The 71,196-nt window shown below is 51.9% G+C and overlaps 1 protein-coding gene across 1 annotated transcript; it reads left to right on the top strand.

Annotated features, from left to right (window-relative positions):
• Positions 1 to 30,283: 30,283 nt before the first annotated feature.
• Positions 30,284 to 67,915, top strand: ONECUT1 (one cut homeobox 1). Its single transcript, XM_038750473.1, has 4 exons — positions 30,284 to 30,431; positions 30,519 to 30,805; positions 31,010 to 31,700; positions 66,904 to 67,915. The coding sequence occupies exons 1-4, from the start codon at positions 30,284 to 30,286 to the stop codon at positions 67,194 to 67,196; spliced, it is 1,419 nt and encodes a 472-aa protein (XP_038606401.1). The 3' UTR covers positions 67,197 to 67,915.
• Positions 67,916 to 71,196: the final 3,281 nt, after the last annotated feature.

The following is a 71,196-nucleotide window of genomic DNA, read 5'->3' as shown; positions in this document are numbered from 1 at the left end:
AATGCTCATTTTAATGTGTACACACTGTCCCTAGGTACGGTATTAAGAAGAGTAAGCGGTTTTGTTCCAAAGCCCAGTTGCAGAAATGGAGCTGGGAATAAAAGGCCAACCTCGTGGACAGAGCTTTGTTTTAACCCTGGGCAAGGTTTGGGGCTCCTTCATTCGGATCAATAAATCTGGGAGGAATCAATCAATATGTCTGTGGTTTAAAAAAAAAAAGTTACTAGCTGTAAGAGAGACAGTCTGACACACCCGATAATACAAAGCCCCGGTCCTAGAGGAACCCTAATCGGCCTAGGTGTTTCTACGGCAGCGCCATTTAGAACAGGCTGTCAGCTCAGCTGATGTCAGTCACCCCTCCTCACCCCCCCATATTCTTGAAGACCCAAACAGAACCCAGGCCTTTCCATTTCCATCCTGAACGGATCATGTGACTCCAGAATGGCAGCCATTTTGTCCATTCTGAATACAAAGAAGTGGAGTCCTGCCACACAATACAGGACTAGGGATAGGAAGGGAGGTAGAGACAGAGGCAGGGTCTGTTTGGGCTAGAGGCCTGTCAGGAAGTTCAGCCCCTCTGAGGCCGCCATTTAGTCTTTTGGACTAGCAGGATAACCTAGGGGCTAAAGTAAAATAATAATGATGGCATTTATTGAGCGCTTACTGTGTGCAAAGCACTGTTCTAAGCGCTGGGGAGTTTACAAGGTGATCAGGTTGTCCCACGGGGGACTCACAGTCTTATTCCCCATTTTACAGATTAGGTAACTGAGGCACAGAGGAGTTAAGTGACTTGCCCAAAGTCACACAGCTGACAATTGGTGGGGCTGGGATTTGAACCCATGACCTCTGACTCCAAAGCCCATGCTCTTTCCACTGAGAAATGGCTATGCTTTCTCTGCCCGAAGGGCATTTAAAACTATTTCTATCCTATTGTCCCTGCACCTTCACCTTGATGTCCCCTCCTCCCTCCTGCCTCCTCTACCTTCTTGTCAGTCCCCAGAGTTCATTGAGCTGGTAGAGAAGTGGGAGGGAAGGAATGTGGCCTAGTGGAAAAATCAAGGGCCTAGGAATCAGGAGACCTGCTTTCTGACCCTGCCTCTGCCACTTACCTAACGTGTGACCTTGGATAAGTCACCTAACTTCTCTGTGCCTCACTTTCCTCAATCGAAAAATGGGGATGCGATACTTAGACTGTGAGCCACATGAGAGACAGAGACCGTGTCCAACCTGATTACTTTGTATCTACCCCAGCACTTAGAACTTGATGTACAGGAAGTGCTTAAAAAACACCATTAAAAAAAATAAAGAGGGAGTTGTCAGCATCCCCAAAAATCAGTTTTCAATCTTTGACACACCTCTCCTTTCTTTCCTCCACCTTGGCCCAGGGAAACAGTGGCCGTCAACATGTCTCCACAAACCCAACCTCCTTCTTCCAGGGCACACACCAATTTACTGGATTATTCCTACGGTATACAACACCTTACCCCTGGGGTGGTCTGCAATGAAGTTGGGACCACCACGGCCATCAAAGATTCTTTTTTTAAAAGAGAAGTAGCATGGCTTAGTAGAAAGTGCACAGGTCTCGGAGTCAAAGGACCTGGATTCTAATCCAGGCTGTGCCACTTGCCTACTCTATGTCCTTAGGCAAATCTCTGAGCCTCAGTTTTCTCCTCTGTAAAATGGGAATTAAATATTTGTTCTCCCTTCCCCGAGACAGCGAACCTGAGGTGGGACAGGGTCTGTTTTTGGCCCAATTATCTTGTATCTACCCCAGTGTTTAGGGTACAGTTCATGGTACATATTTATTATTTATTATTTATTATTATTGAATATTTCTCAGATTGCCACACAGTTCTCCTGTTGCCAACATAATGTCAATAATACGGCATTTGATTTCCACTCCATTTCAAATATTCAACTCTCGTACTGAAGCTTTCCTCCCTTTCTTTTGCTCTTTCCTTTCCATTTCAAGAGTTTCAGCCCTTATAGGTGAGTGAGCCATTCCTGTTTGGAATCTCCTGGGCTCTCTGTCTTCTGCCCAGAATCCAAGCCTGTGGTAGGAGCCAGACCTCCGTAGCCTTGGAAAACAATATCCCTGGAGGCTCAGTCCCTTAAGGGAGAAACAGTTTCAGGGATGGCCCTATCCAGGGTCTTTTCTAAACCACACAAGAGCTGTTGCATGAGCAGAGCCTCCTGGAAGTTAGCTCTGGGCCCGGTTGCTCACGAATGCCTGTATTCCAGCCTCTGTTCAGCTCTGCCCTGCTCCTGCTCCGGGGATAGTCACTTGAGTTCCCCACCTCACCTTTCCCACCAGAGGACTATTGAGATAAAATCACTGACTGCAGTTTGCAAACACCCGGGGCTAGAAAAACAGGAAGGAGATAATAACCACACTTGGGTGTCAGCAGAAGGGGGGCAATTTAGCCTAGTGGAGAGAACATGAATCTGGGAGGCCAAGGTTCTAATCCTGGCTCTGTCACTGGGCTGCTGCGGGACCTTAGCAAGTCCCTTAAATTCTCTGGGCCCTGATTTCTTCATTGATAAAATAGGAGTGATCTGCTCTCACAGGATCTTAGATTATAAGCTTGGTGTGGGACAAGAACTATGCTCAATATGATGATTGTGTAGCAGCCACAGGGCTTAACACAGTGTTTGGCACAAAGTAAGCACTTAATAAATACCATCAAGCAAATGGAGGTATTTATTGAGCATCTACTGTGTGCAGAGCACGATACAAAGCACTTGGGAGAAGCAGTGTGCCTTCATGGAAAGAGCACAGGCTTGGGAGTCAGAGGACGTGGATTCCAATCCCGGCTCCACCACTTCTCTGCTGTGTGACCTTGGGCAAGCTCCTTCACTTCCCTCTGCCTCAGTTACCTCAACTGTAAAATGGGGATTAAGACCACAAACCCCCCTCGGGAAAACCTGATTACCTTGTATCTGCCCAGCGCTTAGAACACTGCTTGGCACATAGCAAGCATTTAACAAATACCATAATTATTATTATTATTGTTATTCAAAGAGTATAATCAAATTAGTCAGTCAATTGCATTTATTGAGCACTTATTGTGTGCAGAGCACTTTACTAAGCATTTGGGAGAGTACGATATAACAATAAGAAGACACATTCCCTGATCACAAACAGTCTAGAGGGGGAGACAGACATTAATATAAATAAATTACAGGTATATACATGAGTGCTGTGGGACTGGGAGTGTGATGAATAAAGGCTGCAAGTCAGGGCATCCCAGAAGGGAGCGGGAAAAGAGGAAAAGGAGGGCTTGGTCAGGGAAGGACTCTTGGAAGAGATGTGCCTTTATTGAAGTTTTGAAGGTAGGGAGAGTAACTTTCTGACAGATATGAGAAGGGAGGGCATTCCAGGCCAGAGGCAGAACTTGGGCTAGGGGTCAGCGGCAAGGTAGACGAGATCGAGTTACAGTGAGGAGGTTAACAGTAGAGGAGTAAAGTGTCTGGGCTGGGTTATAGTAGGAGAGTAGTGAAGTGAGGTAGGAGGAGGCAAGGTGATTGACGGCTTTAAATTCAAATAGTGAGGAGTTTCTGTTTGATGTGGAGGTGGTTGGGCAACCACTGGAGGTTCTTGAGGAGAGGGAAGCATAGAGGTGAGCCCTGTCCTCAAGGATCTTTCGATCTAGAGGGCTAGACAGACACTAAAATAAATTACAGATTTGGAGGAAGGAATAAAATACAGAAATATGTCCATAAGTACTCTGGTTGCGAGGAGGGGCAGGAGAAGGTCGAGCGCTTAGGCGGTACAGAAGTACTGAAGTGGCCTTAGGAAGGCCTCCTGGAGGAGATGTGATTTCAAAAGGGCTTTGAAGATGGAGAGAGCTATGGTCTACCAGATGTGAAGTGGGAGAGAGTTCCGGGACAATGGCCAGGGTGTGAACCAGAAGTCAGTAGCAGGAGAGGTGAGAGCAGGCCACAGTGAGTATATTGGCTTCATTAATTATCCATCGCTACATTATGAGTTTCTTGAGAACCAGACTTTTCCAAAGAGTGTTTGCCCACTGGCCCCGTTTTCAACTGAAAGCCCAGTGAAGGCAGGGTTGTGTCTGATTATGGTCAGAGTTTTTCCTTTGGGTCCTAGTACCACATTGTATTGCCGTTAATCATGGCGATGATGAGGGTGATTTTAGGAATGACATGAAAATGTAGCATTACTCAACAGGGCAGGGTGCCGGGAGGCTTGATTAATATTGTCCAGCCTCCAGAGAGCTCCAGCTGAAAGGTTATTATAGCAATTCAATGCCTAAATAACAATTTAATCATTTCCTTTTGATTACCATTTTCATTTTTGAAATGTAGCCCTTTTCAAGCATTTCTATGCCTTTTCAAAATGACATTTCTCTTCTAGCCCCACGTGCAAAGAGCATCTTGGCTGGGACGCCAAAGGGGAGGGTGGGAGCTCTGGGACACAAGACTTTCCCCGAAGCGAAGCCTGGGGAGGCAGCGTGTTCCCAGTCCGGGATCCTTTACCAACAGAAATCAACTCCTTGTCTAATGCAATCTACTCCCGCCCCCCTCCTCTCAGGCTAAATGGGACCCTTTTACCGAAGAAGCTGCTAACATGGCACTAGGCTATTAATGGGAAAAGCATTTACTTTAGATTAAGGAGAGTGTAAAGGAGAAGAGGGGCCCTCTATAGCTGGCTATTAGGGATGTTAGTTAAATATTTATAATGTCTAAATTAGCATAGTGAAAGCTCAATTCATCAATTTGTTCTGGTCTGTTTGTAAGGGGGAAAAAAACTCAGCTGCAAATGCCCCTGCAGAAAAACTCTGCTGGGTCAATAGGAAGATGACTGCACAATTTATTACGATTCTGTGGTAAACTTTTTATTCTGATTTTATTTAAAGATACTTGTTGCAGCACCTTCCTTGGAAGACCAGTTACCACGGTCAATATTTGGTAGAGCCATGCATTATTAATTGTCATCCAATAAGAAATCTGCTGAGATACTCCATTGCCAAATGATTGACTGTCTGACTGACTGACTTGATTGACTGATTGGTCTGTTGACTGGTGGAGGGAATCCAGGACTTTCAAAAGGAAGATCTCTCTACTGGGAAGAGGCCTGTTTGCTGGAAGCTGGGGGTCCTGGGTGCTTTCTCAGCCCCCGGCTTGCCGGCTGGGTGACCGGCAGAGAATTACCTCAAGCATAAGGAGGAGGAGGGAATGCCCCCCAGTCTTCCTGAGGAGAAGAGAGTGGGTCTTCGTGGCTTGGTTGCGGAGACGTCTGGAACGGTTCCTCTCATAGCGGTCAAAGCAGGTGGTCGCATGGAGGAGAGTTCAGACCCCTGAGGTGGGCTATTTTAGCCCAGCACTGGCTGGTTCTGAGAGGGCCCAGGCAGGGTGATGTGGGGGGCATTGTGGCTGCCTGGGGCGAGACCCCTCTTGGCAAGGAGACTGGCCCCAGAGTGAACTAGGGGAGCCCTGAAGTTCCTGATGCCTGCTGCAACTCGAATAGCCTCAGCCCTGGGTTGGGGTAGGAGGGAGACTGAGGGAGAGAAACTGAGGCAGAAAGATGGATCTAGATCTGGACGGTGTCTGGGTCCCTCTCTCTTTCTCCAGCCCCACCTTCCCTCTCTCTTTCCTATTCCCTGTCCTGCTCTCCCTCCCTCTTCCTGTTTCCATTCCCTCTCCCTTCTTCTGACTCTCTCTCTCTCTCCCTTCCTCTCCATTTCCCAGATTCATTACTCTAGTTATTTCACCTGTACATACTTACTATTCTATTTATTTTGTTAATAATGTGCATCTAGCTTTATTTTTATTTATTCTGACGACCTGACACCTGTCCTCATGTTTTGTTTTGTCTTTCTCCCTCTTCTAGACTGTGAGCCAGTTGTTGGGTAGGGACCATCTCTATATGTTGCCAACTTGTACTTCCCAAGTGCTTAGTACAGTGCTCTGCACACACTGAAGCAGCGTGGCTCAGTGGAAAGAGCATGGGCTTTAGAGTCAGAGGCCATGGGTTCAAATCCCGGCTCTGCCAATTGTCAGCTGTGTGACTTTGGGCAAGCCACGTAACTTCTCTGTGCCTCAGTTACCTCATCTGTAAAATGGGGATTAAGACTGTGAGCCCCCTAGTGGGACAACCTGATCACCTTGTAACCTGAACAGTGCTTTGCACATAGTAAGCACTTAATAAACATCATCATTATCCAGCTCTTAGTACAGTGCTTTGCACATAGTAAGTGCTTAATAAATGCCATCATTATTATTAGTAAGCACTCAATAAATACGATTGAATGAATGAATAAATGAATGAATGAATTTCCCGGTCTCTGGAGCATAGACGCCCTTCCCCTCTTCCACCACCACCTATCACCCTTTGCAACTCCTTATCCCTCATCCCTCTGTTTCATTCATTCACTGAAGCAGCGTGGCTCAGTGGAAAGAGCCCGGGCTTTGGAGTCAGAGGTCATGGGTTCAAATTCCGGCTCTGCCAATCGTCAGCTGTGTGACTTTGGACAAGTCACTTAACTTCTCTGTGCCTCAGTTATCTCATCTGTAAAATGGGAATTAAGACTGTGAGCCCCCTAGTGGGACAACCTGATTGCCTTGTAACCTGAACGGTGCTTTGCACATAGTAAGCGCTTTAATAAATGCCATCATTATTATTATTCATTCAATTGTATTTATGGAGCACTTATTATGTGCAAAGTGCTGTACTAGGGGCTTGGGAGAGTACAATCTAACAGTATTCTCCTAGCAGCAAGAACGAGCCATCGGGTTGGATTGCTCTGCAGAGCAGAACAGAGTTTGAACTCACCGTCGAATAAACATCCCCAGCAGAACGGAATGACTGCACAAATCCATAGCAATATCAGTTCTAGCCCCAAAGCTGATCAGTACGTGGGATGGGGGGAAATGGGGAGGGGTGCAGGACACAAGGGTGAGAGTATTGCTTTTAATGTATCCTGCATTCTCCCAAAGGATTTACGGGTGTGTGTGTGTGTGTGTGTGTGTGTGTGTGTGTGTGTGTGTGTGTGTGTGTGTGTGTGTGTGTGTGTGTGTGTGTGTGTGTGTGTGTGTGTGTGTGTGTGTGTGTGTGTGTGTTGCACAAGGCGTCTGTATCCCTCAGTTCATTTATCTCTTGATTAAGTCTGAAAAGTCTCACTATCTCCTCTTTATTCTCTTTTTAAGAGTGGGTGGAATGTGTGCATGCTGTAGATCCATACATGTCTATGTGTGCACACATGTGTGTGTGTGTCTGAATATGTGGATGCATGCTGTATGCATGTGGCCAGGTCTACGGTGTGTGTGCTGGGGGAGGTGTGTCCGCGCTTTGGGGTGCAAATGTGTGAGTGCACTTTGTGCACAAAGTGCATTTATTAATAATAATAATGGCATTTATTAAGCACTTACTATGTGCAAAGCATTGTTCTAAGCGCTGGGGAGGTTACAAGGCGATCAGGTTGTCCCACGGGGGGCTCCCGTCTTCAACCCCATTTTCCAGATGAGGTCACTGAGGCCCCGACAAGTGAAGTGACTTGCCCAAAGTCACACAGCTGACAGTTGGCGGAGCCGGGATTTGAACCCATGAACTCTGACTCCAAAGCCCGGGCTCTTTCGACTGAGCCACGCTGCTAACCGGGCGCGTTGTGAAAGCGTGTGTGTTGCCTCATTCACTTTCATTCATTCATCCAATGGTATTTATTGAGCGCTTACTGTGTGCAGACCACTGTACTAAGCGCTGGGGAAGTACAAGTTGGCAACATATAGAGACGGTCCCTACCCAACAGTGGGCTCACAGCAGTACTTTCCTGGTCTGTACGAGGTCAGGAAAGGGTTAAGGCCATCAGGTCACAATGACTCCGCAGAAGGCTGGGCCTGCTGGAGAGCCGCTGGCCCGGGCCGGACCGCCGCCTCCGGGGGCAATCCCCGGGCTCCGACCCCGGGGGGAAGGGAGGGGAGAGGAGAGAGGGCGCAGAACTGGGGGGCGGGCACTGGACGGTTTTGGGCGATGAACATTTGAACTTCTCCCCCCCACTCCTCGGCAGGCAGCAGGGCGTTTTGTCCCGGGGTCCTGACCCCCAGGCTCCCCCCCATCAGCTGCCTTCAAACCTTAATTGAAAGACAGATGGTCAGCTCCGGCCGGCCGGCTGGGGGCCCAGGCGACCGAGCCCGGACAGGCCCAGGGGGGTCCGGGGGGGTTGGGGGGTCCTCCCTCCCGGACCCCCCTTGATCCCAGGCCCGGGACCCAGGCGGGCCCCTTCCCTGCGAGGCCTCGGACTAGCAGGCCCAGGCCAGAGAAGCAGCGTGGCTCAGGTTTAGGAGCCCTGGTTTAGGAGTCAGAGGTCGTGGGTTCTAATCCCGACTCCGCCACTTGTCAGCTGGGTGACTCTGGGCAAGTCATTTCACTTTTCGGTGCCTCAGTTCCCTCATCTGTCAAATGGGGATTGAGACTGTGGGCCCCACGTGGGACAACCTGATTACCCTGTATCTACCCCAGCGCTTAGAACAGTACTCGGCACATAGTGAGCGCTTAACAAACACCAACATTATTGTTATTATTAATGTCCAAGGCCGCCAAGGCTGACCCTGCCCCCCTGCCCTGGAGACCCGGGGGCCTCTGACTGGATCACCCGCCCCCCACCCAGGCCAGAAGGTGGGGTCGGACCCATGGGGTCAGAGGAATGGGGAAGCAGACAGGGTCCAAGAGTCAAACCAGAATGGAAAAGGGATTTCCGGGTCACTGGGAAGTCCATGAGACCCGGGAATCTCCAGGGGAGGGGGACGCCTAGAGAAGCGGCGTGGCTTAGTGGAAAGATCCCTGGCTTGGGAGTCAGAGGTCATGGGTTCTAATCCCGGCTCCGCCGCTTGTCAGCTGTGTGACCTTGGGCAAGTCACTTAACTTCTCTGTGCCTCAGTTCCCTCATCTGTAAAATGGAGATGAAGACTGTGAGCCCCACGTGGGACAACCTGATTACCTTGCATCTACCCCAGCGCCTAGAACAGTGCTTGGCACAAAGTAAGCGGTTAACAAATACCAAAATGATTATTATTAGCCCCCTGCAGGATGTTGGGGCTCCCCCGAAGGTGGAGGAGGGGCTCGGGGAGAGCCGCCCCCCTCCCCTCAACAGTCCCCCCCTCCCCCACCGGGGCTGTCCTGTCGCTTTAAAATCAGAGCTGGCGGCTCGCTCCTCGGGCCCCATCGTGTTGGAGAGCGGAGGGTATCGATCCGCAGGCTGCATTGTGGATCAGGGGGAGGTTGGGGGGCGGGGGGGGGGGTCGTCGCGGAGGCAGACAGGCCGACACCCCCTCCCTCCCTCCCTCCCTCCCCCTTCCTCCTTCCCTGACGCCTCGCCCAGCCCAGCGCTGAAAGCCCCTTCACAAATGGTTGATTTCTCCCCCTCCCTCTTCCTCCCGGCCCCCCAGCAACGTGCTCCGGGCAGCCCCCTCCCCACCCCACGCCAGAAGGGTCAGAGCCCGCCCCCTCGCCTCCCCTCCCCACCCTTCCAGACCCAGCTCCAGCCACCTCCGTGGGCTTGGTTGGGTTTTTGTCACTGTGGTCGAACGATGCACATCATGCAAAGCCCAAATTAAAATAATAATAATAATAATAATAAAAGAAAAGAAAGAACTAGATGGTTCCGGTGTCCCGGGCGGGGAGGAGAAGGGGGTGGGGGGTCCGGGGTCCCAGCTCTCGGAGCTGACATCATCTTCCGCCCGGCTCCTGCAGATCGAACCTGTCGATCGCGACCGGGGACCATTTGCATAGCGATTCGCGATTGCTGATTCCTGCCAGACCGTCCCCGGGGCCGCCACGAGCTGGGCCTCGGAGCCTCGACCGCCACCGGCCATCCCCGAGCCGCCCCCCGCAGCCCCGCAGCCCCCCGGCCCCCCGGCCCCTCTCCCGCAGCCCTAAACGTCGGACGGGGCCGCCCCGACAAGGACAGGAGGAGACCGAAGCCCCCCACCGACACCGGCCAGACGCTGCCCCCTCTCTCTCTTTCCCCTTCTCTTGCAGGAGGGGCCGGGAGCGGAGATCCCTCGCTGGGCAAGGTTGGGAGAGACAGAGACAGAGAGAAAGAAAGAGGGAGAGAGGCCCAGAGAGAGGAAAAAAAGAAAGAGGGAGAGAGAGAAAGAAAAAGAGAGAGAGAGATCTGTGCCTGGACTGCAGAATGGAGCAAAAGGCGCTGGAGGGCATGTTTTTTTCCTCTTTTTTTTTTTGTTTTGACCCAGACCACACGCACGGGAGGGAGCGGGGGAGAAAGGAGACCCTGACCCTGTCTTTCCCCGCCCCGTCCCGGGGCCACCCCCGTGCCCTGTTTTCCTGTCTCGAAAATGGGATCCCTTCCTCTTCCCACCAGGGCGAGCCTAGATCGGACGTCGTTTTCCCCGGGAATGTGGTCGGTGGGGTTTTTATAACGATAAGAATAATAATAACTATGATTGTGACGATTATTGTGGTTATTATTATGAAGAGACTGAGTCGTCTGGGGCTCTGTTTTGACTGAGAGGAGTAGGGATTCCGTTTCCCCTTCTTTTCCTCCTGGGCAATGATGCAGACCGAAGCTTGATTTGGGGTTTTGGCCCCCTCCCTCCTAGGGGGCAATCCAGGGATGCGAACAGGCGTCGGGTGTCAAAGGAGGCAAGTTGGCATGAAATCCACTAATGCACCGCGACGCACGAGGGTAAGCATATTTGACAGGAGCATGCGAATGGGGAGAAGGGGGAGTGAGAGTAAGAGAAAGCGAGAGAGAGAGAGAGAGAGAGGAGGAGGAGGAGGAGGAGAGTATGAATTTGAATCTTCTACCCAGCAGCAGATTGCTTCCTCTGCAGCTGCAACTTCTCTTCTTTAGAGTTTCAAGACAAAAAAAAAGCCAGAGTGAGAATAAATTCTAAGGGTGAAGGAGTTGCTCCCTAGATTCAGGGGCTAGAAAGGTTTGAGTCGGGGGGCACTGAGTTTCGGAGTGAGGGGGGAGTTCTGCTCGGCCGAAGTGCAGCTGGATTGCAGGCCGTAATCCCGCGGGGGTGTTAGGGTGAGGGAAAAGAGTGGAATCGACTCCCGCCTTCGCCCTGGCCTTGCCCGCTGCGGCAGCTTGTGGACTGCCCACGTCCCGTGGGCAGCATAATCGGCTCTGGGCCGACTTCATCGCCCCACTCCCGACCTCTCCCCTCTTGGTATTTTTAAGAAGATTTGATTACCATGAAGGGCAGATGTATTTCGTTTTCTCCGCTGCCGCCATGTGTCATTCTGAATGTCCGTTTAGGGATTCGAACAGTTCCTCTTGCCCAGTGTTATTAATGCGGCAGCTGGATCTTGTGTTTGAGACAGCGAGAGAGAGAGGAGGAGGAGAGGAAGAGAGGAAGAGGAGGAGGAGGAGGAAGAGGCGAGAGGGAGAAAGAGGTCTGCTTCCATCCATGGGGTCTCCTAACCCTCCAGACCCCGAGGAAAGGACGAATTTCGTTTTTGGTCTTCGTTACTCGGCCCCACCGAGATCCACACTGTTTTGTCTTTTTGCTGAAGTACCGTTGTAGCTATTGTGTCTGCTTCCCGCAAACCACTCTTCAGTGTTTGGGGGGGTTTTTTTTGTTCTGTTTTGTTTCGTTTTTCCTTGTGTTTTAGTTTTGGCGATTAAGAATAAAAATGAATAAAAAGAAAATGGTTCTTAGATCATATCAAAATAAATAACTAACGACCGGGTATGCGCCCGTGTGTCTGTGGGTCTTGGCAGAAAGAGAAACGCGAATAATGCTGTCAAGAAATGACACAATGGAAATGCTGGAAATCGGGGGCGAAATAATTGAATGAGTAGTGATCCTAGGTAAATCAAGTGGGAAATAGGCCCCGGCTATTGTGAGGGGAAAAGAGAAGGGGATGAGCTGGGGTGGAGGTTTGGCCTGAATTATCCGGATTGGTTGCCGAGACTGATACAACTCAACAGATAAAATAAGTGCTCAAATCGCCATTTCACTTTGCCCACGTAGACACCACCAGAATCCCAGCCCACGCAGTCACTTAACTGCTGGAGAGATTTAGGGACAGAAGTGGAGAAAAGAGGAGGGGAGTTGGGTATTTCGATGTGTGGGTCCGGGTAGTGAAATGATTTTATGCTCTGGGCTGCCACCTGTTTAGTGGCCGTTAGTCCCAACCGAAAACAATGGTGAGTGAAATGAAAACCAGAGGCCACAGAATGATTCCTCAAAATGGGTTTGGCTTCGTTTAGTTTTATAAATCAAAGAAGAAGCAACTAATCGGATTTAAAATTAACCCCCTGTCAAGCCCAAGACCCCCAAAATAGCAGCATTTCCTCTAGATACAATGGATGTCAGGGAGGCCGACAATGTAGCCTTCGGGTTTCCAACAGAAGCTGCGCTGGTGGTAGAACCTGCTTGTTGGTGTGTTGAAACACCACAGCTCACTTCTTAAAACAGTAACTCAAGATGTAAGTAAGAGTGTTTTCATTTTTTATTGATCCCGCTAACATCTTTCATTATCCAACATGTAGCCACAGCAAATTATCGCTCATTTGATATAGAGAATTCTATTGACAATCGCGCTCGTTCGAGAGAGAATTCTAAATCCATGGCTCTCCGCGCACTTAGCGAGAAGCGAAACAAAAAGCTAAATGAAGAGAAAGAACCGTCTTCTGTCTTTAGATAGGGGGAGCAGGGCTCCTTCCCTCCAGGAAGGTGAGCGAGCGGACCAAAATGTCCTTTCCGCGGGCCGCCTTGCTCGATGAGCTGCAAGAACGAGCCCGATTTCAGAGTTTTTCCCTCCATGAAAAAGTGGGCAACAATCATTTCCCCTGCCTTGATGGGAACCCGGCTTCAAGCTCCCTGCCAAAGTTGGACGCGGTTTGGGGCCGCGGAAATGACGTTGGTCATTTGGCCAACTCTAGGGCAAAATGAACTGCAGAGAGCTCTGCAAATCCGAACCCCCAAAACGGAAAAATGATGTTCCTTCCTGAACCGTCCAAATCACTGAAGCCCTCTCACGACCCGTTCCCGACTCCGGACAACTGCGCCTTTGGGGAATTGTTTTGAAGGCTCTGAATGCGATAAATCCTTCCCGCCCCCCATGTCCTGGCTTCATCCTCTGGCTCGGAGCGGGGCGGCCCTGGGAAAAGGACGAGACGGACCCCAGCTCCATCCGCTCGCTGGTGCTTCAGTGGCTCCCGGGACAGGAGGCTCTGGATGGACAGGATTAAGGGACAGACAGACAGATAGGCAGGCAGGCAGACAGACAGGCTAGCAGGAAGAAAAGACCTACTTAGAAGCAGCATGGCTCAATGGAAAGAGCACGGCCTATGGAGTCAGAGGTCATGAGTTCAAATTCTGGCTCCGCCAATTGTCAGCTGTGTGACGTTGGACAAGTCACTTAACTTCTCTGTGTCTCAGTTCCCTCATCTGTAAAATGGGGATTAAGACTGTGATCCCCACGTGGGACAACCTGATCACCTGTATCCTCCCCAGCGCTTAGAACAGTGCTTTGCACATAGTAAGCGCTCAAACAAATGCCATCATTATTATTAAAAGACAGACAGACGGGTGTCCAACGGGAGCCGTCGAACGGAATTGCGGATCAGGGGAAGGCCAGCCCTGGGTTCTCTCCCTCGTCCATCCCGTCCCCTGCCTTCCGTCCCCTTCGCCTTTTCTGGCTTTTCGGGCCTCCCCTCCCCGGCCCGGAGTTCAAGGGGATCCGGCTCTCCGCCTGTGGGCCTTGGCCGGGCAGAGCCGGAAAGCAGAGGGGGGACTGCAAAGGGGCGGAGGTCCGGCCTGTGCCCACACCAAAGGTCTCTGGCTCTTTGCCTCCCGGTCGAGATTCCCCCGGCCTCTCTCCCCGAGCGCCTGCTTTCCTCTCCGCTCTCTGGACGGAGGCCAGGACGCCAGGGTGCCAGGGCACCGGGGCGCCAGAGCTGGAAGCACATTCACACCTCCCGTCCCAGACCCCCGTCCGGGCGGCTCGGAGGGGATGGGGGGCGGTATCTCTGTGGAATGGCCCTGCCGGAAAAGGATTGACCCCATGGTCCAGGGAGTCGGCGATTTATGTGCCTTTCCGGGCCTGAGAAGAACTCGAAGTAGCTCCGTGGGCATGCACACGTGTGGACCCACACACTGACCCTCGCGGGTTTGCGTCCCTAACAGTCCACCGGCAATCTCCCATTCCCGAACCCCGACCCATCCCGAGGCAGCCTCCGGCCCCACCCCATTCGTGGACCGGGCAGAGGCCCCTGGTCACCCGTGGGTTCACCATGATAGCGCGTTTTCCCTCCGGAATTGGTCCAGGAGGAGATGAAGAGGATGCCGGGGCCTGTCGAGTCGGGGAAAGGAAAACTAGAGGCGGAGGGGAGGAGGGGACCCTCTGGGTCCCCACTCCTCAGGACCCTTCCCCACCCACCCGGTGATTTAGGTCTCCCGCCCTCCTCTTCCTCACTCATTCATTCAATCTTATTTATCGAGCGCTTACTGCGTGCAGAGCACTGTACTAAGCGCTTGGAAAGTACAAATCGGCAACATATAGAGACGGTCCCTACCCAACAACGGTTTCTCCTCGCCACCCCCCCGGGAGAGCTTTGTGTTCTGCTCTGTCCGTCTATCTGGCCGTTCCAAACTAATGAAACCGGTTGGATGCTTTATTCGATGATTTCTTTTTCCTCCTCCGTCTTCTGGCTTTTTAGGAAAATAAAAGGCAGCACTTTGTCATTTTTAACCATGTAAGCAGACAATAAATCTAATTCCGACATTGATCATTTTTTCCAGGACTCAGTGGTTCCTGCAGGATCTCTGAGGAGGTCGAGTCGCCGGCCTCTGCCGGGGCTGGGCCGTGTCTACGGACACTGAGGAGCGGACACTCAAGCGATTGATCTTGAATTTCGCCCAGCGTTTAGTACAGCGCTTGGCATATAGTAAGCGCTTACCAAACACCACAATTATTATAGTAGAGTTGAGCACTTAGGTTTTAAGGGGAATGGGAGATCGCCACCCCCGCGGCTGGGGACGGTCGTATGATTCAGGACCCCACGAATATTTCTGCCTTATTTCTGAGTCTACTCCAGAAAAAGGTAGATAGTGGGAGGGAGATTTGGCCTTTGCACATAATAATAATAATAATAATGGTATTTGTTAAGCCCTTACTGTGTGCCAAGCACTGTTCTAAGCGCTGGAAATTCCTCTTTGCCTTGAATGATCCATAATTTCCGTTCTTATGTACTGAATAATGAAGCACTGGATATACGAAATAGGTGAGTTTGTATTTCCGGCCTAAATCTTCCGGATAATTGTGCGCAATGTCAATCTCGTCGGCCACATTTCCTCAAGCAAAGCAAACAATACTTCAAAGGTAAAACCCGATCATTTTGACAAAACCGGGATGTGCCCCCGAACCATCCGAATCCTGGCTCTGAAGACATTTGCCAGCTCCCAGCAATCCCAGGCTCCAATACTGCGGGATTTTCGTTCCCTCCGTCTCTGATCAACCCACCCACAGGCAGCCCTCCAGGATCGGACTCATTTATTAATAATACTAATAATAATAATAATAATAATAATAGTATTTGTTAAGGGTTTACTATGTGCCAAGCACTATTCTAAGCACTGGAGGCAAGGTAATCAGGTTGTCCCACGTGAGACTCATGGTCTTAATCCCCATTTTACAGATGAGGCAACTGAGGCACAGAGAAGTTAAGTGACGGCACAGAGAAGTTCAGTGACTTGCCCGAAGTCATACAGCGGATGTGGCGGAGTCGGGATTAGAACCCACGCCCTCTGATTCCCAAGCCTGTGTTCTTGCCACTAAAGCCACGCTCCTTCCACAGCTACTTTGCCCTACTCTTCGGCCCCCTTCGTCGCGAGCCTCTTCGGCCCCTCGCCATCCGCCGGACCAGCCTGTCCGGCTGGGTCGGGAATCTATTTCGTGAAGATCTTTAATTTGGGGAGCGCGAATTGGAAGCCCAGGAGGAGGTGGGGGTGCAAGCCCTCGGAAAAACCTCTGGAAGTCTAGGTGGGACCGGGAGTGAGCGAGGGGAAGCGGACCTGATTGCTGCCCCCCTGTTTTATGTATATATATTTGTATGTATTTATTACTCTATTTTATTTGTACATATTTATTCTATTTATTTTATTTTGCTAGTATGTTTTGTTTTGTTCTCTGTCTCCCCCTTCTAGACTGTGAGCCCACTGTTGGGTAGGGACCGTCTCTATATGTTGCCAACTTGTACTTCTCAAGCGCTTAGTACAGTGCTCTGCACACAGTAAGCGCTCAGTAAATACGATTGAATGAATGAATGAATGCTTTGCCGGATAAATTGTTTAGCCCTTCAGGACTAGGGCCGGAGAGGGAGGAGTCAGAAGACAAGCAGCGTGGCCTAGGAGAAAGGCGCGGGTTTGGGAGTACGAGAGAGTGGGTTCGAATCCCGGCTCCGCTACTTGCTGCTATGTGATCTTGGGCAAGCCATTTAACTTTTCTGGGCCTCAGTTACCTCATCTGTAAAATGGGGATTCAGACTGTGAACCCCACGTGAGACAACCTGCTTACCTTTTCCCTACCCCAGCGCTCAGAACGGTGCTTGACACATAGTAAGCGCTTAACAAATACCATAATTATAATTATTATTATAAGAGGGTTGGAAAGAGGAAGGCAGAGGTGCTAGGGCCAAGCTGGCGGAGACCCGCGCTCCAGAAAAGAGAGAGTGTGTGTGCGCGGCGTGTGTGTGTTTGTGAGTCTTCTGTATCTCTGTGTGTACGTGTGTGTCTGTGTATCTGTGTGTTTGGAGGAGGTGGTCCCTTTCTCCCCAGCCCCGTGATGGCGGGGAGGAGCAGATGGGAGCGAGACCCGAGGTCAGGGGCTGCCGGACGGAGAGGCCGCTTCCGTCCGGCTCCGCGAGCAGGGGCCAAAGGTCTAGAGGGGAATGGGGAGCAAAGTCCAGAGGTTTCCGGGGTGGAAGGAGGAACGACCCTACGTCCCTCCCTTCCCCTCCCCTCCCCGGAGGAACAGGTCGGGGGCAACTGAGGGGGGCTGAGTGGGAGTCTCGGTCCTGCGTGCAGGGGGAAGGAGCCCCCCATCCCTCCTTCCCCTTCCTCCTCCTGCTCCTATTTTCCTCCCTTTCTCCGGGCCCGTCCGAAGGAGCCGAGCACCCGAAAGTTCCCAGGCATCGAGCCTCCGGCGTTATTTGCCCGGTTTCATCAATAATTTTCTCCTTGCACTCAAGCTCTTCCTTGCCTTCTCCTTTCCACTCGGTTGCGGGGGGTTTCAGTGGAGAGAAAGTTTCTGAGCCGGCTCGTTGTTGTTTTCCCTTTTTCCATCATTAACATCATTAATATAAGCTATCAATAACCCTGTCGTTTGGAGCATAGTCTCACAGTATTGATCCGCGCGTCCATTCATCTCTGCCATGCAAGACACGGAATAATTTTCGCATTACAGTAGCTTGGATTTGCTTTTAATTCATATTTAAAGCTGCAACCGGCTCGGCGGAGCTCTCTGCGAAAGACTAAAGGCGCCTAATTAATAATAAGTTAGAAACGAAGGAAGGCACCGGCGAATAAATAATTAATACAGACATCTATGTCTCTTTGAATATTGCTACTTTAAAAATTTAGACTTACCAGGACCATACTGTAAGACTGCCATTTATATTGCGGGGATGATTTAAGAAAGCGATTTTTTCCCCTTGAAATACAATGCTAAATTATTTACGCTGTTTTGCAAACCTCCTAAGTTCCTTCATTACCCAACCCCTCCGGTTTGCTGCTTCCAGGTGGAAAGCACCGGTCTCAGGGCAAATCAAACTCCCGACGAATAGCCCCAGCTGAGAACCGGTTGCACGTGGTGGACGCGGGGGAGGGGGAAGCGGGGGGCTGAGCCCTGGGGAGGGAGGCTGGGCCTTGGGGGATGGGGTCTCTGGAGGGGCTGGGTGCTCACTTTTCGTTAGGGAAAAACGAAAAAATGAAATCAGAAACCCCGGCTCCAGGCCCCCGCCTCGGAGTCGTTCCCCCATCCCCGCCCTTCGCCCCCCAACCCCAGCACAAACAGTCTGCAGAGACTGTAGAGACTGTCCACTCGTCCACAGATACTCAGGCTGCCCCCCCAGAGAAGCCCCAGATGGACTCGGGGGGCGAGGGGGCCGCACGGCCAGTGCTGTCGGTTGCACGTGGCTAGGCCAGTGGGTCGAGGGCCTACCGGGGACAGGACAGGGGCGGGAAAGCGAGGAAGGACTAGCAGGAGGGAAATGGCCAAACGTACCGAGTCGGAGATCTCCCGAAGCTCTGGGACTCTCCCTGTTGGAGTTGGCGTGGTTTGGTGTCGTGGCAGCGTTGCTGTTGTTGTTTGTTGGTTTGTTTTTACGGTCTTTGTTAAGCGACTACTATGTGCCAGACACTGTACTAAGCCCTGGAGTAGATACAAGCTAACCAGTTTGGACGCAGTCCCTGTCCCACGTAGAAGTCAGTCCGAATCTCCACTTTACAAATGAGGTAACTGAGGCACAGAGTGAAGTGACTTGCCCAAGATCACACAGAAGACGAGTGGCAGAGCAGACATTAGAACCCAGGTCCTTCCGACTCCCAGTCGCGTGCACTATAATAATAATAATAATAATGATGTTATTTAAGCGCTTACTATGTGCAAAGCGCTGTTCTAAATGCTGGGGGGGGGATAAAGGTGATCTAGGTTGTCCCACGTGGGGCTCACACCCTGCATCTCCATTTTTCAGATGAGGTAACTGAGGCACAGAGAAGTTAAGTGACTTGCCCAAAGTCACACAGCTGACAAGCAGCGGAGTCGGGATTAGAACCGATGACCTCTGACTCCCAAGCTTGTGCTCTTTCCACTGAACCACGCTGCTTCTCTATCCACTAGGCCATTCTGCTTTTCTGTTGGTGTTCTTGTTTGTTGTTTTCTTTTTTTTATGGTACTTGTTAAGAGATTACAATGTGCCAGGCACTGTTCTAAACACTGGGGTAGATACAAAGTAATCAGGTTGGACACAGTCCCCGTCCCACATGAAGCTCACAGTCTTAATCTCCATTTTCCAGATGAGGTAACTGAGGTGCAGAAAAATGAAATGACTTGCCCAAGCAGACTAGCGGCAGAGCCGGAATTAGGACCCATGTCTTTATATTTATTATCACTCTGGTATTTGTTAAGCGCTTACTATGTACCAGGCACTGTTCTAGGCGCCGGGGTAGATAGGTTGGACACAGTCCCTGTCCCACATGAAGCTCACAATCTTAGTCCCCATTTTCCAGATGAGGTAACTGAGGCACAGAGAAATGAAATGACTTGCCCAAGGTCCCAAGTAGACTAGTGGCAGAGCCGGAATTAGAACCTATGTCCTTATCACTATGGTATTATCTCTATGGTATTTGTTAGGTGCTTACTATATGCCAGGCACTGTTCTAAGCGCTGGGGTAGATACAAGAAAGTCAGGGTGGACACGGTCCCTGGGCCACATGGGGCTCATAGACTGACTCCCAAGCTCGTGCCCTATCATGCTGCTTCTCCCCGTTGTGGGTGGTTTTCTGCGGCCGTTGGGGTCGTTCCCGTGGGGTCGCCTCTGCAACCTCTGGGGGGGCCGCGACCCGCAGAGCCCCCACCCCCACCCCCCGATCACCCTTGGAGAGGCGGCTGCAGTCCCTCTGAGGACCCCCGAAGGACCCGGCAGCTACTGAATAATAATAATAATAATGTTGGTATTTGTTAAGCGCTTCCTATGTGCTAAGCACTGTTCTAAGCGCTGGGGTAGATAGAAGGTCATCAAATTGTCCCACGTGGGGCTCCCAATCTACACCCCCATTTTACAGATGAGGTAGCTAAGGCACAGAGAAGTTAAGTGCCCGAAGTCACCCAGCTGACAAGTGGCGGAGTCGGGATTAGAACCCACGACCTCTGACTCCCAAAACCGGGCTCTTTCCACTGAGGCACCCTGCTTGTCTCCTGAAGGCAGTCCTGGAGACCCCACCACGTCCCCCGAAACCGGCAGATGGACAGTCGCGCCGCCCCCGCGGCCCCCAAGCCCACCCCCATGTATACACCCTCTCCAGAGCCTCCGGACCACCCCCGGGAGGATAGACGGACCCCTCTTTTGCGTGCAAGGTGAGTGTGCACCCCGCGTGTGCTCGTTTTTCTAGGGGCCCGGGAGCAGTCGCTGTGTGTGCAGCCCCAGCCTGCGTGTGTGTGTACGTGTGTCCCCGCGTGTGTGCAGCCCCCGCCTGCGTGCGTGTGTGTTCGTGTGTGCGTACATGTGTGCAACCCGAGGACGTGGCTCCACCGAACTGCTGGAGGCTCGGACCCGGCTGACCCCCCCACGGCCCCCGAGAACCTCAGATCCGGGGTGGGGGTCCCTCCGAGCGTGGGGAGGACTCCGGAGGGAGGCGGGGAGGGGCGAAGGAAGGAGTCTGCTACTCCAATAAAGACTTAACGGCAGTAACGATTATTCTGTTAAATCTATGGTACTTGACTGCTCAAACAGTAATTGATTGGACACCGAAATGATTTGTTTTAAGAGTTTTTTCCCCCTCCTTGACTCGGCAGCGAGGATTCCAGGCCAGAGGAGGAGCAGTCCCTCCGCTGCGTAGGGAAGGGAAGGTCAGGGAAACCCTCATTCTGCTTGCACCGTTCAGCATATGCTCCAGAACTCGATCCAACCCCTGGTCCAGCGCCCGGTTCAGCGACCAGTCCAGCCCCCAGTCCAGCGCCCGATCTGTCCTAGCCCCTGGTTCTGCGGCCGGTCCAACCCCCTGCCGCTCGGACTTCTTTGGAGGCCTGCCCTTTCCACACCTCCCGTCTCTTGCCTCGTCTTTATGCACTTCTCTTTTCTCCTCTCCTCATCACGAACCACTCGATCAGTAGCATTTCGTGATAGCACACTGGATCCCGGGCCCTGTATTAAGCGCTTGGAAAGGTATAATAAAATTATTATTAAAATAATAATAATAGCATTCGTTAAGCGCTTCCTATGTGCCAGGCACTGTTCTCAGCGCTGGGGGGATACAAGGTAATCAGGTTGCCCCACGTGGGGCTCACGGTCTTAATCCCCATTAGACAGATGAGGTCACTGAGGCCCAGGGAAGTTAAGTGACTTGCCCAAAGTCACACAGTAGACAAGTGGCGGAGCCGGGATTTGAACCCATGACCTCTGACTCCCAAGCCCGTGCTCTTTCCACTGAGCCCCGCCGCTTCTCAGTGTAGTAGCAATAATGATGATGGTGGTTGTTAAGCGTTTACTATGTGCGTAGCACTGTTCTAAGAGCTGGGGCACTAATTGCCTGCCCTCTAGGAGTTCACAATGGGAGGGGAGAGGGAGACAAATACCTAAATAAATTGCAGGGAGGAGGGATTAACGGTATGGAAAATATGTACCTAAGCGTTATGGCTGTAGCGAGTACTTAAGCTCTCAGGTGGCACGGAAAGACGGACGTGGCAGTTGGGGGAGATGAGAAATTAGTAGGGAAAGGCCTCCTGGAGGAGAGGTGATTTCCAAAAGCTTTGAAGACGGGGAGAGCAGCGGTTTGTCGGATATAAACCGTGAGCTGTGGGGAGGGGGTTATTATTATTATTACACCCCCATCTTGCACTCTTCGCTCCTCTCGCATTAACCTCCTCTGTCGCCGTCGGTCTCTTGCCACGCTGCTTCTCTAATAATGATGGCATTTATAAAGCGCTTACTATTGTGCAAAACACTGTTCCAAGCGCTGGGGGGTTTACAAGGTGATCAGGTTGTCCCACGTGGGGCTCACAGTCTTAATTTCCATTTTACAGATGAGGTAACTGAGGCACAGAGAAGTTAAGTGGCTTGCCCAAAGTCACACTGCTAGAGAAGCAGCGTGGCTCAGTGGAAAGAGTCCGGGCTTTGGAGTCAGAGGTCATGGGTTCAAATCCCGGCTCAGCCAATTGTCAGCTGTGTGACGTTGGGGAAGTCACTTCACTTCTCTGGGCCTCAGTTACCTCATCTGTAAAATGGGGATTAAGACTGCGAGCCCCCTGAGGGACAACCTGATCGCCTTGTAACTTCCCCAGCGCTTAGAAGTCCTTTGCACATAGTAAGCGCTTAATAAATGCCATTCTTATATTATTATAAGTGGCGGAACCAGCATTTGAGCCAATAACCTCTAACTCCAAAGCCCGTGCTCTTTCCACTGAGCCACGCTGCAGTGGGAGACGAGGAGCTTCTGCTTGATGTGGAGAGGAATGGGCAACCCCTGGAGGTTTTTGAGCAGTGGAGAGACGTGGGCAGAACGATGATCCGGACAGCAGAATGAAGCGTGGACTGGGGAGGGGAGAGACTGGAGACGAAAACGGACTCACTTGTCTCTGCACCTCGCCCTGCCCTGCCCTGCTCTGCCCATGAAGGGCAATCGGAGCCAGGGTTCTTATAGGTTTTCACCTGTGGAGCGAAATCATTGTTTTCACCCCCACGCCTTTTGGGGTTGGATTCGCTCATCTCTGGAAACAGCCCAAATTGTAGGTTTCTGGACCCACGATCCACCGGCCCCACCCCTAAAGTGCACACACGCACAAACACACAGAGTTTTCATGCCCACACTCCAAATGAAAAGGGCATCTGCGTTGTTCCCGTCCCTACCCCTGTCTCTGTCCTTGTCCCCGCCCCTGCTCTCTCACCCAGGGATTTCTGCCGCTACCCATCCTTCCCGGGACCGCTCGGGACAATTCTCAAAATTAGGGCTTTGAGGGGAGTGAGTCCTAGTCTGGAGCCGGACGAGGAAAGGGGTCGGGGTACAACTGAGGCCCCTTTCTCCGCCGACAACCCAGGGATTCCCACCTCTTCCACAGGAAAGCACACACACACAGCCCTATACACGAGCCTGAATACCCACAACTACATACAAACATACACATACACACACCTACACACAACCATACATGCATATAACTATATCCAAACACACACACACACACACACACACACACACACACACACACACACGCATATACGAACTACATATTCACATACATGGAAAGCAGCGTGGCTCAGTGGAAAGAGCATGGGCTTGAGAGTCAGAGGTCATGGGTTCAAATCCCGGCTCCGCCAACTGTCAGCTGTGTGACTTGGGGCAAGTCACTTCACTTCTCTGGGCCTCAGTTACCTCATCTGTAAAATGGGGGTGAAGACGGTGAGCCCGCTGTGGGACAACCTGATCACCTTGTAAACTCCCCAGCGCTTCGAACAGTGCTTTGCACGTAGTAAGCGCTTAACAAATGCCATCATCATCATTATTATTATTACACACACACACACACACACAACAAACGCACACACACACAAACAGAGTCTGACAGGTCCTTCTTCTTCCCTGTCTTGCCGCAGCGCCTTCTACTCTGGCACTTTGCCTTGCAACAACGGTGTGGCTCCTCTTTACGTATTTCGCTTTCACATCTCCAACAAGAACTGCAAAAGAGAAAGCAAAGAAAACAGTCAATGATCCGTCTGTTGGCTCCGGGTGCTGAGCTGGAGCTGAGCCAAGGATGCGGACTCCTCCCCTCCCTCCCTCCTTCCCTCGCCGACTCCGCTGCCCTTTGCCCCAGGGGTGTGTGTGTTGTGTGTGTGTGTGTGTGTGTGTGTGTGTGTGTGTGTGTGTGTCCTGTTCCTCCACGTGGGGAGGAGACGGGGGTGGGGAGTAGAGCAGAGCGGGCCGGATCGGATGGAGGCAGCTTGGAGGGGCTCCAGAAGCTCCACACAAGCCTGAATACACACAACTGCATGCAAACATACACATACACATACATACAAGCAAGCGTGCATATAACTGTATCCCCCCACACACTCACGTATAAACGAACTGCATATTCACATACGCATTCACACATTCACCCCCTTGGAGGTGGTCCAGAGGCGGAGGGGTTTGACAGCGCAGGGGTCGCGGGTGCTGGGGAAATCGAGCCCGGACTCCACCCGCCCCCAGGAACCAAGTCTCGGGGTCCTCGGCATCGGAGAAGCTGCGTGGTTTAGTGGAAAGAGCCCGGGTTTGGGAGTCCCGCCTCGGCTCCTTGTCTGCTCTGTGACCTGGAGCAAGCCACTTCACTTCTCTGTGCCTCAGTTACCTCATCTGTAAAATGGGGACTAAGACTGTGAGCCCCACGTGGGACAACCTGATTACCTTGTATCTTACCCCAGCGCTTTGAACAGGTCTCGCCACATAGTATGCGCTTAATAACATTATTATTATTATCCTCCTCCTCTTTGTCTTCCTCTCTTCTTTCTCCTTCTCTCCCTCTTCCCCTCTCCTACTCTTCCTTCTTCTCCTACTCCTCCTGTCCCTCCTCCTCCTCCTCTTTCCCCTCTTTCTCCCCCCAAACTGGGGCAGGCCCCAAGGGCTTCCTAACCTATTCTTTCCTTCCCGAAGGAGACGGGAAGAATCCGAAGGAAAGCCCGGGGCTGATAAAGGGAGAGCCTCAACCCCCGCTATCCCACAGTGGTCCCGGCCGCTCCGGCTACTCTCTGCTTAAATCGTAGCAGATTCCGCCGTGCACGAAGGATCAAAGTCGCTTCGCCCCAAGAAGTCGGCAGGATTCAGGCCTGGCTTCCCCCACGGAAATCGCGTTTATTTCCCACGAGAAGCCCCAGCACAAAATCAAGAGACCCTCATCATCGCCATTTGCCTCCTCCTTCCCGCCCTGCTCCTTGCTCTCCTCCTCTCCTCCCACTGTCCAACCCTCCTCAAGGTATTTGTTAAGCGCTTACTATGTGGCAAGCACTGTTCTAAGCGCCGGGGGAGATACAAGGTAATCAGGTTGTCCCACGTGGGGCTCACAATCTTAATCCCCACTTTCCAGATGAGGGGACTGAGGCACAGAGAAGTGAAGTGATTGGCCCAAAGTCACACAGTAGACAAGTGGCGGAGTCGGGATTAGAACCCATCATCATCAATCGTATTTATTGAGCGCTTACTGTGTGCAGAGCACTGTACTAAGCGCTTGGGAAGTACAAATTGGCAACATATAGAGACAGTCCCTACCCAACAGTGGGCTCACAGTCTAAAAGGGGGAGACGGAGAACAAAACCAAACATACTAACAAAATAAAATTAATAGAATAGATATGTACAAGCAAAATAAAATAAAATAAAGTAAGCCCGGGCTCTTTCCACTGAGCCACGCGGCTTGTCCAGCTCCCTTAGCTCCAGGCCCTCACACCCACCCCAGCAAGCGACAGCCCAAGGGGGATACTACACTGCGCGGGACGCTGTGCTTCTGGACTCCCAGCCGGAGGCGGGCGGGGCAGGGAGGGGACGGCTGCGAGCCGTTGCTATGCAAAATTGTGCCGCCGAAATTGAGGGCCGCTCCAGAGGGGTTTGGGTTGTGGCCCGGGCGAACTGTTCAGGACGGGTCAGCCGACAGAGACCTGGGGCTGGAAAGAGGGAAGTCGGAGAGGCTGATGATCCATCCCTGACCACGAGGAAGGATTAGCCCTATTCCTCCGAGCGGTAAAGCGGGGATCCTGAATGGGAGTCGCAGAGGCATAGGGGGTGGCGGGGAGATGGGGGGCGAGGGTCACAGAGGGCTTCCAGAGAAGCAGCCAGGGCTAGTGGAAAGAGCAGAGGCCTGACAGTCGGAGGACCAGGCTTCGAATCCCGGCTCCGCCACGTACCTGCTCTGTGACCTTGTGCAAATTACCTAACTTCTCTGTGTCTCAGCTCCCTCATCTGCAAAATGCGGATTCAATTCCTGTTCCTCCTCCTTCTTAGACTCTGAGCCCCATGTGGGACCTGATTGTCTTGTATCTACCCCAGGGCTAGTACAGGACTTGGCCCATAGTAAGGGTTTAACAAATACCACTATTATTATTATTATTATATTATTAATCCAGCACCAACAGACGGTCTCTCGGGGGGTCGGTTCCCCCGGGAGCTCCCTCTCCTCCCTTGCGAGGAGCCCGCGGCCCACCCCCACTCTTCCCCAGGGGTGGGCCGCGGCCAGCCACTAAGTTCTAGCAGTGTTGGATGCAGTGTTAGAACGCGTTCTACCCGGTGAATAATAATAATAATAATAATAATAAGAAGAAGACGAATGGTATTTGTTAAGTGCTTACTATGTGCCAAGCACTGTTCTAAGCACTGGGGTAGATACAGGTAGAGAAGCAGCGTGGCTCAGTGGAAAGAGCCCGGGCTTTGGAGTCAGAGGTCATGAGTTCAAACCCCGGCTCTGCCAACTGTCAGCTGTGTGACTTTGGGCAAGTCACTTAACTTCTCTGTGCCTCAGTTACCTCATCTGTAAAATGGAGATTAAGACTGTGAGCCCCACGTGGGACAACCTGATCACCTTGTAACCTCCCCAGTGCTTAGAACAGTGGTTTGCACATAGTAAGCACTTAATAAAAGCCATTATTATTATTATTACAGGGTAATCAGGTTGTCCCACGTGGGGCTCACACTTTTAATCCCCATTTTACAGAGGAGGTAACTGAGGCAAAGAGAAGTTAAGTGACTTGCCCAAAGTCACACAGCAGACAAGTGGCGGAGTGGGATTAGAACCCACCACCTCTGACTCCCAAACCCGGGAAGAGACCTCGATTCCCAGGGCTTCAGGTACAGCTCCTTTAACGGGGCAGGGAGTGGAGGGAGAGGGAAGGGAAGTTCCTAGGTCGGTTTAAACCTTCCAGGGTCCCCGCTGACCATCTGCAAGCAGATTGGAAACAGAAAGCGCCACAGTGTTGCAGGCTCTGGGTTAGTGGGTGGCAGGCCCCGCGTTATGATGTGTAGCAGGTTCTGTGGTCCAGGGGATTACAGGGCTGGGAGGGAGCGAGGGCGGAGGGGTGAGAAGGAAGGGGTGAGCGGGCTGGACAGCTCCTTCCTCGTCCAGCGGCCACGGCCGCCGCTCCCCTCCCCAGAAGCCGGCCCAGAGGCGGGAGGGACCGGCCTCGGATGGGAGCCGGCCTCCATCCCGATTCCCTTTCTGGCAAAATAATCATAATAACAACCATCATCATAATACTAAATCATGGTGTTAAGCGCTTACAGTGTGCCAAGCCCTGTTCTAAGCGCTGGGGTAAATACAAGGTAATCAGATTGTCCCACGTGGGGCTCACAGTCTCAATCCCCATTTTACAGGTGAGGTAACTGAGGGCACAGAGAAGTTAAGTGATTTGCCCAAGGTCACACAGCAGACTAGTGGCGAAACCGGGATTAGCACCCACGACCTCTGACTCTCAAGCCCGTGCTCTTTCCGCTAAACCATGCTGCTCCTCTAATCCAAGGTACGACCAGGGGCGGAAGGCTGGGGGGGGGGGGGGGGGGGGGGAATAGGGCTGGCTCCCTGCCCCCGCCGCCCAAGTGGACAGACCCCGGCATCGGCATCTAGAAGCAGCGTGGCTCAGTGGCAAGAGCCCGGACTTGGGAGCCCGAGGTCATGGGTTCTAATTCCGCCTCCGCCACTTGTCTGCTGGGTGACCTTGGGCCAGTCACTTCCCTTCTCTATGCCCCAGTCACCTCATCTGGAAAATGGGGATGAAGACTGTGAGCCCCATGTGGGACAACCTGATGACCTTGTATCCCTCCAGCGCTTAGAACAGAGCTCGGCACGTAGTAAGCGCTTAACAAATGCCATCGTTATAATTAAGATTATCAGCATCGGGGCTCCCCGCCGACATCTGACGTGTCTGTGTGTGGCGGGGGCGGGGGGCCTGGCCGTGGGGACAAGCAGTCCCGGCAGGGTGGGTGTGACCTCCCCCCTGCCCTCTCGTGAAATGTGAGGCCCAAAGGTTGGGGGTCGCCCCCCGCCCGCCCCTTGCCCGATTTCCCAACCAGAGGCCTAGAAAACAGGTCCGGGAAAGGGGGCGGGGCGGGGGGGGGGCTAGCAGAGGGCAGGAGCCAAGAGGTCCCGACTGGAGGGGGGAGGGGGTACGGGGGTCCCGACGGGGCGGGGGGGGGGCAGGGGTGAAGAGAGGCAGGGAGTGAGCGCCCCCCCCCAGCCCCCACCCCCGTTCCCTCCCGGTCCCGCAGGGCTCCGCGGCGCGGCAGGCCGGGGCCGTTGTGTTACTGGGCGGACAATAGGCGCATCTGTCCATCTGTCCTTTCTCCGGGGATGAAAGCACCTTGGCGACCCGGCTTTGCCCTTTGTTTGGGAAGGGAAGAAACTCGCGTCGGGGGGCGGGGGCTTCGGGGACCGGCGTGGGGGGGGGGGGGGTCCGAAACGATTTCCAAATCCTCTCCCTCTCTTCCCCATCCCCCCGGCCAAGGGACGGCCACTCGGTGGGGTCTGGGGGTGGGGGCTGAGGTTGGAGGGGGGGCGCCTGGGCTGTGAGCCGGGGAGAGCCAGGGTGGCTTATTATTTGTAAATAAAACGGGGGGGTGGGGGAGAGGCCGGTTGTAGAGGCTGGCAGGAGGGGGTGGACGGGCTGACACCCGGAAGTTGAAATTAAAATGCTCACACACACCCCCACTCCCCCCGAAAATGCAAAGTCAGGAGAGGGGGAGGGTCGGGCGGGGGGCTATGGGAGGGTCTGGAGCGGAAAGGTCGGGTCCCCCGGGCCGGACACCTGCTCCCACGCCAGGCCCTCGGTGCCACAGCTCCCCGAGGAAGGCCGGGGGGGGCCCCGGGGGGAGGGGCTGCCCCCCCACCCAACGGGAGGATGGGGAGGAGGGGCACGGCGAAAGGCAGGGTGGAGCCCCCCGCCCCCTCCCCTCCCCTCCCCTCCCCCAAAGCGGCCAGATGCCCGCGGCGGAAAGCCCCTCCCCTGCCGTTGGGGGCGGGGGGCAGCGGAGGACGCGGGCAGGGAGACCGGAGGCCGGAGGCAAGGGAGAGGGTCACCTTCCCTCCCTCCCTCCGTCCGTCCGTCCGTCCGTCCTTCCTTCTCGGGGGTGGGAGGCTGCGGGGACCGGGCCCCACCCGCGATCGCGACGCGCAGCTCCGGCGGCGGTGGAGGCCGCGGTGGCCGCAAAGACTGCAGCGCCGGTGGCGGCGGCGGCGGCTCCCCGCGGCTCCCCCCGGATCCCCAAGCTCCCCCAGGGTCTCCCGGCTCCTCCACCTCCCCGCGACTCCCCCAGGTCCCTCCGGGTCCCGCGGCTCCCCCGGCTCCCCCAGCTCACCCCTCAACTCCCCCCTCAGCTCCCCCAGCTCCCCCAGCTCACCCCTCAACTCCCCCCCTCATCTCCCCCGGCTCTCCCTGCTCCCTCAGGCTCCCCCAGTTCCCCTAGGCTCCCCCGGCTCCTCCAGGTCCCCCCGGCTCCCCCTGCTCCCCCAGGCTCCCCCAGTTCTCCTAGGCTCCCCCAGTTCTCCTAGGCTCCCCCGGCTCCCCCTGCTCCCCCAGTTCCCCCAGGCTCCCCCAGTTCCCCTAGGCTCCCCCGGCGGCTCCCCCGGCGGCTCCCCCAGGGGCTCCCCCGGCGGCTCCCCCAGGGGCTCCCCCCTGCTCCCCCGGACTCCGAGCCCGGGTCCGTCCCTCCGTCCCCGGCCGGGCTGGGCTGGGGATCGGCGGGCCCGCTTCCTTCCCGATGTAGCGGGGCCGTCCCCCCGGGGCCGGAGCGGGGGCGGAGCGGGGGTCCGGGGGCGGTCCGGGGGGCGGTCCGGGGGGCGGAGCCCGGGCCACGGCGCATGTGCGGCCCCCTGTAGCCCTCCCCCGCCCCCCCCCCCCCCCACCTCCCGGTCGGCGGCGGCGGAGCGCCCGCCAGAGCCCCAGAAACCGTCCGGGAGCCATGGGGCCGGCGGGCCGGGGGCACGGACGGGCGGGCACCGCCGCCGCCGCCGCCGGCACCAGGGCCCAGGGCCCGGGGGCCGGGCCGCTGTGAGCCGGGAAGAGCGGGCCGAGCCCAGAGACGGCCGGCGGCCGGGCCGGGGACGCACAGCGGCCGGGACCTGCCCGGGGGCCAAGTGGAGAAGACTCGCCGGGTCGCGCGAGGGGGGCGGCGCGGCGCTTCGCTTCTAGATTGTCGGTGTCGTCGTCGGGCGGGTTTGGGGGAGGGCGAACCGAGGCAGGCGTTCCAGGAGGGACAGCGAGAAAGACTGAGCCGGGGAGGGAGGTGGGGGCGGCGGAGACGGAGGCCCGCCGGCCTCGGCCGGCCCATGGGGACGCGGCCTCCCCCCTGACCGCCCGCCCGCCCGCCTGCCTGTCCACCGGCCTGCCCTCCTGCCTGCCCACCGGCCTGCCCGCCTGCCTGCCCACCGGCCTGCCCGCTTGCCCGTCCACCGGCCTGCCCACCGTCCGCGCACCTCCTTGACCACCAGCCTGCCCACCGTCCGCGCACCGCCTGCCCACCTCCTTGCCCACCGTCCGCGCACCGCCTGCGGCCCACCGGCCCCCAGACCGCCTGCCCAGCGGCCTGCCGCCCGATGAGGGTTCCGCCGCGGGCGCGCCCGGACGGCCATGACGGCGCCGCTGAGCCTGGAGGCGATGAGCCATGAGCTGTCCGGGATGAGCCACGAGGCGGGGGCGGCCCGGGCGGCGGCGGAGCTGCTGAGCTCGGCGGCGGCCGCCGTGGCCGCCGGGGGCGGGGGCCTGGTGGGCGTCCCCCCTCGCGGGCCCGGCGCCCTGCGCGCCGGCGGGCCCCTGGCCGGCCCGCTGTCGGGGCCCCTGGCCGGGCCGCTGTCCGGGCCCCTGGCCGGGCCCCCGCGGGCGCTGGGCCTGCCCGGCCTGCTGGACGGCGGCGCCGGGGACTACCCGGGCCCCCCGGCGGCGGGCCGAGCCCCGGAGCCGGGCCTGGCGGGGCCCCTGCCCCCCAGCATGGCCCTGGCGTGCGAGACGGGGCCGGGCCTGGGCGTCAGCGGCACCTACACCACGCTGACGCCCCTGCAGCCGCTGCCGCCCATCTCCACCGTGTCGGACAAGTTTCCCCCGGCGCCGCCCCACCACCACCACCACCACCACCATCACCACCACCACCACCCCGCGGGCCCGCCGCCGCCGCCGCCGCCCCACCACCACCACCACCACCACCACCACCACCCGGCCGCTCCTCCGCCGCCGCCGCCGCCGCCGCCTCCCCACCACCCCTCCGCTCCCGCTCCCGCTCCCGCTCCTCCCGGTCCTCCCGGTCCTCCTCCTCCGCCGCCCCCCCACCACCCCCACGGGGCGCATCCCCCCGCGCCGCAGCGCCTGTCCGGGGGCGTCAACGGCAGCTTCGCCCTGATGCGGGACGAGCGGGGCCTGGCGTCGGTGCACGGGCTGTACCCGGCCTACGCCAAGGACGTGCCCGGGCTGGGGCCGAGCCTGTCGCCGCTGGCGGGGTCGGGGCTGGGCGCCCTGCACGGCCCCCAGCCGGGCCTGCCCCACTACGCGGCCGACAAGCTGCTCCCGCCCGGCGGCTTCGACGGCCCGCCGCACCCGGCCCTGCTGGCCCGGGCCGGCGAGCAGCACCTCGGCCCGCCCTCGGCCGGCCTGGTGCCCCTCTCCGGGCTGCCCCCGGCCCCGCACGCCCACCTGGGCGCCCAGGGCCCCGGCCCCATCCTGGGCGGCGCCCGGGAGGCCGCCCCGGCCGGCCCCGGCTCGCAGCTGGGCAGCCACGGCGGCGGCGGAGGCGGCGGCTGCGGCGGCTCCGGCCAGATGGAGGAGATCAACACCAAAGAGGTGGCCCAGAGGATCACCACCGAGCTCAAGCGCTACAGCATCCCGCAGGCCATCTTCGCGCAGAGGGTGCTGTGCCGCTCGCAGGGCACCCTGTCCGACCTGCTCCGCAACCCCAAGCCCTGGAGCAAGCTCAAGTCCGGCCGGGAGACCTTCCGCAGGATGTGGAAGTGGCTGCAGGAGCCCGAATTCCAGAGGATGTCCGCGCTCCGCCTGGCAGGTCAGGGCCGGGGGGCCGGGGGGCCGGGAGGGAGGCCGGAGGATGGTCATCGGATCATCATCATAACGACGCTGGTGCCGTTTGTTAAGCGCTCCCTAGGCGCCGGCGGAGAGGCGAGGTCATCGGGTGGGGCCCCCCCGGGGGGCTCGCGGGCTTCGTCCCCACTTTACAGACGAGGGAACTGAGGCCCGGAGAGGTCAGGTGACTTGCCCCGGCTCACGCGGCTGACAAGCGGAGGAGCGGGATTAGAACCCACGACCTCTGACTCCCAAGCCCGGGCTCCTTCCACTGGGCCACGCTGCCACTCTCTATAAGGACAGGGACCGGGGGATGGACCGGCCAGGGGCTGGGCAGGGCGGGCTCCGGGACCCTCACCCGTCCGGGCGTCCGTCCCCGGGGCCCTGACCATCGCCACCCCTTTCCCTCTCGGCTGGACGGGAGCGGGGGGTGGGGGGCGACCCGGCCCGCTTGGGTTGGTGATGGGGGCACAACCCGGCCGAGAGTGTGTGTCTGCCCACCCCGCGGCACCTTGCCTGGCGCAGCCCCCGATGTCCGTGTGATGTTCGAGGGTAGGGAGTGCGGGCCAGAGAGATTCTGCTTTTCTGCCCGCCGGTGTGCGTGTCTCAACATGTATGCGTGTCTGCCCGTCGCTTTGTGTCTCTGTAGGTGCGACTGTGCCACAGCGAGTGGGTGAATTTGCGCGAGCGTATCACCAAGTGTGTTTATGTGGGGTCGGTGTGTGTTTCTGTGTGTATCTCAGCGGGTTTTTTTATGCATCTCTGTGAGCTCGTTGTTGGGTAGAGACCGTCTCTATATGTTGTCGATTTGTACTTCCCGAGCGCTTAGCCCAGTGCCCTGCACACAGTAAGCGCTTAATAAATACGATTGAATGGATGAATGTGGGTGTATGTGTGTGCGTGTGTGTGTGCTTTCTTTCCCGACCCGGGATCTCTGTCCCCACGGAGACCCCCGGGCCAGGCTAGACGAAGAAGAGCGAGGGACCCAAGAGGGGGGAGGAGAGGGGATCGGGCTACCGCGTCCAGCTCTCTGGCTTCGCCTCCGCCGCGGGAATCCGAGCCAGTCCCGCCCCCGGGATCCCGTTTTCTCTTCTTCCCTTTGAAAGAGGGTGTGTGTGTGTGTGTGTGTGTGTGTGTGTGTGTGTGTGTGTGTGTGTGTGTGTGTGTGTGCATGGAAGTATTTGTACGTTATTGTGGCTGGAAATGGGGGTGCATATATGTGTGTATTGGACTGCGTTACTGCTTTACATAAATCTGTATACAAGCAGGCGCACACACTCGCACACGCGAGCGCCCGGGCACATTTGGTTGTGGGGCGGCACTTTAGGTGAGCGGCCCAGGGCCGTGAGTCCTCGAGTTTTCTCTGCCCCGGCCCTGCTTTTCCATCCCCTGTTCTCCCATCCCCTGGTCTCCCTATCCCTGCTTTCCCGGCTCCTGCTCTCCCGATCCCTGTTCTTCCGGCTCCTGCTCTCCCGGCCCCTGCTCTCCCAGCCCCTGCTCTCCCGCTGCATTGAATCCAGCGGGTTCCTGGCCTCCGGGCCACCTGCTGAGCCCCGGGTCGAAGGTCGGAAGGCCTCCTCGGGAGAGCCGGTGGCGGGGCCGCGATGTGGGGTGCGGGGAGCGGGAGCCGGAGCCAGGCGGGAGCCGCCTCCACCCGCCCCCACACCCAAGGCGTTGGTTGCCTTTGGTTTCGTCGGAGGTAGCGCGCTCCCTCTGGATGGGATGGGGTTGGGGGGTGGGGGCTGCTAATCCTCCCGGGGGAGGACGATTCGGGGTGGGGGCGGGAGCGAGGGGCAGGGAGAGCTAGGGAACGAGGACCGACTCATTTCAGAGGCCGGAGCGGGGAGAGGGCCACTGGGGCCCGGGGATGGAGCCGCCTGGGCCTGGCAGGGATCCCGTGGGCAGCGGCGGGGCGGAAAGGTGGTCGCCCTCCACGAATTATCCCCTGGGGATCGCGACACGGTCACAACCCACGCCGGCCCCGGGGCCCAGGCCTCGCCGGCCGTTTGGGCCTTTCCCAACCAAAAACAAAGGAAGGGAGGAGCTACCCCGCCTCCGCCCAATACCTCCCCCTCCCACCCCGGGGGGCTCAAGGCTTCGGCCGGCACCTCCAGCCCTCGCCCCCCCTTCGCCCCCCCACCTACCCCCCAGCCCGCTGGCTGTCTCTCTCTGTCAGTGTGATGCTCTCTGGGACTCAGTGGGCCGGAGCCTGGCGGGCTCATGGTTTTCAATGCAACCTCGGCTGTGGGTCCTTTGGGGTGAAACGGAGCAGCAAGCCTCCATCTCCTCCTCCTCCCCCCCGCACCCCCAGTCCCCCTTCCCCTCCCCCTAATTCACTCTTCCGCGCACACACACACACACTCAGCTACGCGTACACAATTGGCGCATACCCCCTCTCCTCCCCACCCCCCCACACACGCGTGCACACGGACAGGGGCGCAGCCGCGGCCCTGGCTGAGGGTAACAGAGAAGGGAGGGGAGATTCGTGTCTTAGGGGGCTCCCGCTCTCCGTGGGGCCGGGGACATGGGGGCCGAAGCGGGCGGCGGACACCAGGCCTCGGGCAAAGGTCGCCAAAAAGGAGGTGAATTGGACTGGGGGCGGGGGGGCCGCCTCCTGCCGCGGAAGACCCCGCCTCCACCGGCCCTACAGAGCCGCACTGACCCCAAGGGACGATCTCCACCCCCTTCCTCCTCCTCCTCCTCCTCCAAACTCCCGCACCTCCCCCGTCCCGCCGCCCAGTGACCCACATCGGGCAGAGCTGATGGATGCCACCGCAGCCTGGCTCCCCCCGGGCCACCGGGTCTCCAGACTTGGCCCCGCGGCCCCGCGGCTCCCTGGCCTGGTCCCTCGGCTCCAGACGCGGGTGGCAGGTTGCCCAGGGCCACGCCAAAATCCTGACTCGGGGCAGATAAGCAAAAACCCAGAGAAATGCCCATTTGACCTTCTTAAAGCGCTAACTTAAGTCGCCGCCGCCACCTTGACTCTCCCCTCCCGCCCACACCTTTGTCTTTCATTCATTCAACCGTATTTACTGAGCACTGTACTAAGCGCTTGGGAAGTACAAATTGGCAACATATAGAGACGGTCCCTACCCAACAGCGGGCTTTGTCTGTCTCCTCGCTGCCTCTTCCTTCTCCCCTTGCTGCTCTCCATAATAATGATGGCATTTATTAAGCACTTACCATGTGCGAAGCACTGTTCTAAGCGCTGGGGTTGCTGCAGGGTGATCAGGTTGTCCCACGGGGGGCTCACAGTCTTAATCCCCATTTTACAGGTGAGGTAACTGAGGCCCAGAGAAGTTAAGTGAGTTGCCCAAAGTCACACAGCTGACAATTGGCAGAGCAGGGATTTGAACCCATGACCTCTGACTCCAAAGCCCGGGCTCTTTTCCACTGAGCCACGCTGCTTCTCCATCTCCCTGCACCTTCCCACTCCCTTGTCCCTGTGTCCAAACCTCTCCCTCGGCCTCTCTGTCTCTGTCCCTGTCCCTCGGATGTCTCTGGCTCGTGGTCTCTACCTCTGCCTGTCTCTCTAGAACCCCAACCCATTTCACTTTCTCTTTCTCTCCAGAGGAAAGTTTGCCTCTTCTCGTAGTTTCTTTCTTCAAAAGTTCCCAGCCTCTCCGACCGGGCAGGAGAAATGTAGCTTCCGGATACACACAGACACACAGACACACAGACAGACACACAGACACACACACACACACAAACACACACATATACACACACACGCACTTTTTCGGAAAACCTCGGTTTCAGATCCGTTCTAAAGATGAGACTGAGTTTCCTTGATTTGAGACCGCTTGCAGCCCCGTTCGTACCGGGGCTGGGGTGACGTTCATTCATTCATTTAATAGTATTTATTGAGCGCTTACTGGGTGCAGGGCACTGTACTAAACGCTTGGGAGAGTACAACAATAAGCAGATACATTACCTGCCCGCGTCAGCGTGAGTCCCCTCTATGGGTCAGACAGGGCCTAATTAACGGGGGTGGGGGGGGGGGGGGGGGGTCGGAGGAGGGAGAAATACCGAAAGGTGTACTTGTGTGTGTGTGTGTGTGTGTGTGTGTGTGTGTGTACATGCGTGCATTTATTATTATTATTATTATAGTATTTGTTAAGCGCTTACTATGTGCCAGGCACTGTACTAAGGCCTGAGGTGTATGCAAGTAAATCGGGTTGGGGACAGTTCCTGTCTCATGTGGAGCTCACCGTCTCAGTCCCCATTGTACAGATGAGGGAACTGAGGCACAGAGAAGTGAAGTGACTTGCCCAAGGTCACACAGCAGATAAGCGGTGGAGCCGGGATTAAAACCCATGACCTTCTGGCTCCCAGGCCCGCGCTCTATTCGGGTGAGTGTGTGTCTGTGTAAGTGTGTGAGGGTCTGTGTCAGCATGTGAGCATCTGTGTTAGACCGTCATACACTTACACACTCCGTAACACAGATGTTCACATGCTGACACAGACCCTCACACACTTACACAGACACTCACTGTGTCAGCATGTGAGCATCTGTGTTAGTGTGTGTCTGTGTGTGTGAGGGTCTGTGTCAGTATGCGAGCATCTGTGTGAGTGTGTGTCCGTATAAGTGCGATAGGGTCTATGTCAGCTTGTGAGCAATTGTGTGCGTGAGGGTCTGTGTCGGTATGTTTGAGCTTTAAGGGGTCGATGTAAAAGCGACTGAGGCTCGGGGCGTGCAAGTGCAGAGAGGGGGTAGAGGGGATGGGGCGGACCCAGGGATGTGGATCCCCCCGCTCCACATTCCCGGAGGGGCTGGACAGCCTGACCAGACGGCGGCCGAGGCGAAATACCGAGGCCCGGAGACTTTTCTAAAATCGCCAAAAGCCGAGAGGGAAGGGGAAACAATTCGGGCCAGGTCGATCGAGGGTCAGAGACGGGAAGGTTGGCCGTTCTTTGTAAAACACTCTACTAATGGGTTGTGGAGGGCAGTCCTGGAGAGGTGGAGGCGGCCAGCCCCATGGAGCGCAGAGTCACAGACCTTGCGGGGCGAGGGCGCCCGGGTGGGCGGGCGTTGATCCAAGCTTTGGGTGTGTGAAGGTGTGTGGGTGAGTGTGACAGCAGCTGGTGTGGGTCCGTGAACCTGGGACTTCGGGTGAGTGTGCAGGACACACAGGGCAGGCATTGATCCAAGCGTTGGGTGTGTGAAGGTGTGTGGGTGAGTGTGACAGCAGCTGGCGTGTGCCTGCGTGGGTCCGTGGACCTGGGACTTCGGGTGAGTGTGCAGCACACACATGCCTGTGTGCAGGATGGCGAGGATATGTGGATGTGATGGGGTTCTCGCCTGTCCCGCCGTCGACCCCCGGCCCACGTCCTTCTCCTGGCCCGGAATGCCCTCCCTCCACACATCCGCCAAGCTAGGCGCTTAGAACAGTGCTTTGCACATAGTAAGCGCTTAATAAATGCCATCATTATTATTATTCCTCCCTTCAAAGCCCTACTGAGAGCTCACCTCCTCCAGGAGGCCTCCCCAGACTGAGCCCCCTTTTTTCTCTCCTCCTCCCCATCCCTCCCGCCCTACCTCCTTCCCCTCCCCACAGCACCTGTATTTGTACAAATTTATTACTCTATTTATTTTACTTGTACATATTTACTATTTATTTTGTTAATGATGTGCATCTAGCTTTAATTCTATTTGTTCTGACGATTTTGACTCCTGTCTCCATGTTTTGTTTTGTCGTCTGTCTCCCCCTTCTAGACTGTGAGCCCGTTGTTGGGTAGGGACCGTCTCCATAGGTTGTCGACTTGTACTTCCCAAGCGCTCAGTACAGTGCTCTGCACACAGTAAGCGCTCAATAAATACGATTGAATGAATGAATGTGCGGGAGGGCATATCGGCGTGCGGGCGTGCCAGGGGGGTTGTGTGTGCGCAGGAAGGTATAGCGGGTGAGTGAATTGGGGAAGGGGGAGGTTGAGGACATCTCTCCTCGAAATTAGAGGGGCTGATCGGAGACGGGCAACCGGAGGAAATTCTCACCGAATTAACTGCTAAAAAAAATCAATATTTTTTCCGATGTAATCATCGCCGCTTCCCCATTAGAGAGGCGGCCGCCAGTGACCCTGCCCCCGCCTCCTCGTGGGCGTCCTGGGTGGGCTGGGGGGTTGAACTGCTTCTGACCGGGCCGAACCGGGTCAGGGGCTCGAGGAGCCAAAAGGCTGCTTTCTGGGGACAAAGCGCCCCGCAGACCCCCACAACATTGGGTAGGGACCGTCTCTCTATGTTGCCAACTTGTACTTCCCAAGCGCTTAGCACAGTGCTCTGCACACAGTAAGCGCTCAATAAATACGATTGAATGAATGAATGAAATACATACACACACACACAGATGCCCACATACGTTCTACACGCAGTCCCCTGCATGCAGACGCCCACCTTCATTCTACCTACGGCCCCTTACACATACATTCACATATATGTCCATATACACACTCAGGCCCACAGATCCAGAAGCCTACACGCAGTCCACTTGGCATGCATATATTAACATGCGTATGCATTCGCATGTTTGCTCAGGAGTTTTCCATTAATTGAAGCTTTCCAACTGGGCTCTCCACTCTGTCGCTGGGTGTAAAGTGAGTGTTTGCGACGAGGGGTGGGGATTTTCGCATTTCTGGCAGAGCTTACGTTTGTGGCTGACATTTCTGCTCCTGTGTCTGGTGCTATTTCTATGTCTCTGTCCATGCTTATACCCGTATCTGTCCGGGTGAGGGAATGGGCGTTTCTGTCGTTCTGTGATAGTATTTGGGTTTGTGTGTGTGTGATTTGTTCGAGATTATGAATATGTGTCTGTGAGTGTTTGTAGCTATGTTTCTGTCTATTTCAGTGTGAGGACACATGTGTCTGTGGATTCTTGCAATGCGTGTTGGTGTGTCAGGGTCAGTTCTCCCTTCAGTACCTCAGTGTGTTTCTGTGTGTCAGCCTGTGACGGTGTTTCTTTATGGGTTCCAGTGTCCGTTCAGGATCTGCACAAGAGTCTTTGTATCTGTCCTTGTGTGCGCGGGTTTGACTGTGTGTAGAGCCCAGGACATCCGTGCAGGCCCGAGAAGAAGCCAGGCGCTCCGGGAAGGGCCCGGCCTTCCTCCCCGTCCTCCCTCTGTCAGCTAAGTCTGCGGCTCAGGGCCGGGACATCCTTCTGGTCCTTGTCAGAGAGCTCCAGTACTGACCCGGGACAGGCGGAGCAAGGTTTCCGTCTCCGCCTCTGGGTTCCTCGGGCGAACCCAGAGTGGCTTTGCCCCCAACCCAGAAGGGATTTGGCTCCCCTTCCTTGTTAATTTTGTGGTCCTTTATCGTCTCGGGGCGAGCGGGTGGGGAGTTCGAGGATGAAGGGGGCCCTGAGCCCGTAGTTGGGCAACATCTCCAGATGTTGCCGAACTGTACTTCCCACGCGCAATTAGCACAGCGTTTAGAACAGTGCTTGGCACATAGTAAGCACTTAACAAATACTATTAGTAGTAGTATTAATCAATCAATCGCATTTATTGAGCGCTTACTGCGTGCAGAGCACTGTACTAAGCGCTTGGGAAGTACAAATTGGCAACATATAGAGACGGTCCCGACCCAACAGCGGGCTCACAGTCTAAAAGGGGGAGACGGAGAACAAAACCAAGCATACTAACAGAATAAAATAAATAGAATAGATATGTACAAGTAAAATAAATAGAGTAATCAATCAATCAATCGTATTTATTGAGCGCTTACTGTGTGCAGAGCACTGTACTAAACGCTTGGGAAGTCCAAGTTGGCAACATATAGAGACAGTCCCGACCCAACAGTGGGCTCACAGTCTAAAAGGGGGAGACGGAGAACAAAACCAAACATACTAACAGAATAAAATAAATAGAATAGATATGTACAAGTAAAATAGAGTAATCAATCAATCGTATTTATTGAGCGCTTACTGTGTGCAGAGCACTGTACTAAGCGCTTGGGAAGTCCAAGTTAGCAACATATAGAGACAGTCCCGACCCAACAGTGGGCTCACAGTCTAGTAAGGGGAGACAGAGAACAAAACCAAACATACTAACAGAATAAAATAAATAGAATAGATATGTACAAGTAAAACAGAGTAATCAATCAATCGTATTTATTGAGCGCTTACTGTGTGCAGAGCACTGTACTAAGCGCTTGGGAAGTACCAGTTGGCAACATACAGAGACAGTCCCGACCCAACAGTGGGCTCACAGTCTAAAAGGGGGAGACGGAGAACAAAACCAAACATACCAACAGAATAAAATAAATAGAATAGATATGTACAAGTAAAATAGAATAATCAACCAATCGTATTTATTGAGCGCTTACTGTGTGCAGAGCACTGTACTAAGCGCTTGGGAAGTCCCAGTTGGCAACATACAGAGACAGTCCCGACCCAACAGTGGGCTCACAGTCTAGAAGGGGGAGACGGAGAACAAAACCAAACATACTAACAGAATAAAATAAATAGAATAGATATGTACAAGTAAAATAGAGTAATCAACCAATCGTATTTATTGAGCGCTTACTGTGTGCAGAGCACTGTACTAAGCGCTTGGGAAGTCCCAGTTGGCAACATATAGAGACAGTCCCGACCCAACAGTGGGCTCACAGTCTAAAACGGGGAGACAGAGAACAAAACCAAACATACTAACAGAATAAAATAAATAGAATAGATATGTACAAGTAAAATAGAATAATCAATCAATCGTATTTATTGAGCGCTTACTGTGTGCAGAGCACTGTACTAAGCGCTTGGGAAGTCCCAGTTGGCAACATACAGAGACAGTCCCGACCCAACAGTGGGCTCACAGTCTAAAAGGGGGAGACGGAGAACAAAACCAAACATACTAACAGAATAAAATAAATAGAATAGATAGGTACAATTATTAATTGTTTAATTATTAATAATTAATAATTAATAATATAATAGGTATTATTATTATTAGATAGGTACAAGTAAAATAAATAAATAGAGTAATAAATGCGATGCAGGGACCCCGGCGCTCGGCTGTTCTGGGAGGGGCTCGGGAGCGCGCACGGATACACCGCGCGTACACGTGTATATGTGTGTCCCCCCCCCCCCCCCCCCCCCCCCGACCGGTCCAGCGGGTCCCGAGAGGTCGGTGCCCCCTCTGCTGGCCGCCAAGGGACGGTGCAGGTGGCGGGGCTGCCCCCGGGGAAGGGGGGAGGGAGAAGGGGTCTGCCCAGCTTCCTCGACCCCTCCTCTGGGCAGGACAGTGCCAAGGCCAGGACAGCCGCCACCCCCGCCACCCCCATCCTCATCACTGTCACAAAACGACAGCGCAACCCCGCCCTCTTGCACCCCACCAGTAGGACAGTAGCTCCCTGCAGAGCTCAGAGGGAGCCCTTTCGGGCTTTGGGGTGTCCGGGTCCCCAAATCTCCGGGCTCCAGAGGCGGAGAGGCAGCGTGGCTCGGCGGAAAGAGCCCGGGCTTTGGAGTCAGAGGTCATGGGTTCAAGCCCCGGCTCCGCCAACTGTCAGCTGTGTGACTTTGGGCAAGACTTTTGGACTGTGAGCCCACTGTTGGGTAGGGACTGTCTCTATATGTTGCCAATTTGTACTTCCCAAGCGCTTAGTACAGTGCTCTGCACATAGTAAGCGCTCAATAAATACGATTGATGATGATGAAGTCACTTCACTTCTCTGAGCCTCAGTGACCTCATCTGTAAAATGGGGTTGAGGACTGTGAGCCCCACCGTGGGACAAAACCTGATCACCTTGTAACCTCCCTAGCGCTTAGAACAGTGCTTTGCACATAGTAAGCGCTTAACAAATACTATTATTATCATCCCGGTGCCCGGACGGGGACGGGCTCGGGGGTTTTGCTTCAGCACCACGGACAAGGTCCCGCAGCCCGCTCCCGATGCGGGGTCAGAGAGCCAATGATAATACTAAGGATGGTATTTGTTAAGCGCTTACTATGTGCCAAGCACTGTTCTAAGCGCTGGGGGAGATACAAGGTCATCAGGTTGTCCCATGTGGGGCTCACAGTCTTAATCCCCATTTTCCAGAAGGGGAGGCCCAGAGAAGCGAAGTGGTTTGCCCAAGGTCACACAGCAGACAAGTGGCAGAGTCGGGATTAGAACCCATGACCTCTGGCTCCCAAACCCGGGCTCTTTCCACTAAGCCACGAACCGACAATAATAATAAGTAACAATAAGAACAATAATAATAAGGATGGTATTTGTTAAGCATTTACTATGTGCCAAGCACTGTTCTAAGCACTCAGGTAGATACAAGGTAATCAGGTTGTGCCACGTGGGGCTCACAGTCTTAATCCCCACTTTCCAGAAGGTGAACTGAGGCCCAGAGAAGTGAAGTGATTTGCCCAAGGTCACACAGCAGACAAGTGGCAGAGTCGGGATTAGAACCCATGACCTCTGGCTCCCAAGCCCGGGCTCTTTCCACTAAGCCACGAGCCAATAATAATAACAATAATAATAATAATAATAATAATAATAATAATAATAATAAAAAGTATGGCATTTGTTAAGCACTTACTATGTGCCAAGCACTGTCCTAAGCACTCAGGTAGATACAAGGTATTCAGGTTGTCCCACGTGGGGCTCACAGTCTTAATCCCCATTTTCCAGATGAGGTAATTGAGGCCCGGAGAAGTGAAGTGGTTTGCCCAAGGTCACGCAGCAGGTGAGGGGCGGAGCTGGGATTAGAACCCACATCCTCTGACTGAACCCCGTGCTCTTTCCACGAGGCCATGATGCTTCAAGTGGTCAAGATTCCAGAAAATACCCCCCCCAAACCCAACCTGCTGCAGGGAGAGCTGAAGGCCCGGCGTGGGCAGTCCCGAGGCCGTGTGGCCCAAGCTCATCTGGGTGACCCCGGCTCATACCTCGGTCCTCAACGGAGGGGCGTCCAAAGAGGGACACTGGGGCCGAGGCCGGAGGAGGCCGGTTTATCCATCGGTGTGAGAGTGTCACAGTGAGAATCTGTAGAAATCTCTGTGTGAGGGTGAATCTGTGTGTGAATCTGAAGCTACGTGCCTGTAGGTATCTGTATTTGTGTATCAGGTGGGTATGATTCCATGCCTGGGTGAATGAATCAATGCCTGGGTGAATCCGTGTGCGGGTATGCGTGTATATTTGTGGGTCTGTATCTACGTGTGTGAACACATGCAAATTTAGGTGCATGTTTGTGGCAGGGTGTATCTGTTTGGGTCTGAGAATGTATCTCTGCCTATGATGTGGATGATCTCCCTCATATGTAACCCAAGCTCTGCAGTGCAGGGCCGGGAATCCTAGGTCTGGGTAACCCCTTCATATGAGTCAGCTGAAGGCTATAGCACAGGGCAAGAGACGACGCCAGTTTGTGCCCCCATGCGTGAGTCCCGCCACCTTCCCGGAGGGTCTCAGAGGGTGCAAATCTGACACTGCGTGGCTTCAGTGGCTCTGCGGCTTCCCAAGGAAACTTGGGTTCCCCCCAACCTGGGCCTTTATGGCCTAGCTGAGTATGGCCCCATCCACTGAGGGCTGTTTACACTAGAGGAAGGGGGGTGGGGACAGGAGAGGGAAGGCTGGTCTGGATCAGAGGAGAAAGGACTTGGGTGATTTCATCTCAGCGCCGGTTACAGAGGGCAGGATGGCAGAGGCCCCGGGTGAAGGGCACGGCCGCATCCTTGGCTCAGAAGAAACTTGCTTGGGGAGTTGGAACCAGACCCCGTCTGCCTCATTAGCGTCCGATCAGTGTCCGGGACTCTTCCGAGAAAGCAGCCTGACTAGAAATGAATAAGCGCATTTGCTTTAGTGCAGTGAGATTTCCACAGGAAAACTTTCAGCCACATAAATCCTGCTAAGACATCGTCTCTGTGGCTCACATAAGTGGATCCTTTTTACAGCCTCAGATCTGTCCCTCGGCTACATCCACAGTGTGTATAGGGTTGCACTTCTCAGTTGTGTAAAATCCGAGGGTTTGATTTTTCCCAAGATCGTTGCCGGGTGAATTTTATGGAAACCACTGAGAAAAGGGTCAGGTTAGAAGTTATCATCTGAACTCCTCCATTGAACTGGTGATGATAGATTTTACAAAAAAAACCTGAATTTAAACTGAGACCGTTTCTGTCTGATCTGAGTTTGGACTGTGATTATCGACTTGGTCAGATTCTTTAAACACCTGCATTGACCTTAACATGTATTTATTGATTGATTGATTGATTATCCCGGGCTTCCAGGACGTTACCAGTATGAACTTTGGTAGGTCAGAATAATATGGTCCTAACAATGAAATCCCAAATAGCCCAGATCCACAGTGTGAAGGCCTTTCCCACATTACTGGAATGACCCACCTCATTATTACTGCATTTCTTCCAACTGCTTAGGGCTGGAGTTCTGGTGTGGGTGGGTGGATGGAGGGGGGCGAGGGGGTGGGGGGAGAGAGGTGATGGCGTATGGAGGAGAGAAACTGGGGAAAGGAGAAGGTAAGAGGAAATTGGGCAGCTTAGAGAACAATGCTTTTGTGGACCTAAAGAGATCCTAACCTAGCTGAACATTTACACCCGAACACTTTGGTAATGTTAGAAAACAGTCCGTTGGAAGACAGAACGTTATTCATTGAGTGGACTAGCCATTGCGGGGGAAGGACAACTCTTAATAGGATCGCTGGCTCTAAAGTATCACATGGATGTGAATACCCTGTTTCAGTTCATTTGAATAATAATAATAATAATAGTAATAATAATGTTGGTATTTGTTAAGCGCTTACTATGTGCCAAGCACTGTTCTAAGCGCTGGGGTAGATACAAGGTAATCAGGTTGTCCCACGTGGGGCTCACAGTCTTAATCCCCATTTTACAGATGAGGGAACTGAGGCCCAGTGAAGTTAAGTGACTTGCCCAAAGTCACACAGCTGGCAAGTGGCAGAGCCGGGATTTGAACCCCTGACCTCTGACTCCAAAGCCCGTGCTCTTTCCACTGAGCCACGCTGCTTCCCTTGAATGGTGAATCATAAAAATACTTACCTTCAATTCCAGTTCCTACTCCAGGCTCTCTCAACCAAAGGCTGGGAGATGTCCTAATAATTCTCTCTTCTGTGCTCTTCAAATCGTGTCTGTTAAGGGAAGATGGTGTGGGACGTTCTCCCCAAATTGTGTTTGCATTTTTTTGCCTTACGGATGTTCAATCCACAACTTTTAAAATCATGTTCTAAGGTTGAAGAATTCTTGGCTAATAATGATTGTACAGGGCAGACTGACTGAGTTGGGACGGAAACAAAACCCGACCCTTTAAGGTCGGTGTTTGAGGATGCAGGCTTCACACTAGAGTTCAAGAAACATTAATGGCTTTGTTTCAGCATGCCATTATTGCATTTTCTTTAAAAACTAGGAATTGTATGTTAGAATCTTCTCTTTACTTTCTCAGGGAAGGAAGATCGGAGGGTGGGGGGAGCAGGGGTTATTGGTTGCACCATATGTTCACCCTTTCTTTGGTCCTCTGGCCAATTAAATCAGCTTTTTGGATTTTCCCCTCGAAAATATAGTGGTTCTTGAAGGAAATCCCAGGAAATCCAGCACCAGCTCAGGGAGGATGGTACCACAGACAATAGCCGTGAAACCTGGAGATCCATCAGCTCATTTTCCTTTTGACATTTAGCACTTATCACCCCTCCCATTTGACAAGTGGGGAAACTGAGGCACAGAGGTGAAGTGGATAGAGCACGGGCCTGGGGGTCAGAAGGTCACGGGTTCTCATCCCGGCTCGGCCATTTGTCCGCTGTGTGACCTTGGATGGGTCATTTCACTTCCCTGGGCCTCATCTGCAAAATGGGGATTGAGACTGTGAGCCCCAGGTGGGACAGGGATTCTGTCCAACCCGATTTACTCCTAGCGCTTAGTACAGTGCCACATAGTAAACGTTTAACAAATAACACTATTATTACTTCCTAGGGTGGCATTCATACTCCAGGGCCGGGTCCCAGGTGTCCCAGCTCCTAGCTCTTGCTCCCTGGGGCCCCGCTGCCTTGGAGCAATGGCTGGAGGGACTCGAGGCTTGAAACCCCGGGGACCTGAGCTCAGTCCGGCCTTCCTCCCAGCCTGTCCGTTTTTGTTCTCCAGGGTTTCCATTTAGAGAATAATCGAAGGAAGATTTAGCTAGGACAGCATCATCGGGTTCGAAAGCCTCTTGCACCTGAGCCATTCAGTTGCCCATCAGAGAGGATATTATCCCGCTCAGGGCAGGTTGTTCAGGGCAGACCAGTGGACGAAAGCAGCTGGGAGACAGAGGACAGAGGGAAATATTTCGTCCACTGAGTCCAAATATTTCCCTCTTGTCTTCTTGGCTCCCAGCTTCTCAATGCTTAGAAACGGTGGGAGGGCGCCACCTAGCGACGCCACCTTGCCTCTGCAGCCCCAGTCCCTTAGGGGGACCGGCCGAGGCGATTCAAGTATTGATGGAGTCACAAAAATCGTTCATTAAGGCAATTTAATCTTTGCTATTAAATGTCCTTTCAATTCATTTGTGGTAATTAAGATGCAGTTAAAGTGATTAAATTCTAATTACTTATGCCAGACAAAGAAGTATTTGTCACACTAATGCGGTTAACTTGAGGCCTCGGCGAAAGAAAGTTAACATGGACTCGGGATGACGCGGCCGGAAAAATCAGTTCCTCTTTTGCCCATTAATCTGGGGTCCTGGAGCCTTGTGGAATGGGGTGATACCCTCAGACTGGTAAAGGCCTGGAGAAAATGACCATCTCGGGGGAACCCGGAACAAAAACGGCGTGGCTCCCTGGAGAGAGCACGGTCTTTGGAGTCAGAGGTCATGGGTTCAAATCCCAGCTCCGCCAATTGTCAGCTGTGTGACTTTGGGCAAGTCACTTCACTTCTCTGTGCCTCAGTTCCCTCATCTGTAACATGGGGATTAAGACTGTGAGCCCCCCATGGGACAACCTAGTCACCTTGTAACATCCCCAGAGCTTAGAACAGTGCTTTGCACCTAGTGAGCAATTAAGAAATGCCATTACTATTATTATTACGAACCTGCCATTTAGGCCTAGGATAGGGCTCTGCACAAAGTACGAGCTCAATAAATACCACCGATGGATTGAATGAGCCTGCATCTCGGGATGAGCTGAGGAAGAGGAGAAAGAAGAGTAATAAAAGGGTGAAGGGATAGAGGAGAAAACTGAGGAAGAGGGGGAAGAAGAGGAGAAAGAGAAGGAAGAGATTGCAGAGAAAGAGTAGGAGCCGGGGGGGGGGGGAAGAGGAAGAGGAAGAGGAGGAGGAGGAGGAAGGGAACTACTTTATTTTCGAATAATGGCCCTCATTTTTCTCCTGTTCCTAGAGGAAGGATGGGCTAAGGAAGGTTTTCAGTGAGCATGTGCGTTCCCCAGAGCCCTGCAGACCCAGGGTTTCCTTGCCAAACCAAGAGGTCATTTAAAAATAAAAACGAACTCACGTTAGACAAGAGGACGATTTTCCCTGGTATTCAGCTTCAGATGGGAAACACCCACCCCAGTTCAGGAAGCTTCTCTGCCCTGAATAGACAACCCACATATTACCCACACACCCTCCTGTCACTCCCTTTTACACCTTGAAATTGTCAGGCACTTTTTATTTTTCCCAAGCATTTTCACATGGCATCGTTTGATCCTCACACTAACATTGTGGGTTAGGGAGAAGTGGGACTTATTCTCCCCATTTTAAATCAGTCAGTGTAATTGAGCACTTACTGTGTACAGAGCACTGTATTAAGCACTTGGAAGAGTACAATACGACAATTGGTAGACACAATCCCTGTGCACAGTGAGTTTACAGTCTAGAGAGGGAAATAGACGTTAATATAAATGAATAATTTATGGATATGTACATAAATACTCTGGGACTGAGTGTGGGGTGAAAAGCAAATGTCCACAGGGTAAAGATCCAAGTGTGTATCTTGGAGGGATACAGGAGGGAGAGGGAGTTGGTGAAAACGGGGCTTAATCCCTGAAGATCTCTTGGAAAGGTGATCTAAATAAAGGCTTTGATGATGAGAAGAGTGTTGGTTTGGAGTGTTTGGAGAGGAAGGAAGTTTCAGGCCAGAGGGAGGATGTGGGAAAGGGGTCAGCAATTAAATTAACAAGGTCAGGTGACTGAGCGAACTGGCGCTAGAAGAGCAAAGTGTGCAGGCTGGGCCATGAGGTAAGGTAGGAGAGGGCAAGCTGATTGAGTATTCAAAGCCAGTGGTGAGTAGTTTCTGCTCAATACGGAGGTGAGGAAACAGCTACCAAGAGAGATTGAATGACTTGGCCGAAGTCACACAGCAACCCGGTGGCAGAGCTTTCCTGATTCCCAGGCCTTGGCTCTTTTCACTCATCTCTTTTGCCTTGTCATTCCTTTTGGCCTTTTGTCTTTGAGCACGAAGTAGGAGTTAAGGTTATGCCTAGGTCACACAGGGCCTCGGTCCTGGGTTGGGACACTTCCTTTCTCTCACGGTCCCCCGATTTAGCAGTAATGGCACCTGGGGATTGCTGACCAAAATGAAGTCTTGCCCTTCCAGCCCTGCCCATCGATGGATGAAATCACTACTCTTTGCCTGACTGCTGTCCAAGGGCCCAGCTCAGTGGTGGCAGGGGAGTCAGGAGGACACCAATGGCCGTAGAAACGTACACGCACACAAAAAAGAAAAAACGAAAAAGAAGCTTACAGTCTAGAGGGAAAGACAGACATTAGTAGAAATACAGATATTTACATAAGTGCTGAGGGGCAGGGAGGGGGATGAATAAAGGGAGCAAGTCAGGGTGACTCAGAGGGGAGTGGGAGAAGAAGAAAAGAGGACTTAGCTGTTTCTGAATTCCTTTATTCCCCCGGACATGTGAAACACTGGCCCGTTGACCCCCACAATAGTCCTCGCTTGAAACAACAAATTAAGAACCACTGATGTAAAACACACAGCTGCACAGATATGGTCCACCCTCTCTGTGGCTCCTCAGTCTGGACCATCTCGTCCCAGGTGCCCTAGAGTGGCCGCTGCCAACATGCCCATCCTGACTCCAGCTCTGGGTGCAGCCAGGCCTCAGGACCCACCCCTCAAAAGGGAGCAAGGCATACAGAAGGAGGCAGAATCCCACCCAGGGCCACTTGGGCCACTGCCTGGCTTTCCCCCACACCTTGCCCCATCCCGTACTGAACAATCTGGGCTGCAATAGCCAGGGACTACTGGGAGAGATGGGAGAAACCAGGGCAGTACCGAGGGCATGATGCCCAGGCTCCACATTTCAGGGAACCCAGTATCTTTCTGGAAGAGACAGAGCTGCTTGGTTCGGGAAAAGTGGTAGGGTAGAGAAAATTGGTCCCCGGAACAAATGACTGGAAGTCAAGGTGCAGAGGCAGCAGGCTAAGAGACAGAACTGCCTCACTGGAAAGTAGTTCTTTTCCTCAATAGTAATTACAATAATAATGGTATTTGTTAAGTGCTTACTATTTGCCAAGCACTGTTCTAAGCGCCGGGGTAGATACGAGGTAATCAGGTTGTCCCACATGGGGCTCACAGTCTTAATTCCCATTTTACAGATGAGGGAACTGAGGCACAGAGAGTTAAGTGACTTGCCCAAAGTCACACAACTGACAAGTGACAGAGGTGGGATTAGAACCCACGACCTCTGGCTCCCAAGCCTGTGCTCTTTCCACTAAACCACGTGGCTTCTCACAACCCACTCTCCACATCCCAGGCCACATGCCCCCACACCAGGGATTGTCCCTGTGACAGATTTGGGACATGAACCCGAATAATAATAATAATGTTATTTGTTAAGCACTTACTATGTGCAAAGCACTGTTCTAAGTGCTGCGGAGATTACAGGGTGATCAGGTTGTCCCACGGGGGGGCTCACAGTTTTAATCCCCATTTTACAGACGAGGTAACTGAGGCACAGAGCAGTGAAGTGACTTGCCCAAAGTCACACAGCTGACAGTTGGCGGAGCCGGGATTTGAACCCATGACCTCTGACTCCAAAGCCCGTGCTTTTTCCACCGAGCCGCACTGCTTCTCAGAGGAAGAGTGAAGGTCCCAGCCAGGAGAGCTTCTGGCTAATAGTCTCCAGGTAACCCACTGGATCCGAAGAGCCAGTTGCCCCCACCACCTAGTTTCACAGGTATTTGACCCCACAGAACCCCGCTTTAGCCGAAAGAAACTCCCCATAGGCCTTCTAGAGCTGAAGGTGACTCCTCTTGGCCCCTCTGCAGCTGAAGGTGACAAACCCCTTGGTCCTTCTGAATAATAATAATGATTGCAATAATAATTATGATATTTGTTAAGCGCTTATTATGTGACAATTACTGTACTAAATACACGTTTGCCCACTCCTCAAGAAACTTCAGGGGTTGCCTATCCACCTCCACATCTGTCTTGTCGCTAACCCGTCGCCCATGTCCTGCTTCTGGCCTGCTATGCCCACTCTCCTCAACTCTGACAGACAATCACTCTCCCCGCCTTCAAAGCCTTATTGAAGGCATATCACCCAAGAAGACTTCCCTGACTAAGCCCTCCTTTCCTCTTCTCTCACTCCCTTTTGTGACTTGCTCCCTTTGCTCTTCCCCCTTCCCAGCCCCACAGCACTTACGTACATATCTGTAATTTATTTATTTGTGTTGATGTTTGCCTCCCCGAGCACACTGTAAGCTCCTTATGTGCAGGGAATGTGTCTGTTTATTGCTGTATTGTACTCTCCTAAGCAGCTAGTACGGTGCTCTGCACACAGCAAGCTCTCAATAAATACGATTGAATGAATAAATGAATACAAGATAATCAAGCCCCACATGGGGCTCTCAGTTTAAGTAGCAGGAAGAAGAGGTATCGAATCCTCATTTTGCAGATGAGGGAATTGAGGCACAGAGAAGTTAAGGGACTTGCCCAAGGTCACACAGCAGTCAAATGGCAGAGTCTGGATTAGAACCCGGGTCCTCTGAATCCCAGCCCCATGCTCTATCCACTGTTTCCTTTCTCTGGACCTGAAAGCATCTCCCCTTAGGCCCCCTGGATCTGAAGGCCCTTTCTACCTGTCACCTTTGCTCCTTCCACTGAAAAGTCTGGCCCTGATTCATCATCAGGAGCATTGATTAGAACACTGTTCGGGGCACTTGTGAACGTTCAGCAGACATAAAAGATGTGGTCTCTCCCTAATAGAAGCTCTCAGTCTAATGGATGCCAAGAACTCCTGGTCAGCATTCTTCCCCTAAAACCCTTAAAAGACCATTCCCAGGCCAGCCCTCTGCCTTCTCTTCTCCAGGCTAAACTGCTCCGGAGTCTTTTAACCTCTCTTCTCAGGACATAATAATAACAACAACACTAACAACAACAATAATAATGGTACTTTTAAGTGCTTATGAGAAGCACAAGGCCTGGTGGATACAGGATGGGCCTGGACATCAGAAGCACCTGGGTTCTAATCCTACCTCTACCACTTGTCTGCTGTGTGACCTTGGGCAAGTCGCTTAATTTCTCTGTGCCTCAGTTACCTCATCTGTAAATGGGGGATCAAGACTGTGAGCCCCATATAGCATGGACTTTGCCCCACCTGATTAGCTTGTATCTAAGCTGATTAGCTTAGAATAGTGCTTGACACATAGTAAGTGCTTAACAAATATGATTATTATTATAATCATTATGTGCCAAGCACAGTTCTAAGCACTGGGGTAGGTACAAGATAATCAGGTTGAACTCAGTTCCTTTTTCACAGGGGGCTCTCATTCTACCATCTAAGGACCTGTTCTCCAATGTTTCACTCATTTTTTGTTTCTCATATCTGGGCCTCCTTGAGGTTTTTTTCCACCCAGCACAGAAACGAAACCTGGACACAATCTGCTAATGAAAGACAAAATCCTGCTCAGAGTGCTCTCATCCATGGAGGGGATGAGGCTTAAGCAGCATCTGGGAGAAAGAAGGATTAGCACTTAGGGCTCTACAACTTTGCACTTAAGCATATTTGCAGCTTAGATGAACTTACACTTTGCCAATTTTTCCTTCCATTCTTTGGCTATCAATGGCTGTAGCGCTGGTGAACACCTTGTGTCTGTCATTCTCTCCCAAAAGTCTCTAGGGTCTGTACCGCTTCCTCAATTGTATTCGCTCAAGCACTTATGTACAGTGCTCTGTACATAATAGCTGGGCAAAAAATACTATTGACTGATGGATAGGACAGAGCAGGGCTTGTCCTCAGGGAAACGTGATGTGCTGTCTGGGCCCCTAGGTTACACTTGGCAGGACTCTGCTGCCCCGAGTGTCACCCCCAAGGGTCCAGGTAGAAACCAAATTAATAATAATAATAATAACAATAATAATAATAATTGTAGTATTCTTTAGGCACTATGTGCCAGGCATTGTACTAAACACTGGGGTGCATACAAGCAAATCGGGTTGGACACAGTCCCTGGCCCACGTGAGACTCACAGTCTCAGTCGCCATTTTACAGAGGACTTAACTGAGACCCAGAGAAGTTAAGCAACTTTTTTTTCTTTTTTTTATAAGTGCTTACTATGTACAAAGCACTGTTCTAAGCACTGGGGAGGTTACAAGGTGATCAGGTTGTCCCACCGGGAGCTCACAGTCTTAATCCCCATTTTAGAGACGAGGTCACTGAGGCACGGAGAAGTTAAGTGACTTGCCCAAAGTCACACAGCTGACAGTTGGCGGAGCCGGGATTTGAACCCCTGACCTCTGACTCCAAAGCCCAGGCTCTTTCCACTGAGCCACGCCAAGGTCACACAGCAGACAACTGGCAGAGCTGGGATTAGAACCCATTTCTTGTGGAACGGCTGGTGGGTTGGAGAAAACCATGCAGTCAGTTACAGTCAAACTCTGCTTCCCCAGCAGTAAGGGAGCTGGGACTGCCACTGGGCAAGCATTTCAATCAATCAATCAATCAATCAATCATGTTTATTGAGTATTTACTGTGTGCAGAGCGCTGTACTAAGCGCTTGGGAAGTCCAAGTTGGCAACATATAGAGACAGTCCCTACCCAACAGTGGGCTCACAGTCTAAAAGGGGGAGACAGACAACAAAACCAAACATATTAACAAAATAAAAGATATGTACAAGTAAAATAAAGAGTAATAAATATGTACAAACATATATACACCATATGCGGGTGTGGATAAGCCACTCAAGCCCTTAGGGCCCATGGCCTCTCCAGCTGCTAACTGTTAAGAGCTCCTAAGTGTTTACTAGGTGCCCAGCACTTTGCACAGGATCTGTAGCCTTTAAGCACTAGTCACCCCACCCTCCGCACTTCTGTACCTGTCCATAGCTGTTTAATCTTCACCCCTCTCAAACTGTAAGGTTCCTGTGGCCAGGGAACATGTCTACCGACTGTCATATTGTACCTCTGAAAGCTTAGAACAGTGCTTGCATACAGTAAGCATTCGATAGTATGAGATCCCACTCTATCCAAAGGTAGGGGATAACTTCATCAAGGACGGAATAGCTATTTGGGAAGCAGAAAGAGCATGCAATTTCCTTGGCAGAAACCTGAATCCAGCCACCTGCCAATCTATCCATCAATCAATCCTGTCACCCTTTGGAAACTGCCTCTGGGGTGAAATGTTTGGACAGCCCCTGGCCTCCAAGATTGAGCACTGAGCCCCTACCCCAGGGCAGAGAGGTCCAGCTGCAGAGCAGTCTGGGGTGGGGAGAGGCTAATGTGAGTGAACAAGGGCAGTAGAGTTCTGCAGTGAGTGAGCAACTTGGGCCAGCATCTCTCTGGGAAATAGGACAGAGCCCCAGTTTGGAGCAGACCCCTGTCCCCTGTGGGCTGATTCCACTCCAGGGCCACCCAAGTAGCTAGCCCTGCTATTATCAAAGCCCTCAATTAGCAGGTGGACACCAACGCAGATCAGCTTGACCACTTTGCCTCTCTGTTGCTGAGGAGCAGCAGCGAGGCCTAGTGGAAAGAGTCACCTGGGAATCAGGGGACCTGGATTCTAATCCTGGCTTTGCCATTTGCCTGTTGTATAATAATGATGGCATTTGTTTAGCGCTTACTATGTGCAAAGTGACCTTGAGCAAGTCACTTCACTTCTCTGGGCCTCAGTTTCCTCATCTGTCCCTTTTTTCCCTCCTTCTTTGCTTGTGAGACCCCTGTGAGGCAAGAACTGTGTCTGTCCTGATTAACTAGCATCTTCCTCAGTGTTTGGTACATAGTAAGCACTCAACGAACACCACACATCATTATTCTAATTACCTTTCCCAGTCACTTCTCCAAGAGCAATTCCTCACTCCCACCATGAGAAAACTGAGGTCAGAGAGCTGTTATGACGATGAGGCCTTGAGTAATGATGTCCCGGGTCAGATCCAAGGTCCATCCATCCCAGGATTCTGCCTCCAATAGCAGCACCAGGACGCTTAGAGGACAGGGAGACGGCTGCCCTCCTGGACGGATGAATCAGCCCTCTCCCGCAACCCTTCTGCCCAAACCTCATTCCAGACCAAATGGGTGCTGGCAGGAAATTACAAGATGAAACTGAATTGTGGCAGAGAGAGTCAGCGAATTAGAGCTAAGAGAGGAAACTCGGAAACGTCTGCGTCCCACCCGGCTATTCCCACCCGTCTTCTTCCTGAGATCTGTCCAGAAATGAATGGGCTTTCACCATCAGCAACGAGGTTGCACTGTACCCACTCTGGGTGCTGGACATCATTCAGCAAGACAGGAAGCAAAGGTGAGGTCACTGTAGCTCTGAAACTGACACATTAACACATTCAGCTGGACCATCAAAAGCCAGAACTCTCCTTTATAATGGCCCCTCCTACTCACGAGTCAACCAGGGGATGATTCAGTTAAATCCTCCAGTGGGGGGAAGTGAAACGTATTTTGAGCAACGTGAGGCCCCCGTCATCAGTGGGAGTGGGAATCCTCTGTACCCCTGGAGGATCTAGAGAAGAACAGAATCCTAAAATGGCTGCTGCCAATGAACTCAGCTTTCTCACTCACACATCAGCTTGGGATTCATTCATTCAGTCAGTCAGTTGTATTTATTGAGCACTTCCTGTGTGCAGATCACTGTACTGAGCACTTGGAAAGTATAATTCAGCAACAGAGACAATCCCTACCGAACAACGGGCTCACAGTCTAGAAGGGGGAAGACAGACATCAAAACAAGTAAATGGGCATCAATAGCATCAAAATAAATGAATAGAATTATATATACACATCATTAATAAAATAAATAGAATAACAAATATGTACATATATACATAAGTGCTGTGAGGACAGCAGGGAGGGGGGAAGAGCAGAGGGAGGGAGTCAGGGCGATGGGGAGGGGAGGAGGAGCAGAGGAAAAGGGGGGCTCAGTCTGGGAAGGCCTCTGGAAGGTGGTGAGCTTTTAGTAGGGCTTTGAAGGGGGAAATATCCTATTGTGGCATATGTGAGGAGGGAGGGCATTCCAGGCCAGAGGTAGGATGTGGGCCAGGGGTCGACAGCAGGACAGGCGAAAACGAGGCACAGTGAGAAGGTTAGTGCCAGAGGAGCACAGTGTGCGGCCTGGGCTGTAGAAGGAGACAAGGGAGGTGAGGTAGGAGGGGGCAAGGTAACGGAGAGCTTTGAAGCCAATAGTGAGGAGTTTTTGCTTGATATGGAGGATTGATGGGCAGCCACTGAAGATTTTGGCAGGGGGGGCGGGTGACATGCCATTAGCGTTTCTTTAGAAAGATAATCCAGGCAGCAGGGTGAAGTATAGACTGAAGTGCGGAGAGACAGAAGGTTGGGAGATCAGAAAGGAGGTTAATACAGTAGTCCAGTCAGAATATGATGAGTGATTATACAGTGTTAAGTGCTTAGTACAGTGCTCTGCACATAGTAAGTGCTCAATAAATACGGTTGATGATTGTACTAACAAGGTAGCGGTTTGGATGGAGAGGAAAGGGCGGATCTTGGCAATGTTGTGAAGGTGAGATGGGCAGGTTTTGGTGACATATTGTATATGTGGGTTGAATGAGAGAGCGGAGTCAAGGATCACACCAAGTTTGCAGGCTTGTGAGATGGGAAGGATGGTAGTGCCATCCACAGTGTTGGGAAAGTCAAGGAGAGGACAGGGTTTGGGAGGGAAGATAAGAAGCTCAGTCTTGGACATGTTGAGTTTTAGGTGGTGGGAGGACATCCAGGTGAAGATGTCCTGAAGGTAGGAGGAGATACGAGCCTGGAGGGAGGGAGGGAGAACGGGGAGGAGATACGGATTTCGGTTTTGCCAATCATTTTTTCTGTCCCCTAATCTTCCCATTCAAACTAAGAACCTCACAAGTAGGAGAGCAGTTGTGTTTCCTCACATCTCAGAAAAAGGCTAAGAACAGGGGCAGAAGGTAGAGAGACTTTGATCTCTCGCAGCATGAGAGAGCAAGTCTTCCTTTCTGGGGGCCTGTAAGAACAAGAGTCACCCATCTGTCTTGGATGAGGTAGCAAGTGCCTGGAGGCAGGGGATTTAGTCAGATGACCTCTTGAGGGTCTTTCCAGGGATCTTAACCCCAGCTCTTACACTGACTTCTTTTGACTCCTTTCAGAGAGTGGGTCATACGGTGATATTTGTTTGGAAGCCTCTGAAGGTGTTGTCATTCTTATCGGCATCTTAGTGACTTTAACATCTCTGTGATCCGAGCTGACCTTCTTGGGAGCCATAGAAGTTAGGGGAGAATTGTTCTTCCCACTTTTTAGATGGGGAAACTGAGGCCCAGAGAGATCTCCTGCACATCAAGAATAGAGTGGGGGTTAGAGTTGAGTACGTCAGGGCAGAAATCCAAACATTCCTTAAGGAGTTGAAGGGGAGAGAGAGAGGGAAGGAAGGAGTAGCTTCCATGCCCAGGCTAATTTCTGGCTTCAATCCTACTTTCTTCGGCCATTTCTTTGCCCTTCCACGGTTCCGATTGGAATCTACAGCCTCTTGGCACCAAGGGGACATCTTTTTTCATATTTGTTAAGCTCTTAGTATGTGCCAGGTGTCCAGATCAGACACAGTCCATGTCCCACATGGAGTCATAGTATTACAGATGATTTTCCATTTTACAGATGATTTTCTAAGATGTCCAAGGTCACATAGCAGACAAGCAGTGGAGCTGAGATTAAAACTCGGATCCACAGACTCCCAGACTCTGGACTCCCTGACTCTCCTGCTGATCAAAGGCTGGGCTGGAAGCAGCAGGCCCAGGAAACAGATCTTCAAGGGGAGGGCACATGGGGACCCTAGTATACTAGCTTGGTCTGGGGAGATATGGGGGAGAGCACAATAGACACAATTGGACCTATTGGGCACAATAGAAACTGTTGTGTACCAGGATGCAGAGGGAATCTGTGCCCAAGGAAGATTAATTTATCAATGGTATTCACTGAGTGCTTACTATGTGCAGAACACTGGACTAAGCACTTTGGAAGAGTATAATACAATAAAGTTAAAAGATACAATCCCTGCCCACAAGGAGCTTTGTCTAGAGACTTAGTCTCATCCTCCCCATCCCCCCCGCCCTACCTCCTTCCCCTCCCCACAGCACTTGTATATATATTTGTACAGATTTTATTTATTACTCTATTTTACTTATACATATTTACAACTCTATTTATTTTGTTAATGATGTGCATATAGCTTTAATTCTATTCATTCTGATGATTTTGACACCTGTCTACATGTTTTGGTTTGTTGTCTATCTCCCCATTCTAGACTGTGGGCCTGTTGTTGGGTAGGGACTGTATAGGTTGCCAACTTGGACTTCCCAAGTGCTTAGTACAGTGCTCTGCACACAGTAAGCGCTCAATAAATACAACTGAATGAATGAATGAATGAATAGAGAGCAGGTGGGGAATGCAGAGTATCACTATTTCTTTTAAAATAATGACAAAACATTGTTGGCTTGTGCTCTCTTCAGGCCTCTAGATCCTTTTCTACCTCCTTTCATAAAATAATCCAGCCATTCATTTTTGCCATTAATTTTCCCCAGATTCCAAACAAGCTGGTTGTTGGGTAGGGACCGTCTCTATATGTTGCCAACTTGTACTTCCCAAGCACTTAGTACAGTGTTCTGCACACGGTAAACGTGCAATAAATACGATTGAATGAAAGAATGAATGAATCTCTGGCAACCATGGCCAATCAGGAGGACTCCTGAGACAGCCCAAAGGCCTGCTCAGGGACATTTTCTCACAGGAAGAAATCTCTCTTCCACTAACAGTTTTCCATTCTCCCACCCTGAATTGTGAGAAAATGTTTCCAGCATTAGCTGGCTAAAAGGTCAGATAGTTTTCATGCCATTAAAGGGCAAGAAGTTTTTCAACTTGCTCTGTGAAGACACTGTCTCAATGATAAAAGAGTCTCACTGTTAACCCTAAAGGTTTGCTGTAGTATCATATAACAGCTACAGGAAAATCCATGCAAGCATTAGCCACTTTCCAATGAAAGTCTCACTGGCATTACCGTTAGGACATCTCTGCTCTCTGCTCATTCCTGGTCTTAATCCTGATCCTTTTTGCCCCTGACAGTCCTTCCCATCGTGAGATAACACCAAACTTCCCACCCCCAGGTCTTCTTCCCAACACATTTCAAAAGCATCGTGGCCACGGAAACCCTTCCTTAGCCTTCCCTCACTCTAAGGGGCATGGCCATCCCTGGCAGGATTGTGGAGAAAGTCTTGATGAGGAACCTCCCCATCACCCCTGCCCCACATCTCCTCTCAGGTCAACTGTCCCCCACATACACAAATACACACACACACACACACACACACACACACACACACACACTTTTTCTCTCTCTCTCTCTCTCTCTCTCTCTCTCTCTCTCTCTCTCTCTCTCCTGGCCTCCTCACTCTCCGAAGTCACCTTCCTGGGCCTGGCTTCTGCTTCCTTCACCTCAGCGCCTGCCTCTTGTCCCTGTTCCTTCTCCACTCTCGCCAAACTGCTTAGCACTAACCTTGCTTTACATGACACCCCACCACCTCTGACTTCATCCTCTTGAGGGCATTTGGAAGTCTTGTGGTCAGGGATGGTGACTGCCTTTATGGGATAAGGATAGGGCAGGAGGGAAGGAAGGTAATCTGAAGCGGGGAGGATTCCTTTAGGGGAGTCAGAGCTGGTAGGAGTTTTGGAGGTGAGTGGGCCCAGGAGATTGGTTGTTTTTATTTATATGTAACATATAAATATTCATTCAATCGTTCATTCATATTTACTGAGCACTTACTGTGTGCAGAGCACTGTACTAAGCACTTATGAGTACAGTACAACAGTAAACAGACACATGCCCTTCCCACAACGAGTTTACTGTCTAGAGGGATAAGAATATTTTCATAACTATCACTGGGGCTGGATTGACTGCCTACTGGAGGTTGAAGCTTACTGGATTCTTCAGGCGCAGGATAGAAGCTGGTCTTTTGGAAAGGCTCTGCACATGGGACATAATAATAATAATCATAATTATGGTATTTGTTACATACTTACTATGAGTCAGGCACTGTACTAAACCCTGAGGTGGATATAAGCAAATCGGGTTGGAAAAAGTCCCTGTCCCACATGTGACTCACAGCCTTAATTCCCATTTTACAGATAAAGTAACTGACGTCCAGAGAAATTGAGTGACTTGCCCAAGGCCACACAGCAGACAAGTGGCAGAGGTGGGATTAGAACCCAGGTCCTTCTGACTCCCAAGCCTGTGTTCTATCCACTAAGCCACGCTGCCTATATATCAGCGCTTAGAACAGTGCTTGGCACCTAGTAAGCACTTAACAAATACCATCATTATTATTATTTTATGGCATTTGGGGTTTCAGGTCATCTGGGATGGGAGGGAGAGGGAGAGGTAGCAATGAACAGGGAGCCGCGGTGGTGGGGAAGGGAGATCAAAGGAGGAGGAGTCACCTGGCTGTAGATCTAGATGTTAAACTTCAACATGGAATGGTCTGATGCCAATTCCCAACATCCTCCTCCTCCTTTTTGCTGTTCCCCCGAGCATTCTTATAATAATAATAATATAATAATGGCATTTATTAAGCGCTTACTATGTGCAAAGCACTGTTCTAAGCGCTGGGGAGGTTACAAGGTGATCAGGTTGTCCCACGGGGGGCTCACAGTCTTAATCCCCATTTTACAGATGAGGGAACTGAGGCCCAGAGAAGTGAAGTGACTTGCCCAAAGTCACACAGCTGACAATTGGTGGAGCCGGGATTTGAACCCATGACCTCTGACTCCAAAGCCCGGGCTCTTTCCACTGAGCCACGCTGCTTCTTCCACCCAATCCAATCACCCCCAGTTCCTGTCCCGGCCTGTCCGGCCAGAGCCGAACCCCAGGATCCCAGTGCGGGGTTTTGGCCCAGATCAAGTCTAGGCCCGAAGAGTCCCATCACTGTTGTTCATGTGATGTGCACTGATCCCCTGAGGACTTCTGTGGGATTTGGTCGGGCACAGCAGGAGCTCAGTTGCTGCCCCTGGTCCAGACTGAGCTCCAAGCAAGGCTGGAGATGAGGTCCTGAGGGAACCACCTGAGCCTGACCCATGCCTGGACAGCGGGAGGGAACTGGGCTCCAAGATGACTCCCGGGTCAGTGTCCCCCCGGGATTTGTCACTGGAGCCTGACACGGGCCACATTTTCCTTCTGCGTCGACTAAGCCCTTCCCCCAACATCGTGTCCTTTTCTCAGGAAACCTCCAAATGCGTCCCATTGATCTGCTTCTGATTTGATGTCTCTTCCACGCCTGGGCTCTGGAGCATAGGAAATGCCCCCAAGACTCATTTACTGACTCAGGGATCTCACCACGTGCTGTCCCGGAGAGCGTTGATCATATGACTCATTATTATTATCATTATTATGGTATTTGTTAAGCACTTACTATGTGCCAGGCACTGTACTGAGTACTGAGGTGGATACAAGTAAATTGGGATGGACAAAGTCCCTGTTCCACATAAAGCTCACAGCCTTAATCCCCATTTTACAGATGGGGTAACTGAGGCCCAGGGAAGTAAAGCGACTTGCCCAAGGCCACACAGCAGACAAGTGGAGAATCTGGGATCAGAACCCATGACCTTCTGACTCAGGCCCGTTCTGCTGCTTCCCTGGTAAACCTGATCCTTATTCCAAATCTTTCTCTAAAAGGCTCCCCTCCCTGCAATCATCCTCTCCAAAAAACCACAGAGCCTTGTTCTTGGTGTTGGTGCTGACCCTTCATCTGGCCAAACCACAGAAAAAAAGCAGTTAACAATGTGGATGCCTGCACTCTCCATCCCTCACTTCTCCTCCTCATTCCCCCACTCATCCCCTTCTCTCCCTTTTCACTCCTTCACTGACCCCCTTCTCGCCCTCTTAATAATAATAATGATGGTATTTGTTAAGTGCTTCCTATGTGCCAGGTACTGTTCTAAGCGCTGGGCTAGATACACGCTAATCAGGTTGGACGCAGTCCAAGGCAAAGGGCTCACAGTCTGAATCCCCATTTTACAGATGAGGGAACTGAAGTATAGAGAAGTGAGGTGACTTATCCAAGGTCACCCAGCAGACAAGTGGCGGAGTCGGGATTAGAACCCAGGTCCTTCCTGACTCTCAGGCCTGTGCTCTATCCACTAGGCCAAGCTCTTCAGTATCCAAACCAATCGATCAATCAATCAATCAATTAATAGCATTTTTTTTGAATACTTGTTGAACCTGTTAGTCTGTATGCTTTTTGAGGGCAGGGATCACGTCTACTCAATTCTACTGCATTCTTCTACACAGGGTAAATGCACGCTACATACAATTGATTCACTGATTAAGTATGTGCCACTGTTCTAGATATTTGGGAGGGTAAAGCAGAAGCAAGACACCCATTCCCTAACCTCAAAAATTTACACTCCAGTAGGAAAGACAGGTTGACAAAGTTGTTAATAAATGGTGGAAACACGTGGAAGAACAAAAATAGAACAAGCAGCTGGGCAGATAGGTCAGGACTCTACCCAGGAACTTGTCAAACTGTATTCCTTATTTTTACCAGCTCCAGGCTGCAAATTTTCTGAGACATGCAAACCCTTCTTCTTGTTCTTAACATTCTAAACTCCAACTCATCCTCCAGTGTTTCTCCTTCTGTATCCTGAACCAACAGATTCCTCTTCCTCCTTCTTGCCTCCATGAGTGGCTGCCATCCTGCCTCTGCCACTTGTCTGCTGTGACCTTGGGCAAGTCACTTAACTTCTCTGTCCCTCACTTTGCTCATCTGTAAAATGGGGATTGAGTCAGTGAATCCCACGTGGGACAGGGACTGTGTTCAACCTGATTTTCTCGTATCTACCCCAGTGTTCAGTACAGTGCCTGGCACATAGTAAGCCCTTAACAAATACCACCGTTATTACCCTGCTCCGCCAAGGGAACCTCACCAGGGGCCAGCAGCTCCATCAGAAAGATGGGTAGAGCTGCAGAATGGGCTCTTGAGGCCTCAGAGAGTGAATACAGCTTCTCTAAGTACTTCTCTGTCTCCGCGGGGAAGACTAGGGCAAGGGGAAGGAAGAATCAGGCCCATCGACAGTGTACTCCATATCTCAGCCCCATTTAGCCAAAATAGTACACCAATCAATGGTGTTTATTGAATGCTTATTTTGTGCACAGCCCCGTACTAAGCCCTTGGAAGAGTACAATGCAGTGACAGATATAGTCCTTGCCATCAAGAAGCTTACAGTCTACTGGGCAAGACAAACATTAAAATAAACTACAGAAAAAGGAAACAACTGAGTATAAAGATATGTTCATAAGTGCAGTGGGAATGAGAGTGGGGGAAGTACCTAAATGCTACATGGGGAATTTGTTAAGCACTTATGATGTGCCAGTCAGTGTACTAAGTGCTGGGGTGGATACAAGCAAACTGGGTTGGACATAGTCTCCATCCCACCTGGAGCTCACAGTCTCAATACCCATTTTACAGATGAAGTAACTGAGGCACAGAGAATAATAATAATAGCATTTATTAAGCGCTTACTATGTGCAAAGCACTGTTCTAAGCGCTGGGAAGGTCACAAGGTGATCAGGTTGTCCCACAGGGGGCTCACAGTCTTAATCCCCATTTTACGGATGAGGTAACTGAGGCCCAGAGAAGTGAAGTGACTTGCCCAAGGTCACACAGCAGACATGTGGTGGGGGCAGAATTGGAACCCATGAGCTTCTGACTTCCAGGCCTGAGCACTATTCAGTATGCCATGATTATTTTGCACGTAGTAAGTGCTTAATAAATGCCATCATTATTATTAGGGGGTGGGACTAAGTATGTGGGAGAGGCAGAGGGAGGGAAAGGAAGGTGGGGGAGTGAGAGCTCAGGGGGAAAGGCTTCCTAGAGATACGATTTTCAGTAGGACTCTAAAGAAGAGGAAAATGCTGATCTGTTGGCTATATAGAGGGAGGGTATTCTGATCCAGTTGAGCAAAATAGCCTAGATTCAAACATTTTTGCATGCTCTTCATTCTGAGCATTTTAGAGCACTCTCTCTCAGCATCAGAGCCAGCTCCTGTTCTCTTGCCTCCTATCAAATGGTGCATTGCAGTGGGAAATGGAAACTCCCAGACCTGTACAACTGGGATTTGGAGGGTCCTGGGGAGGTCCGGAGCCAGTCCAGAAGCCTGAGAGGGCAGCTCAGGAATAGACAGAAACTTCATCCACCTGAGTTGCATTCCTGCCTTAGCAACTGACTTTCTGTTCCTCATTTTATTCTCTGGGAATGGGACCAGCCTCCAGAGAAATACTCAGGTCATCCTGATTTAGTTTCCTGGGAGATTCCAGTCCCGGTCCTCCTCCTGGCCTCCTCCGTGACCTGAGCTGCTTATCCTCTCAATATGTCTCTGTTTCCACATGAGTAATGGGAAATGGCATGGCCTAGTGGAGCGCAGGCTTGGGAGTCAGAAGGACCTGGGTTCTAATCCCAGATCTGCCACTTGTCAGCTATGTGACCTTGAGCAAGTCACTTTAACTTCTCTGTCTCAGTTACCTCATCTGTAAAATGGGGATTAAGACTGTGAGCCTCATGTAGGAGAGAGACTGTGTCCAACCTGATTAGCTTGTATCTACCCCAGGGCTGAAAACAGTGCTTGACATGTAGTAAGTGCTTAACAAATACCATTACTCTTATTATTACTATTATTAATTTGGGGATAAGGTACCTGTTCTATTTCCCTCTTAAATTGTGGAGAAAGGACTGTGCCAGATCAGGCAATCCTGAATCTTCCCCAGCATTTAGCACAGTGTTTGGCCCAGAGTAAATGCTTAAGATATGCCTTAATTATTTATTTGTACCACCTAAAAATGAACTAATTTACCCCAAATAAACGTCCACACCAGGGTTTGGGAGCTCTGTCTGCAGCCCACCCCTCCCCTGTGAAGGCACAGTAGGAGAGCTGGATGAATTACCTTTCACTGAAAGAAACTGGTTTTGCTTTAACCAGTGCAACCTGAGACAGGTCTAGGAACAGCAGAGTGAGTGTTGGAAGTAGGGATGGTGATGATGATTATGATACTTCTGAAGCACTTACTATGTGCTGGGCACTGTCCTACTGTCCAAGGTAATCCAGTTGGACACAGTCCCTGTCCCACCACCTTAAGTCTCATTTTGAGGATGAGGGAACTGAGGCCCAGAGAAGTAAAGTGATTTTCCCGAGGTCACAGAGCAGACAAGTGGAGGAGCCAGCCTTCTGTCTCTCAGGCCTGTGCTCTAGCCACTAGGCAACACTGCTTCTCCAGCCGTGCCACTCGACGCCAAGCATCCGGTCAGCAGCGGGGAGGGTTGGCATTACAACCCTGGGGGCTTTTTCAGTCTTGAAAGCTACAGGGGAAAAAGCAACTGGGGAAGAGCGGGATTGGGACTTTCATCCTGTGGGGAGAAAAATCCACTGCAGCTGCAGCTGAGCAGCGGAAAGAGTGAAGAGACAACAATGCCCACTCTTCTGCCTTACTACTCTAATCTCATCCAACTCATCTCATCTGCTCTCATCTCTTCCACCACCCCTCCCTCGCCCCCCAGCATGTGAGAACTCCCCACTCACTTTCTCCTCCCTCCCCTCCCCATTACCAACTCTGTTCCCTCCTCCTGCAGTGTCCTTCCCCCGTTCTTTACCAAACCACATCCTCCCCCTCGTAAAATGCTTTTAAAAGAGCTCACCTCTTCCCAGTTTGACCCTCCCTCCCCCTTCATCGATAGTCACTCCAGTCACATCAGAAACCCTCAGATGTAAGGACATTTTGGCGTACAATATTTACATGTTTTTGTCATCATAGACGACGGTGCCTTTTGGGTATTGTTGTTTATGTAATCACTGATTCATGCAATATCCAGCCAGCGCAGATAGGAGAATAATTCCTAAGACTGTCATCACTTTCTACTCTAAACTGGCTTTGGAAATACATATTCTGGAAAAATGGAGCGGAATCAGAACTTTAATTAACACTCGTAAATCCTTCTCTCCCTATAAATAAAACTATATCGATTTACCTATGATAGAATGTGCAGAATTGAAACTAAATGAAAATCATAAACGCTTCGGAGTATGCTAGATTATCAGCTTTGTGGGACATCATGATGATGAGGAGGAGAAGGGAAGGAGAAGGAGGAGGAGAAGGAGGAAGAGTAGGAGGAAGAGGAGTTTTGCACGTTGAGGTGACTGGGATAGAATGAGAACTAAAGGCTTCCGAAAATTTTCTACATCAACAATTGGAGATGTCATCTCCCTCATGTGGCTAAATTCAAATATTACTTCCTATTTGCACCACATTTTATTACAATGAAAATCTACTGCGTATTTAGAAAACTGCTCTGGTTTTTGTCAATAATATGGTACTGAAAATTCAATTTTCAGGCAATCACAAAAAAGGAATGCCTATATTCTGTTAGGGTCCATTGATTGGATGAGTGCTTGTGGAACCTTGAGTTATTTGATTATTGATGTGCCCAAAAGACAGAGAGAGTTCCCTCCTGTGGGCAGAGCGCTTGTCCTAGACACTTAGGGGACGACAGAAGAAGGAATAGATTATTTTTAAAATTCGCTAGAAGAGGAAATGAAGAAGAAAATACAGCTAAAATGGAGAGTGGGTGAATCAGTTATGGAAACCACCAAAATAGCAGGGGTTAGAGTACTTACCTCGATTTTTGGTTCAAAGGTGGGCTGTGATGTGGAAAGAGATAGGGGGTGCATGGGTTGCCATTTCACAGTTCGGTCTCGTTCAACCCGAGTCAAACCCAATGAGTGGGTTCTGTCCGGAGCCTCACAGTTTTCCGTTGACTGAGTCCAACTGGAACCAATCTGGTTTCTGGAAGGGGCGGGCTGGGGAAGAAGGTGGCTTCCTGGAACAATAAAAGTTTTATATTCTGACGTGCTTGGGGAACGGACGGTGCCAGACAATGAAACATGTCCATTACCTACAAGTCAGAGGGCCTAGCTAGTAATGTTGCAAAATCAAACCAAGGGCTCAGGAAGACCCAGGAAGTCTGTGAGGATACCAGGGAGACATGGATCCCTTGTGAAGAAGGAATTTCCAATTCACCAAATTTGCCCACATATTGGGGGTCCTTCATAGTGACCGGCTTCCTAGTTCCCCAGGCAGCGAGGGGCCGGATAGCAAAGCTTTGGCTATATTTGGTTGGCACATACCCACAGAAGGAATCTTGGGAAGCAAAATTCCCAGAAGTGCTCACTTAGCAGATGGTGGGTGGTTAGGGAGGCTGCTGTCCTGGTTTTATACCAGATGGGTCCAATCTTCAGCGGGTCTGTCCTCTGCCTGGTACTGTGACATCATCTGCCTTTAGGTTGGCTAACTTGATTTTCAGCACCTAGTCTCCCTCCGCCTCGGCTACTGTCTTCGAGGCCCACAGCTCTGAAGCAGCGCTCGTGTTCGCAGGGACCCAGGTGGGGATCGCGGTGGCTTTGACGTGAGGGGTGGAGGGCATCAGGCGTCCCCTGCCCCCCAGAGAGACTCTCTAGGTTCAGGTGGTGGACTGTTTGTTGGGACACCCAACAAACGAGGCATTGGACATCATCAGGTTGCTCCACCAGCCCAGTGCAACACACATGACAGGCCTGTGCATCTGGGCGTCCGGTCTCTGTGAAGGCCATCAGTGTCCTGCCTCCAGGCAAAGCAGGGGTGATATTGTAATCCTGGAGGATCCTGCTCGCTGAGAAAATAGGAGGTCGGATTTGGAACGAAGGCCCTGTGATGCGTCCCGACCTCCTCTGCGTTGCCCGTCCATCTCCTGGGCCCGGCTCTAACTTTGTCTGTTTTCCCTTGCAGCCTGCAAAAGGAAAGAACAAGAGCATGGCAAGGACCGAGGAAACACCCCCAAAAAGCCCAGGTTGGTCTTCACGGATGTTCAGCGTCGAACTCTACATGCAATATTCAAGGAAAATAAGCGTCCATCCAAAGAATTACAAATCACCATTTCCCAGCAGCTAGGCTTGGAGCTGAGCACTGTCAGCAACTTTTTCATGAATGCCAGGAGGAGGAGTCTGGATAAGTGGCAGGATGAGGGCAGTACAAATTCAGGCAATTCATCTTCTTCATCAAGCACTTGTACCAAAGCATGAAGGATTAACCACGGACTCAAACCTCGGTGGAAAAGCTTTAAATTAAATGAAAATTAAAAAAAACCCCAGAAAACAAAACAAAGACTCAAGAGAGCAGGTTTATACTATTTGAAAAAAAATTATTTATAAGTCCAAAGAAACCAAAGACTTAGCTCACCTGCATTTTCAACTTTGTTTCCGGAGCTCACACTTCGGCAAGAGGACGGCTTGGCCAACAAACGAACAAGCCGCTGGGTCTTAAGCCTTCAGCTCACGATCATTTTCTTGGTACTTGCCTGGTCCGTGGGTTGGAGGGTCGTGATTTCTCGCAGTCGAACGGTCATCTTATCGGATCCAGCGCTTTCACCGCCGGCTACACCCCGCCAAAGTGGATGGGGGCCTTCGCACTGTGCACACAGGCTGGGGTTTAGGGGCTCAATGAGGGCCGGTCTTCAGGAAGGGTTGGGCCGGCGGAGTCATCTGGATTCGTTGGATGGTAGTGTGATTTCGCTCCTTTATCGTTTGAACCTGCCCGGCAACAGCCCTGCGTCGTGTGGCTTCAAACCCGGCAGAGAAATTTGGAACAGCGCCTAAACCAGTGCATTCTCTTTGTTTGTTAAGGGATGTTCAGACCTAAAAAAAAAAAAATCCATCCATGAAAAAAAAAAATCATCTCCTAGGTACCAAAGAACACATTTAATATCCTAGTGCAGGTATTTTATTGCAATGATTTTAATATTCCAAAGCTATTTTTACACAAAATACTATGTAAAGTTATAGGTATAAACTGATCTAGCTGTATGACACATTACACGCATATAATCATGACTGTTATTTCCCATTCCTGCAGCATTTGTTTGATAGGTTGATTTTCAGAACTGGCCAGAAAGAATGTAGCTTCAGAGGAGCAGCCAAGGCGCCAGCCGAGCAGTCAGTGCAGCACGTACCCTGATGGGCTAGATTCTCTCCCTGCAGTCCCCGTTAATATTTCTTAACGGGCTCCATCCGTGGCCCAGGCCGACCCTCCTAATGGGATTTCTATTCTTTCCAGATCTTCTGCCAAAAGGGAGTTTGGATGGCAGAGGGACCTGAAGAGGTGTTACCTCAAAAATCTCAGCCTCTATAGTAATTCACATTCTTTCTTGTTGCTGCTCCAGTGAGTAGAGTAATGCAAATCTAAGATTCCACTCTCTTAAAAGTTGTCACTGATAGGGTCCCTGAATCCATTCTCCAAACAGAATGTGACACATTGCTCCCTTCTCCTCAACAGAATATGACCTTGCTCTATACTCCTCACATTTATGCCCAAACCCAGCCAGGGGCAAAGAGATTTCTAGAACCAGGAGTGAACTAAAGATAACAAAGGGGTACTGAAGTCAGAGTAAGGTCTCTTACAAAGTTGGAGTTCCCTCTGGAAAATTATCTCCTAATCTAATTAGACTAACAGGCTGTCTTGCATGAGCTTAGTTGCCTCAGCTATTAAACTAGAGTCTGGCAAAATGTCTCTCGTTAGCAAAGAGGCTGCACAATTCTGACACACTTTCTGGATTCTTAAGACCAAGCTCATTGAATTCTAGCCTGCACCACTGCTGAAAGATGCAAGACTAAACTGTCATGACTCCTCCTGAGACCACTGTTGAGTGAGAAAAGGATGCCACCATCAAAAACTACCAATTCATTTTTTACCCAACCCGCCCCCTCCCCCCCCCCAAAAAAAACTACAGTGCACTTGCCTTGTGGGATTTTCTCTGTTTTTATTTTCTTCCAAAGTCCTAGTCTTTTTTTCAACATTGCCTTCTATGCACCCCATAATTACCAAATCAGAACTCGGCTATTAAAAGAAAGCATTTAAACTGTGTCCCTTCAAGGTCCTCTATAAATGCACTGTCAGAACCTTCTGAATAAAGGGACACCACCAAATGATATGCACTCTTTCCAGGATTAAAAACTATTACATAATTTACTTAAAATTTACAGAAAAAAAGCCTTATTTAAAACTTGCCCATGAAAAATGCAGGGAGATTCAAAATACATTACCACATTTTTAGAATTTTCCGCCGTAATGTCTTTTGAAAAGCAAGTGATTTACCTATTTGCTCAAACCAAAGAGAATACTCGTACCAGCGTAGAATTTTCACCAATATGCATTTTCAAAACCTAAAGTTATTCTTTCGCAGAAACAACTGCTATACAAGCTACAGGCTATTTTTCTTTTTTTAATCACTCTTCTGTTCAGGACTATTTAAGACATTCGCTGTTCAGAAGCAGTGCTGGACAAATTCAGCCACCTCGTAATCAATAGCCTAATCATATCTCATGTCCCTGGAACGTCTTCTTCACTCCCACTCCCAATACCATGAGGAAAAAGAAATGTCCCAACTTCTGGTTAGTTTATTATTGATTTTGTGTTCGGGATATTGACCCATTCCACTGACCAAAACAGAATCCCCACCACTGCCTGACTCCCTCAAAACCTGATCGCTTGGGGACCTCTTACAAAATGGACCCAAGGAAATCGTTTTACGTTTCGTCGTTCCAAAGCTGCACTTAAACGATCCCCTTCCCGGTTCCTTGAGGAAACAGATCCCACCTGCCGATCGATCATCCAGGTCTGGCCATGCCAGGATGGGTTCTCTATTGGGAGCCGAGCAGGGGGGCGGGATGGCAGGAGGGGGGTTAGGGAGGTGGGCTGGACCTCTTTGAGAGACAGGGCTTCGGGCTCAGTTCAGGAGAAAGGGTTCTGGGCCCAGGGGCTTAGCACGCCAGTCTCAGAAGGCCGATTCCAGAGACCAAAGAACCAGGGCGGTAAGGGGAGGTGGAGGAGTCGGGGCGGTGGAGGGCCCGGGTTGAACTGACCAGTGCCGTTTCCCCGGCTCCAAAGCCGTAAGGGTCGCCTTCCCGTTGGGAAGCGCTGGGCTCTCCCTGCTCTCCTGGACAGCCTGGTCCTCACAGGCTGAACACAGACCTAGCTATACCAAAGAGTCGTACGACACGTCTCCTCACGTGAGCTGCAAAAAGCCCCTTCCCTTCTTCATACATCAAGGATGAAAACTATGCATTTAGCAAACAAAGAGAAAGCACTATCTCCCTTTTCTAACTCGCCGTGTTTAGGGTGCATTCACCGGTCGGAGGCCATTTTGAGACTGGTTTGGCCTTCGGGTTTGTTATTGTGGTGTGGTTAGCTTTACAATACATTTGGTAACTATTTCCTAAATGTTAAGGACAAAGAAGCAGAAGGTAAGAAATAGCTACTTCCACGTGTAAAAAAAAATGTGTAAAGATTGCTATTTATAGTGTGAACCAAAGACGCTACCTCACTCGATTTCCATTGGTGATTTTAATCACATCGATGATACCAAAGAATACCAAAGATATTTCATGCACGGCCTTGTTCTGCAGAGGGAACTCAGCTCCTCCCCCCCGCCCCCTCCCCGCACCCCTCTTGCCTTCCCTCCCCCTTCTCAATGTTCACTCAGTGTGTAGACATCTTCACTCTGAATAATAATAATGGTAATCATCATGATATTAACAATAACAACATGAACGTGAGTACTGCTACTACTACTACTTAATAAATCTCTAGGCAAACATATTGCAAAGTTTGTAAACTCATAGGACGAGTGCCTTGCTTGAACCAAAGTGTTAAACCGCTGTTGACCTCTCTCACCTTATACTCTTTGAATACCTCAGCCTCTTAGAAAGGCCACTAATGAAAAAAAAAAGGAATAATTATTCACCGTGGTGCTTTTCCCGTGCAACCATGCAATGAAACTTTCTTTGATACCAAAGGAAAATTTTTTTTTCCACTTTCTTGCTGACAAACCAAAGCTCCTCCTTCTCCTTCTTCCCTCGAGATGCTCCCACCACCGCTGAGTCCTTCCGGCAGGCGAGGCCGTGCATCGCTTTTACCAATTCCTCCAAATACCTCATAGTAATAAATCCTTAGGGTTACGTTGTATAGAGAGTCTATGTGATAAGGCAGAACTTACTAGTTTGATAATTGTTAAGATTACTTTTCAAA

This window comes from Tachyglossus aculeatus, chromosome 8, assembly GCF_015852505.1.
Source record: "Tachyglossus aculeatus isolate mTacAcu1 chromosome 8, mTacAcu1.pri, whole genome shotgun sequence".
NCBI classification, from domain to species: Eukaryota; Metazoa; Chordata; class Mammalia; order Monotremata; family Tachyglossidae; genus Tachyglossus; species Tachyglossus aculeatus.
This window is presented reverse-complemented; position numbering and strand designations above follow the sequence as displayed.

Bases quoted from the DNA above. Each gene is read 5' to 3' on its own strand.
- ONECUT1 (XM_038750473.1), top strand. From the start codon at position 30,284: ATGACGGCGCCGCTGAGCCTGGAGGCGATGAGCCATGAGCTGTCCGGG. The intron at 30,432-30,518 runs CTCGCGGGCCCG...CCGGGCCCCTGG, and splicing joins GGGCCTGGTGGGCGTCCCCC to CCGGGCCCCCGCGGGCGCTG. The intron at 31,701-66,903 runs GTCAGGGCCGGG...TTTCCCTTGCAG, and splicing joins GTCCGCGCTCCGCCTGGCAG to CCTGCAAAAGGAAAGAACAA.